Raw genomic sequence first — 70,654 nt, forward strand, 5'->3', positions numbered from 1 at the left:
AAGGGAGGGGAGGGGCGCGCGGCCCATCTCTGGCTGCCTCTTCTCTTTTCCACTAAGGCCCATATATCTCCCGGGGGGTTTCGGTAACCTCCCGGTACTCCGGTAAAATCCCGATTTCACCCGGAACACTTCCGATATCCAAACATAGGCTTCCAATATATCAATCTTTATGTCTCGACTATTTCGAGACTCCTCGTCATGTCCGTGATCTCATCCGGGACTCCGAACAACCTTCGGTACATCAAAACGTATAAACTCATAATATAACTGTCATCGAAACCTTAAGCGTGCGGACCCTACGGGTTCGAGAACAATGTAGACATGACCGAGACACATCTCCGGTCAATAACCAATAGCGGGACCTGGATGCCCATATTGGCTCCTACATATTCTACGAAGATCTTTATTAGTCAGACCGCATAACAACATACGTTGTTCCCTTTGTCATCGGTATGTTACTTGCCTGAGATTCGATCGTCGGTATCCAATACCTAGTTCAATCTCGTTACCGGCAAGTATCTTTACTCGTTCCGTAATACATCATCCCGCAACTAACTCATTAGTTGCAATGCTTGCAAGGCTTAAGTGATGTGCATTACCGAGAGGGCCCAGAGATACCTCTTCGACGATCGGAGTGACAAATCCCAATCTCGAAATACGCCAACCCAACATGTACCTTTGGAGACACCTGTAGAGCACCTTTATAATCACCCAGTTACGTTGTGACGTTTGGTAGCACACAAAGTGTTCCTCCGGCACACGGGAGTTGCATAATCTCATAGTCATAGGAACATGTATAAGTCATGAAGAAAGCAATAGCAACATACTAAACGATCGGGTGCTAAGCTAATGGAATGGGTCATGTCAATCAGATCATTCAACTAATGATGTGATCCCGTTAATCAAATAACAACTCTTTGTCCATGGTTAGGAAACATAACCATCTTTGATTAACGAGCTAGTCAAGTAGAGGCATACTAGTGACACTCTGTTTGTCTATGTATTCACACATGTATTATGTTTCCGGTTAATACAATTCTAGCATGAATAATAAACATTTATCATGATATAAGGAAATAAATAATAACTTTATTATTGCCTCTAGGGCATATTTCCTTCAGTGGTCAATCCATCAATCGAAGTCCTGCCGCCGCCGCTGGTGCCAGGGTCCGTCGACGACGTCCATTACAGGAGTCAACGTCAAACTTTACCCGTGTTGCTCGGAACGATGGATGGCACAGGGACTACTCCATCGCGCGGCGGAGGCCACTGCTTCTTTGGGAGAAGAGGCAGGGCTGGCTGCCTGGATGTGCTCTAATTTGAGGTAACAACTGAATCTTGTCAGATACTAGTTAAATCTGAGCTATGGGTGTGAAGCACTGATATGCCAGTACATTTGATTGTGACATGTTCTAATTTTGTACCTGAACTTTTTTTAGAAAGGGTTGTACGTCAACTTAATGTGCTAGCAGAACTTATTATGTTGTCTGTCTGTTTTCTTTGCACAACATTCAAGATATTTCTTCGTCATTGATAAAGATGATGAACCGTTATGTACGACTTCGTTGGTTTCAACATAGCCCTTCCCGTAGCGATCCACTGCTTCCATCCTGATTGTGCCGCCTGCGTGAAATTTTTGTATGCAAGTTCAGTGTGCTATGATGTTCTATATGATTGTGTGAACTATATAAGTTTTTACTGAGCATCAGCAATGCATATGGCTGAAAGATGTATTTATGAGCATCGACTGATGGGTCTCTCTCTCTATCTCTCTCTCTCTCTCACACACACACACACACGCACACACGCGCACACGCACAAGTGGGACCCGTTGAATTATTTATTTGCTTGTGACAGCTTTTAATTAGGTTCCACTGTAATCTAACTTTTTTCTTAAGTTATTAATTGAGCTCAGTGACTTCAAAAAGTTGTACAGAAGCCTTGTTTGGGCCTTTCCGGCGTCGCTGAATGTGGGTTGAGTAACCATGTTAGGTTGTGTTGTACTACACAGGCCTTTTTTTCAATATCAGCAATGCAACTGGGCCGACAGTTGTACACAATATCCGGATCAACTTGTTATTCTCCGCCCCGCTGGGCTGCAAACTTTCCTAGAAGGTATGCATTAGGCTTAACAAAAAAATGGACTTTAAGAAATAATAAATGAGATGTAATTATAATAACTGGACAGTTATTATGCACCAAATACGTAATTAGTTTGAAAAATATATTATTTTTGGAATTTGAAAGTTTTAATTTCATTACTTGTTGCGTGCACAATATTTCGTTGGATTTTTACGTAATACAATTTTATTTTGAAATTATATTTAACCTGACTAGAAATTTCGAATAAAAATATTTCGGATCCCATCAAAATATGGGAATTTTTTTAATTCTGTTTTGAGCGGTTGTTTGAAATTATTAATCGTTGTCCTAGCTAGAAGTCGAGCTGTACTTTTAACAAACTGTAAATGGGTTGTAGTAAATTTCATTAGAATTAAGAAATGAGATGAACATTCTTACAAATCGCAAATGGGCTATATGTTCTCTGGCAAATCTGAGCTGTGGGCCTACTAAGTTGACGCATACCAAGGGCTTTGTCAACTTAGTCAATATAAACGATTCTAGCTGCAGTGATCGTACGATGTCCATCCAATGGCCGTAGTGCTTTTTCAACCTCTGGTTTTCTTTCTCCAGCCGCTCAAAGCAGCGCCGGTCGTGTCGCGAGCTCCTGCCTCCCGTGGCCGGTTGTGATGCTGCAGAGGCCTCACTGCCCCGTACTACTCCCACCGCTGACCAGGCTATCCCTCTACTCACCCACACCCCCTGTTATTCTGCGGCGACGGCAGCCTCACACCGCAGCCGAACCAGTGAACCCTTGTACTCCTATCTGCGCGGGCTTCCACTGCTGCGTCTTCCCCGGCTCCGCGTCGTCCCCTTCCTAGGCCTCGCCGTCGTCCAGACCACCACCCTGGTGCTCTCGACGCGGCGTGGTCAACGACCGACTTCCATCGGAAGAGTACTGTACGTGGAGAGGTTGACAGCTGGGTCCAGGCGGCCGCAAGGAAGTGCCTCCTTATTACGCGCAAAATAATTATTCCTCCACCTGACGGCAGGGACCCACCGTACGGGCCACCTTATTTCGCGAAAAAAACGTTTCCCCCTGACTGTTGGGACCCACCGGACGGGACAGCGTATTTCGCGAAGAAAACGTTCCCCCCGCTGTCAGCTCAGACCCACTGAAAGTGCCTCTTTATTACGCACAAAAAAAGGAATACTCCCCCTACTAGCTGGGACCCACCATGGTGGGAGGCTGACTTGTGGGCCTACTAAGTTGACTGGGACGGAGGCCTTTCTCAACTTTAGTCAATATGAATGATTCTAGCTCCAGTGACCATACGATGTCCATCCAACGGCCGTAGTGCTTCTTCAACTTTTGGTCTTCTTGCTCCAGCCGCCCAAAGCAGCGCCGGTCATGCCGCATGCTCCTGCCTCCTGTGGCCGGCTGTGCTGCCACGGAGGCCTCACCGCCCCCTACTATTCCCACCGCTGGCCAGGCCCTGCGGCGACGGTAGCCTCACACCGCAGCCGAACCAGTGAACCCTCGTACTCCTCTCTGCGCGGGCTTCCACTGCCGCGTCTTCCCCGGCTCCCCGTCGTCCCCTTCCTAGGCCTCGCTGTCGTCCACCGCCCTGGTGCTCTCGGCGCGGCGTGGTCAACGTGGTCAAGGAACGACTTCCATCGGACGTGGACTGTACGTGGAGAGGCTGACAGCTAGGTCCACGGCCGCAGCAAGGAAGTGCCTCCTTATTACGCGGAAAATAATGATTCCTCCACCTGACAGATGGGACCCACCGGACAGGCCACTGTATTTTGCGAAAAAAAAGGTTTCCCCCTGACTGCTGGAACCCATCAGCTACATCTTCGCACGCAAGGAAGTGCGTCCGGGCAAAAAAACGATTCGCCCCCTGACTTCTGGGACCCATCAGCTACATCTTCGCAGGCAAGGAAGTGCCTGACAGTCGAGACCCACCTGGTCGAAGCATACGTAGCGTTGTCATTCTAGTCGCGGACGTGTACGTACATATATACTGGTGGATGTAGAGGCGCGCATGTGTCGTAGTAGAGGCGTGTACGTGTCGTAGTAGAGGCACGCACGTAGCATGTACACGTACGTACAGCGACCACGGTGCAAGAAAGAAAATATGGCCACGTATGTGTACATACGGGCAGGGTCTCGAACGCCCACTCGCGCATACGTACAGCCAGGGCTCGTGTACATGGCTGGGTCGAAACGGAGAAATAGCATCGTCGTCGTGTTCATGGGGAGGCAACAGAATGCGTCGTGTTCATCGGGAGGCAACGGAATGCGTCGTGTTCATCGGGAGGCAATGGAACGCGTGGGAGCCAACCGGCTGGGTCGGAACGGAATGCGTGGTCGTATTCATCGGGAGGGCTTGGACGGAATAGGCGATGGAAACGAGGCCTGGCGTACCGCACAACGGAGGAAACGGACCTCCTACGTTCGGAACAGGGTCCTGATGATTGGGAGGGGTCTGGCGTACCGCAAAACGGAGGAAACGGACCTCCTACGGTCGAAACGGGTGTCCTGTTGATCGGGAGGGGTGTGGCGTACCGCAAAACGGACGAAACGGACCTCCTACGGTCAAAACAGGGGTCCTGTTGATCGGGAGGAGTGTGGCGTAATGCAAAACGGACGAAACGGACTTGTGTTGGAGCGCTACGGTCGAAACGGGGGTCCTGTTCATCGGGAGGGGTGTGGCGTACCGCAAAACGGGACTCCACGCGATACTGTTCATCTCCACTGTCGACCTCCTCCAGCCTTCACGGGCTACCGTCGACCTCCTCCAGCCTCCACGGGCTCCTGTTCATCCAGCTTCCACCACGCGCTACTCCACCGGCTACTATTCAACCACCCCTCCACCTTCTACTGTTCATCCAGCCCTCCACACCACGGGGTCCTGTTCAACCACCCCTCCACGGACACCCCTCCACCGTCTACTGTTCATCCAGCCCTCCACCACACCACAGGGTCCTGTTCATCCAGAGGCAACGCCACCGCCCACTGTTCATCCAACCCCCCCCCCCCCCGCAACGCTTACTGTTCATCCCAGAGGCAGCATCGATCGGCTTCAGTTAGCAGCAGTAGCGAAGGAATCGCTCGATCGGATTCAGTTAACAGCCATCGATCGATCGCTCGGGTTCAGTGACGCGTAGCCAGCAGTGCAATCGCTCGGGTTCAGTTAGAGCCCAACGCCTCGCTCGGGTTCAGTTAGAGCCAACGCCTCGCACACACGCGCGTACGTGTACGAGAGAAACGCGCATCGCTCGGCCCCCGACCTCCCACCGTAACCAGGAACTCCCCGAAATTTTCCTCCCCCTCGCTTCTACCACGCTTTTTTCCGTCATGGACGACCCAAAAAATGTCATGCAGCTGCGTCTCCGGCCCGCCCAGGACGAAATGCCCATTTTCTGTTATGATTTTTTTTCATAGAAGTAGGAGCCCACCACATCTATGATGATACCGGGTTTTGTCACAATTATCATCATAGAAGTGTCATATGTATGACAAAAAAAAATTCGTTCGGCCCAAAATGTCACGGATGTGTCTTTTTTTGTAGTGTTCCATTTCTCATCATCCTTCAACACGTTATAGCAATGGGGCAAGGTAAAGACCCTTCCTTTCTTGATCTTCCCCTTCTTGGTTTTCCTCTCCTCTTCTTTGAACAAGTTTTGCGCAATGTTGTACTACATGAAAACAAAGCAGGTTAGCACCAACAAGTATGATGAACATGTATGAAATGCCACTTACTCTATCGTCCTCATTTATGCCACTTGGGTTCAACTTGTCAACCGCCTTTTGACAGGTCGCCCACCTTTGACAATCCGAGTTGATTGTCGACCATCGGGACCGAAGTGATCTCTCAGAGCGGTCAAGTCCACTCACGTTGTGAACATCAAAGTGTTCTTTCATCCGCCCCCAATAAGCATCTCGACTTTCATCACCTCCAACGGATGGATCCCTCGACACTTGCAACCAAGTATTGCATAGTAAGATGTCATCGGCGTTGGTGTAATTGCCCGCTCTTCCTTTCGGCGCGTCGACGATGCCCTCACCCTCCTCGTCCACCTCGAACTCGTGGTCTTCGAAATGCATGTCATTGGTTTGAGACCAATGCGAATTGTTGGAGCCAACACCCATAGTTGACATGTATGCATCATCATTGAGACTATAAAGTTTTTTGAACAATGCAAATAAGCTATCTATATGTGAATGCATTGAAAAAATAACAAGAAAAGAAAAGTTGGGAATTTTTTTACCTTGGGGGCATTTCGTCGAACATGTTGTGCGCGTCGGCCGTCGGCTCAACGAGTGAGCTCGCCGGCGCTTCCGTAGCCGCCGCGCCCATCGCACGCCCTGCAAGCTTCTTCCTCCTCGCCTTCGAGGTGCTGGAGCCGTCCGCCGCCTTGTTTTTCTTCGCCGATGTATTGCCCTTCTTTGGCCGCGCCGCATTGGGGAGCTTTGAGGAGGGGGTGGTGGCTCAGGCCGGCGCCGGCGCGACGCCACCCGCCGCCGAGGTCATCCGCGGCGGCATGAAGAGGCCGCGCGAGGCCGATGGTCGAAGGAGCTCCGACGAAGGCGAGGCCAACGCCACCCGGGCTAGGGTTTGCAGCGGCGGCGGCAGCGGTGGAAGGGTCGCGGCTATAGGATGGGATGAGCGGGGTGTCGGCGCGTGCGTCCATGGGTGCAGTTCGCCGGCGCCGGCGCGCGCGGGGCGTAGGAGGCGGAGAAGAGAGAGTGCAGCGCGAGCGCTCGAGTGTGCCGCGCGCGGAAGCGGGCGCCTCAAATACACCACACGAGATAGCGAATCCGACCGCGCGCCCAACTCCTTATACCGCACGCGCGGTTATTGTGCGCCCGCTGGAGCCATCCGCCGGGTTGCGCGCGCGCTAATCTTGTTTAGCGCGGCTGTTGGAGATGCTCTCATACTTTCTCCGTGATAGAGATCAAATTTAGTGAAAAGGATGTGGAATGAAAAGATCAACTGCTTTGCGATGTAGCACTTTTTTGCTATCTGCTACAAAAGTAGACGAAAATGGGTTAAAGATATTAAAGTAGGCAAAAAAAATTGACAAACAAGTAATTCGTTGCAATGTCAGACGCATCATAGGTAGCAGGTGCTCTGAAGTTTTCTAGAAACAATAAAACTTCTCTGAACTATTTAGTTAAAAAGAAAAGAGTAAATATGGAGGAATCCACTCTTCAGGGCATTAGTCACACAAAATGCTTTTAGGAATTTCATCACATAGCCGTAGTTATATAGGCAAGATATATATCGCACAATCCAAATTCTCTTTGCCATCAAACTAATCACAAAAACTGACAGGCCTGGACCACATGACAGCTCCCACACAGGCCACCCTCCTGCAAATTAAATAAGATTTTTGTATAATTCCAATCCAACTCAATTAATCTTTCCGCATGCCATGTGGGAGCTGCCATGTAGCCATGCCTGTTATTTTTTTGTTGATCGGGAAGAGAAGTTATCTTAAAATGTAACTGAAGATATTTTCATGAAAACAGTGAAAAATCTTAATTTGTTTATGTGCATCTGTCTCACTTGAGTTATCTTAAAATCAAAGAGTACACATGTTATGAAGGTAATAATTTACAACAAGGATATATGGTTTTTGCGCATTAGTCTGACAGGGTTAAAAAAGAGTATCACGGGAGTAGGAGAAGAACATTGTCATTAAGGATATATAGGTATGAAAGTACCTTGCACTTCGTACTTACAAGATCTATAGTTTCTCTGTACAGGGAAAACGAAATGGGTACAAGTTGTGTCCATGGACCAGGTTGTGTGCATTCTATCTTTTTAGTGAAAAATGAACAGAGGTTCTTAAGATCTAAGTTACATGACTGCAGTACACCAAAATCTACACATTTGCCCTCTCAGAAAAAAATCTACACATTTGCATTGTAAAGGAGCTGTAAAGTCACTGAATCTTCATACCAACTGGAGGAACTTTTTACCAATGATGTGGCAAGCAGAAGCCCCACTTTAACCTCTTTCTTAACTACTTCTTCTTTTTTTAAGAAATACTGTAAGAACTTGTAGCCTGTAAGAACTTTAGTTCAGCATGAGACGGTTATCATGGAATTTCACATGTATATATACATGATAAGTTCTCCTTTTGCTTTCATGATTTTGTCATTCCACCAAGGAGCTACCACTTGCGAAGAAAACCCAGTTCAGGATACGATGATACGCTACGCCATCACGACTCCGATGGTGTTTTCAACAAAGATGGGTGAAAAAGTTCCAATGGAAACTGCTTTAATCTTCTATATGGATATCAGGATCCTATGACACTTTCAAACTATCCACATTGTCGGTGACAGTTGCGCACAAACTTGATATTGGAAAAACTTCGTTGCGCGTGAAAGCCCCAACTTACCTCATACTTTCTCTGTGATAGGAACCAAGTTAGTGAAAGGATGTATAATAAAAAGAAGATCAAGTGTGTTGCGATGTAGAACTTTTTTGTTATCTGCTATGAAAAAATAGCAACAAAAGTAGACAAAAATGTGTTACGCAGATATCAAAGTAGACAAAAAGTTATTAGACAATGCAATGTCAAACGCATCATAGGTAGATGCTCTGAAGTTTTCTAAAAACACATCATAGGTAATTCTTTGCAGTGCCATCTTACAACGTTTTTCTGCACCACCAACCGTTAGCAGCAAGTCTTCATATAAGCAATATCTTATACAGACTGCGGTGAAGCATAGAAGATTCAGTGCAGTTCTACTGGATATCTTGCAATACACCTCAGCAAACTTCAGGGAGGCTTTTTTATTGAAATGAACAGAGGTTCTTACTATCCAACATACATGACTGCAACATCTAGTGTTCTAGGAAGATACATACCCTCCTATACAACAGAAGTCATACTCGGTGACGATATTACAAAGATCAAACACAGGAGGGTCATTCCTCTTGATCATGTCCTTCGTTCAGTGCCGGGAAGATAGGTGGCCAGGTCATCATAACAGGAGAGATATGTAGGCGACCAGCAGCCAGAGTTGTAAACAAACTTATCGGCTTCTGATACACCTTCTCAACCACCCTGCTCCTGAGATGAACATAAAAGAGAATGTCGCTTGCTGGATGATCCAAGATTGCAAAGTCGGCATTGTCCCCGACAAAATCAACAGCGATAAAATTAAAAAGAGGCACCCGATAATGACCCACGAGACGTGTGCATGTCTCATGGACACAAAATGTATCCACCAGCCGCCAATTTCCTGCACCATCGTCGTCGCCGATCATCGGATGGAGCCACACACTGAGCTGAAACCCGTCTGCACCGACAAGATAGAGCCCAGAATTCTCCGCACATGAGAGCTTATAGTTGTTCTGCACTCCATCTGGGAGCTCAAGGGTGAAAAAGCTCGCCGTTGCCAAATCTAGACCCAGGGTGAACCCCCCAGAGGTGGTCACCATGAAGACCTTGCCAAGGACGGGTGGTAGCATATCAGCAAGGAAGCGTTCGTCATACCTCTGAGCAGCGAGCTCCATGTGAGCAGGGAGCTCCATCTCTGCGCTGGCAGGGACGCCCCAGCCGTCGGACCCCAGGACGCACACCTCCGCATAGATTTTCCGACCGACATTCCAGAGATGCACCAAGGTGATGCCGTCGAGGCCCCCATCCTCGGGTAGGAACACCTCAATGAATCTGACTTGAGCGCGCCCGTCCCAGTCACGGGAGTGTGGCGGGTTCGGCGGGGGGAAGGTTGCGGATTCCCCGGCGAGCAGCGGCGCAAGGAGGGCGTGCCTGCGTGTTGTTGCCTTGTTGTGGAAGGACTCGGTGATGAGGCGGCTGTTCCGGCAGTGCTTGATTAGATGGATGTTGTTGGCGAAGGCGGCGGCGCAGGAGGAGGTCGCCCGGTGTATGGGGACGGCGAGCTCCGGGGGCTGTGGCAGCGGCACGAAAGAATAGCCGTCGAGGCCGCGGAGGCAGAAGCCGAGGAGGCGGGGCGGGTTGCGGTCGCGGAATCGGCGGAGGAAGGCCGGGTCGGAGGCGTGGAGGAGCCACCGCTTGCAGACGAGGGCGGCGCGGACGAGGCAGGTGGGGAAGCCGAGGCGGAGGAGGATCTCGCGGAGCAGGTCGTCGTCGCCGAGGACCGATGCCGCCGATGCGGCCGCGGCCGCCGCCGGAGACCGCCTATCGCCGTCCATATTTTGGGGGATTTTCGCAGAGGGAGAGGGATTTCTTCTTCGATGTAGGAGCAGAGCAGTTTTTTTTTTCGAGCGAAAGGAGCAGAGCAGTATGTGACGAGATTTTCAGCAAGCATAGCTCATTTTCACTTCTTCTTTTTTTTGAAACTTAGTAGTACTTCTTTGTTTTCAATATATCGCTTCATCCCCTCGGGAAAAAAAGGTATTCGCTTCATACTACTATTTAACTGTTGTTTTCCTTTCTACACCATGTTTTTTCACCGAAGATTATAACTTTTTTATGGATTTTTCATTCACATATATTTATATGACACTTGTGCTTTCGTGATTTTGTCATTGCACCAAAAGGACTTGTCAAAAAAAAAAGCCACTTAACACAGGACAGTGCTTTCAATAAAATATGTGTATTAGCAAATTACAGCAAATGCGACGTTGACGGAAGCTTTGGCACTTCGGCATGGGCTCCAACTTGTTCAACAGATTAAGTGTTCAAGGATCATCGTTGAATCTGACTGCTTGGAGATAATTGACATGTGCAGTGGAGTCTCAAATATATTGGCACCATATGCTACTACTCTTCCGGGTTGTTCCCGGCTCGCACTTGGTGTATCTTTGATTCGTTTTCAGCATTATCCGAGGAAGTCAATAATTCTGCACACTATCTAGCTAGGCATGCTTACGTTCTTTTTTTTTTTGGAAAGCATGTGCTTTATTTCTCAGATGATCGATAGGTCATTTACAAGAGTTTGAGAAATAAAATCATGGATCATAGAGTCCCATAACGCATAACATTTCCCGGTAAAAAAAGTCTTCGCTAACACATCAACCACTTCATTTGCTTCTTGGAGACCGTGAGCATATGATATCTCTACAAAATCCAGGGCTAGATCCTTCATTCGAGCACTATAGCCACGGCAGAACACACATGGTCACCTCTCAGTTGAATTGCCTCCACTGCAAAACTGTTGTCAGATTCTATCATCAACTTATTACATCCGATTCGTCCTGCTAAGTATAATCCGTTCCTGATTGTTGTTATCTGCATTGCATTGACACAGCTAATATGTAAAAGTAACCAATTAGCTGCAGCTATAAAGTTACCTTTTCCATCGCAAGCAATCGCATCTGTTGCACCCAAAAGTGTTTCATAGTGATACGCCGCATCTACATTAATTTTAATAACATCACTTCCCGGCTTCTTCCACATCTAATCTTGCGTCCTCATAGGACTGCTTTGCTATATGTGCTCTGATAATTCGTCGCCAATACTTTGATAGAAATTGTTGTTCTGTCGGGTGCTTGAATTGTTTCGCCTTGCGATCTCCAGGTGATGTATTGGTGGGACGATGAAAAACCTAATTTTCTTCTTTCGCGTGTCTTGAAGGATGTAACTCTGATAGTTTCACAATTAAGTGCCATGATGCTTTTCCTTCAAAAAAAATACGTATCTAAACTTACAAATGAAGAATGCCTCAATCACTCGGTTGCACTAAATCAAAGACACTTATTTTAGGATGGAGTGGTACTATATATATCTCTCTTATTTAAAAGTCAAAACCAAGTCACCGCCTTGTCTTCCGGAGAAGAACAAAGGAAAAATCCTCAAACTAGGGACTCATATATAGAAAATTTAGCTCTCACCCTCAAGTGTTTACCACATGCAAATCTATCCTTCTCCCCATAAACCTTTACAACCTCATCCAGCCAATTACCAGAGGTCTACCCTAAACCAAGCTTCAATCTTGTCAAACATTGTCTCTAAACCTTTACAACCTCATACAGCCAACTACCAGAGGTATACCCTAGCAGGGCCGGTCCTGAGATTTTGGGGGCCCGGGGCGAGATTAAAACCCGGGGCCCTTAATGTAGACACCATAACAATACAAATTAATATGCATATGTATGAAATAATACCATTAACACCTACAACCATCCAAAATCAGTATATATCGAACAAATTATACATATTACCTAAAAATTTCCTAATCCATCATGTGCTAAGGATATCTGATTCCCGCTAATGGTAGACTTGAAGATCTTATAGTAGAAGCAAAAAACTTTGTCAACATCTTTGGAATAAACTCCTACTAATGCTAGACTTGAAGATCTTACAGCGGAAGCAAAAAGCTTTGTCAACATCTTTTGAATAAAATAGTCGTTTTTATCATGTTCCTCCCCATTGCTTAATTTCCTATGATAATGAGAATTTGAATAACATCTTAGATGGTATGCCATTTTTTGTCCTCTCTCATGGACCCTTTCTCAACTAAGATGTTTCTTGTATTTGTATCAAGATTATCCCAATTTTTCATAAATATCAGTAGTATAAACTGGTTATTCATGATCACTAGCTGACTGTGCATGTATATCCAATGAATTACCTACATGCTCAGAGCAACTTACGTTGTTATCGTTGCTGTTGGTTTCGATATTTTATTCTCACTGATCAAATTCTGAATTGCCATTAGTTGGTTGCCCTTCCTCCATGGCAACTATGCCAACTCTCTTAGAAAAATAAATATGAATATTTCCATGCTGTGATTGTACTAATTCATCTACAACTTTCTTACGGATGACAGGATAAGACACAATGCTGAAAATAAATAAATAAATTGCATCAATTGACAATTGTTGAAAAATACCGATGTGCCAGCTATTCATCTATGAGACAAGGCAATATGAATAGAGGATATACCTCGGATGGTTGAATCGTCGATGGACGGAGAGCAAAGCAGGGTTCCGACGGCCCCCATGGAGTTAGGGAATTGAAATAGGCGGTCGATCTGAATTTGTGTGCAAATTCGAGTTAGAAGAAAAGGGAAAAGGAGCGGTGAACTCGCAGTCGCGAAGAGATAACCGTCAGTGGCCGCTGAGATGAGAATCGCTGCGTGAAATGCATGCGTGATGGAATAGAATGGGATCAATCTGTTCCTTTTTTTCGGCATGCACGTACTAACCTAGGAAAGAATCGGAAAGGATCAATCAATTCCTTTTTTCTCGACGTGTACATAGTAACTAGTAGGAACGAACGAATCGATCGTTGGATCCCTTCCTCGCTGATTTTTTTTGCTGACCGGAAATATATTGGGCCGTAGCTTACATGTATACCTGGGGAGGGGCCCCTTGATCTTGGGGGCCCGGGGCGGCCGCCCCCCCTGCCCCCCCTCAGGGCCGGCCCTGTACCCTAGCCCAAGCTTCAATCTTATCAAACTCCATCTCTAACGGTCTGTTTTCACCATCGCAATCCTTCAGACAATCACATTGAAATCCAACTACCAGGGTCTATTATGAGAAGCATCTTTTCAGTTACCTTTGCTACCAAACCGCACAACAAAGATGTTACCTCCGATGTCCTTGAACTGTGTTTCTTGGTGCAAACCCCATGCTCCTGGCTGCATAGCCCTTTCAAAAACTTGATGTTCATCGGGGGGAGAGCACACCTTGCCCGCTTAGTTGGTTTGGGCAGATTCGATGGGCCATGAAGATTACTCCATCAGATTCCTTCTCTCTCACGATTAGATCTCCCAGCGAGAGCCTTGCCGCCTTCTCAAAAACCTTGTCGTCCACTGGTGAATAGATGGTTCCCGACATGTCGTTCCGTCCGTAGCCTACTTCGTCGGAGTCGCATCCCCGTGCCTCGCCTGCTCCGCCATTGTCACACAGCAAAGGATTATCGCCACCACTGGTCTATGTGGAGGAAAATGTCGCCGCCGCCCCACGCACCACTAGAAGACACCACCCCCGGTGGAGAAAACCCTAACCCTAGAAGCTACCTACCAAACCAATCGCCTCTAGTCACCCCTTACCCCCCCACCCCCCCCCCCCCACCCCCCCCCCCCCTATATACAAGGCACTTGTCTTTCATGATTATGTCATTGCACCAAAGGAGACTTGTCAAGAAAGCATAGTTTAGGGTAAGTTCATAATGCTATGTCACGAGTTTGCGGATGGTGCTTTGAACAAATATGGATAAACTTACCAATAAAACCGCCCAACTCTTCTATTTTGATACCAAGATCACATATACTACCAAACTAGCTAGCGTGCAAACTTGATAATGAAAAACAATTGTACACTTTGGTACATATAAAACTAATGTATTAATTACTTTCTCCGTGATAGAGATGCAATTGCCCAAGAAAATGTAGAATACAAAGAAGATTAATTTTGACCTAAATATCCTTAGACCTTTTATCAATTATACTATCTAAACCCATTAGGTTTGCGGTTACTGAATTGCATTGCATTGCGATGTATACTTACTTTGTAACCTGCCATGGAAAATTAGCGACAAGAGTACACGAAAAAAGGCTTAACAAACTTTAAAGTGGTTAAAAATTTATTGGACAAACAAGTAATCCACTGCAATGCCAGGCGCAGCCTAGCTAGATGCTTTTTCTTTAAAACCAAGAAATTCTCAGATTTATTTAGTGAAAAATGGAAAGAGTAAATATAAGAACCCACTCTTCCAGACATTAGTGTTTGGGGCGGCAATTGACAGTGATGAACGACTTGAGAATGCACCGAAGGATATGGCCACCTAACGAAACAAGCAAATCGACCTGAAAGAGGCCATCGAAACAATAAGATCCTTCCCCGACCTTTTGTCCCAGCCAGGAGTCCCTTAACAGTATAATTCTTAACCTGTACAAGGTATCTCGGTCCTTCAACTCAAACACTCTACTTCCTCAACTTAATTGAATTGTGAAAGACAGGGCCGTATATGAGCATGTGCAACAGGAGCGACCGAACAGGGCCCCCGGCACCAGAGGGGCCCCATTTTTTTGTTAATCAAAGTATTAATTGAACTGTTTAAAATATTTTACAGCAAGACACTCTACCCATTTCTCTCTAATCACGATCCATCAGTTCCTCTCAGCTCTTTCAATCTCACAGCTCTTCCAAAATAGAATAGTACAGCTAAAAAAAGTAGATTAGGTGTGTGCTATGTACATGTCTTTAAAACTTCTGCTTCCAACTGGTGTATTTTCTTGTGAAAAACTACACTGGCTGACAAAAATATTATTGTTTTTCTTTCACACATAGTGCCTAATTTTGATTTGTACAGGGCCTTCGATTTCCTCGGTACGGCCCTGGTGAAAGACTAATCATTTCAGTTTCGGCGCATACAGAGAAGCACGAGGATTGCGACACACAAGCCCATCTGTCCCCCATAACTCAGTTGAAGTGTAAATAACCACAAATTGTGGTTGCTACTGATGGAGAGAAGAACAAACAATGTCTGGAGGAGTACCAAGATCCTTTTAGACTGTTTGTTTTGATGCTGCCGCACCACGGTCTGTGCTTGACAAACTACAAAAGTGTAAAAGGACAGACAAAATATAGGCACACAGGTTCAACGTTAGACTCCTAGCTCTGCTGAATGCTTACCAAACCTTAATGGATTAGAGTCAATATCCATTAGGCTCCTGATAAGCTAGGATTGGATCCACTCTAATTGCCTGTTTTTACCATTGTGAATGACAAGGAATACCATTGGTGTGGTGTTATGGACATTCATGCATCACATTTTTTATCAGGATGCCATTGGACACCTTTGTCTAATGGCATCTGTCAGTCTTTCCTTTAGACCGCTGAACCGGCAATCATGGATGGATCATAGTTATGTGGACACAAAAAATCAAAAATAGAATTAATCTTCATGTGAAGAAATGAATATCAGAACTTACATCCAACATGCGTACCTTTTCTTGCCGATTGAGATTGCCCAGAACACAAAATGAAGCTTTCTTGTCACAAACTATACTTCCCGTTATTTTCTTCCAGTTGTGTTTGCCCGTCTCTACTAATCATTGCCAGAGAATATTCATTAGTGACAAGTGCTCATATAGGCAATATCTTATACACACTGTGGTCAATCTTAGAAGGTTCAGTGTAGTTCTGCTGGATAACTTTCTTGCAATACACTTCTGTAAACTTCAGATTTTTTTTCAGTGAAATGAACAGAAGTTCTTAAGATCCAACTTACATGACTGGTGTTCTACTACGTAGCACAGACGTCTAAACATTTGAATTGCTAAGCTTAATATATGTAAACAAACTCGGAACCAAGCACCAGCCAAGAGCCTATTGCTCATACTTATTGGCCAAATAGCAGATAGAACTGCGCATGTCGATTACAGAGTAATGACAGAAACTAAAGGAAATGAAGAAAGTAAAATGGCATCAATTTGTTAGTTGAGATGCAATGCAATGAAACCCATCTGAATAATATTGACTGCTCGTCCATTTTCATGCCTCATCAGACAAACATAGCTTTCTATTATATAAGTCGTACCTGGTGACAGTATTACAAAGATCAAACACACTGGGATCATTCCTCTTGATCATGGCCATCGTCCGGTGCAGGGAAAATAGGCAGCCAGATCATCATAAACGGAGAGATGTGTATGTTGCTGATACCATGTTTATACTGTGCATGCTCATACACCTTCTCAACCACCCTGCTCCTCGGATGAACATAAAGGACAACAGTCTATAGCAAAATTCAAGAGTGCAAACTCAGCATTGTCTTCGACCACAGCAACGCAAAGAAAATCGCCATGTTGTGGCATCCAAACCCAATTATGACCAGCAAAACGCATGCATACCTCAAGGGCACAAAATGTGTCCACCAGCAGCCAATCGCCGCCTGTCATCCAATGCAGCCAAACACTGAGCTGAAACCCGTCCGCACATGTGTAGATTTCTTCAACATGTTACTACGTGCCCGCTTGGATGGTGGTCGTTCACAGGCCATTACCGGTGTAAAACACCGGAATGGAATATTCAAGGTTACAACTATCCACAAGCAGTGACACCTTATCGCAGTTCCAACAACAAACCATGATTAAGCACATAGCCATGCCTTAAAAAAATGAATTATGAATCCTATTTCTCCAGAACACATAAACACAGCTCAAAATACCAGCTATTTGAAGCCAATCCACGGGAACAAAATTACTTTTATTTGATACAGCGGAAGAGCATGCATTGCGTTGTCTCCTGCATACATTCCATTGCGAGAACAAATAAGAGGTAGTGAACCGGTGATGCCACCAACTCAAATCTTTGTAAGTATAATAAATAACAAAATATATATAGCCAGCAGGCAGCAGCTACGGAAGTATAGTACTCGCTCCATCCGGAAATACTTGTCGGAGCAATGGATGTATCTATTCATATTTTAATTTTAGATACATTCATTTTTATCCATTTCTCCAGCAAGTTTTTTCGGACGGAAGGAGTAGCATATACTTTCCCAATTGCATCAAAGCAATGAAATCACTTGCTGAAAGTAGCACATCGCAGCCAGCTGAGTACATAAATAAAATGAGCATATGTACACAAAACAAGATACCTGCAATCAGCCTCCATTGCTTTGACAACAAGTGAGCACGTGGAAAGCTTACACTTAGCACTCCTAAATTAAGCAGCAGAATTTCTTGCGGATCATCTAAAAATTCAGCAAGAACTGTTGCCACAGGACCTTCATTTTTTACTTATGTCCTGCTGCTGTTGCTTATGCATGATCAATTTGCAGGTCCATGAGGCAGTCATATCTCTCTCTTAGTAACAGAGGAACTTCTTGCCAAGAAAAAAATGCACACACAGGACAGGAGCATAACTGCAGAAGATCCTAAGGGCACACATCATATCCACAAAAGATATGGAGCAAATCAACATTTTAGATTAGTACTAGCATTCATGGCTTCATGCCAACACTAAAACAAGAAAATCTAGCTAAGCTCGATCGACTTAGCCGACAAAAGGGGGGTCAAGGCTAAGAAACAGTAAACCATTGATACCTCAAAACAGTCCACTAGCACTACGATTACACTATGTCTAAAGTTCAAGGTGTGAATAGTCTCATGGCAACCAAAAGCAGCAGCACCCTAGATCATAGATAAATCATAAGTGGCCTCAGCGCTTCCTCTTGTTTGACTGCTTCTGTTCAAGGACAAACTGGATGGTTTCTTCCAGTGTTGCTCTCCGACCGTCCTTCTTGTTCCACAGCTCTGGTACACCTACGCGGCTGCGGGGGTCGTACTCGTTGATCTCAAGCAGTGCATTTGTTACCAAGGCATAGACTTCTTCACCATGCTCCTCTTTTAACTTCTGAAGCTTGGTGTCATCCTTGGAGAGAATTCTCTATGCCAAAGTAAGTATGCACTATCAGATGAATCATGGAAATATTTGCGAGTGCATAAAAAGAAAGAAACTGTTTGCAAAACCAGATGGAATTGATCGATGTAATGGGCGGAATTGATCAGAATACACTTGTGTTACAGATGACTCAAGGTTACAAACTAGAAACTACCAAAGCTAGGAAACTAGGAATGGTAGCTGAGATAATCTACAGCCTACATACCGTCTCTTTACCATCAACGGTGAATACCCTATACGGGCGCCAATTTGGGTTTGCAATTTCATCTTGCCACTTGGAGCAAAGAGTATCATAATTAACTTGTGCATCCTGTTGTGCTGCATTTTTGCTGCAAGCATTTGCAAAAACTCTTGGGTCAAGCTCACCCATCCATCTGACACCTATATGCGCATGAGCATTTGTAGACTTATCCGAGGGCAAGGCCTGCAAAGAAGATTGACCAACTTGGTCATAAATATAACGAAATGTGATGCAAATGTATCAAAATGCATACACGCCAGAAACCACTTTTCATTTATTTGATTTTTCCTTGTGAAAAAAGAAGTACTCCCTCTGTTCACTTTTATAAGACGTTTAGACAATTCAGACAATGCCCGAAACAGTTCTATGTCAGCTGTCCAAAACGTCTTATAAAAAAAGAACGGAGGGAGTACTGGTTTCTCACTTACCAACATCAGCACTTTCCGAGCATTCCAGGCATCTTGCAAGTCATCGTTTCTTTTTTTCTCCTTGGCAGCCAGCGCCTGCTTGAGCGCGTGAGCGTCCCCTTCGTGCTCAATGTTTGGTTCAGGTATCACACCGAGCTGCTCCGACCTCGCATCCAACTGCTTTGATCTCCCATCCAGCTGCTTGGATATCACATCAAATTTCTTGGATGTCGCATCGATGGCTTTGGAGGCGGCGTCGATCTTCTCTAATGCCAAATCGATCTGCCTGGATCTCACCTCAACCTGATGTATCTTGAGCAGCAGTTCCGAGCGGAGAGTTTGGATCTCATCGGAAGCTGATTGGTCGCTGCCAAGCGCCTGTTGGGCGTGCGATGCACCGGGCTCCGGCGGCAACTGGAAGAGGTCCGGCCTCTGCCACCAAATGATCCTTTGCAGGTATGCGCCATAGTAGCAGTCATGGTCACTCCTGTCCCTCTGAACCAGGTGTGCCATCTCGTCCCTCGCTTCGCACCACATCAGAGTCGCCCAGTTAATCCCATGGCCGCCGCCCCACTCCAAGTTAGGCAACAGGTGGCTCCGCGGGTGACGGTCCTTCCTGTTGACAGCAGCTTCTATATGCGACATGACGTACACCTTGGCGAACGCCACCGCCGCGGCGGACTCGACGGCGAGGCCCACGCCGACGCCTGCCGGGGGACGCTCGGTGGGCGGCCATGGGAGGCGGAGCGCCTCCGCGAACGCGCCGATGGAGAGATCGATCCTGGCGCCGCGGACGGAGCTCGACTCGAGATCGAATTTCACGGATCTGTGGTTGGCGATGAGCTCGGCGACGAGGTCGGGGCGCGGGGCGCCGGAGGAGGGGAGGTCGAGGCGGACGAAGTCGAGGAGGCCCAGCTCGCGGAGGCCGGCCTCGTGGGCGGCGGCGGGCGGCGCGGGCGGGCCGTGGAGCCGGAGGTTGGCCCGGACTCGGTGGATGCGCTGCGCCGCCTGCATGAGGCCAGCGGAGTGGGTCGATTTCGGGACTCCGGCTGGCGCCTCAGGATGGGCGTTGATAGGAGGTTTGGGTCTCCGGCTCGGGGCCATTGGTGGAGCTCGCGAGGAAGAAGGTGAGATTTTTTGGGGGAAAGAAGTTGAGTTGAGCGGGAGGGGAGAAGGCAAGATGTGCGGGGTTTAGGGCTTACGTATTATTATTCGACGATTGGAGATTTTTTTTTCTCCTCAAGTAAAAATGCTCCCCGAGTAATTATTCTTCTCAAGTATATGATAGTATATGATGACGATCTAGACTTTTTCAAGTTGGACCATCTTTCTTGACTAATAAAATGCTCCCCGTACTCCACGGTGGGTGAGCCTCTCTTACGAACATCTTCACATGTTCATTATCACCAGAATGGATGGCAAGCTTCAACCATGTGATTTTGTGATGCTCCTGTGAACTAGCAAAACTCAACCTTGGTGACGATCCTCCATGCGTTATATGCGATCTTTCTTTTGATACAAGCCTTTGAAAAAAATACCTAACCCCACATATAAACCTCACATAGATCATGGGTTAGTACACAAAATATAATGGGCAATACTTATCATACTATGAGATCACTTGGTCCTACTCGATACATCTTCTACGCCTTTTGTGTTTATCAACTTGAATCCACTCTTTGCACTAAGTCTTGATCAACCTAATATATTTTTCTTCTCTTTTCATTAAGATGATGTCTTGAAGGTAAACATGAAAAGTTCACACAATCTTCTTCGTCAAGAAATGCTTGTAATAGGCTCAACACCTCACAAGACCAACTTCGGATAAGTCCTTGAATAAGACCTTGGCCAACACAAATCTCCTTCTTTTAACCTTGAAACCAACATATGGTCTTCAAGCAGTGCATATGGACAAACCCTTCAAGTATAACTCAAGACAACCATCAGTCCATAGGGATTGTCATTAATTATCAAAACCAAACATAGGGGCACCATACTCTTTCAGAGAGGAAGCCCCGCCGCCACCGACGTCGATCAGGCATTTCCTGGCACACCCCGGCGGTGGCGAGGCGAGGGGTCAGAAAGAGGGGCCCAGGCCCGACGGCTAGGGTTTTCCCTCTCGATCGCTCGCGGGAGTGACACAGGAGGGGCTCTTTCTAAAAAATTCTTATAAACCAAACGAATCAATAACCAATGAAGTTGGCAATGATGCGTTAGGGAAATTAATAACTATCCTAGAGAGATCAAACTCAAGGCCATATTGAACCAAATTAGACCTGGATAAGATCTTGATCGACTTCTTCCTCCAAGCAAGATACTTGTCTTTGGGTTTTTTCTTCAACCTTCCATCTTGTATATAGTTGACTTACTATTCTTCGTAAGTAACCTACTCCGTAGCAAGGTAGCCCTACCGAAGCTAAATTGGTCATTCTATTAAAGGGTGTATTAGCAGATTACTAGGCTTTCACTATATCAGCATTAGTATCTTGAAGCTGGAAAAAACATCAATTAACACTCCACTATCTAAAGTGTCAAATCTCTTTATATCATACCATACCAACCTACGCAATACATCAAGATGCGAGCATTGTGTTTTGTTCACACACACAAATAAAATCATACCACACCGTTCTAAAAAAATCATACCACACCGGCTAATCATTCTTTAAAAAGATCAATGATGATGCCAACTACAAAAACATGCACAGTAGTGTTGCCTTCATGCCACATCATGCCTTGGTAAATATGCAATGCCAATTTTTGAACATAAATTAACCTAAATTCAATTATATCTGATAATTTAAACCTCCTACTTATTCACTACACATAACATATTGTTTTCCTATCAGGCAGGTGGGTTATTGCAAAATATATGAAGTTACATACTTTTTTCTGACTGATAAGCTATAGATATGCTCATTCACTCAACCATTTCAAACACGGATCTAAAAGAAGCACAACAAATGTATGATAACTGAGACAAAAAATATCATGTATATAGAAGTTGCCAACTTCTGTACTCTCAACTGTTTGTATTAATGAGAAATAGCACTCGCAGATTTTTAAATCATAACAAGTCTGCATTTGAGAAGAACTTAAACAGAAGTTAAGTGAAGAGAGAAGAGAGAGAATATATATTTTAGTTTCTTCCGACTCTTTTTACTTCTCATTCTTTTCGGAATTTCTCACGACTCTAATTAAGAATTTATGATTTTTCCCATGTTGTTAACTTATTTATGTTGCAGGAGTTTATTCAGCTCGCTCAGGACAGTAGTTTCTCTCACTCCTGCCATTTCTAAGGTTCTCAAAAATTGGGTGATCAGATAACCTCAATTGAAACAAAATTTGTAGGAAGCAAGTTGTGTTGTACCTAATGAGAATAAATTATTTATACTAAGCTTTAGTACTTATTTACAAATTATTTTGTCAAATCATAGTGCTCATTTTTAATACATTTTGAATTAAAACATATTTAAACTTGATTGACTTAAACGCGTGAAAATAAAAAAATGCATGCCTTCTTGGATTAATTTGTGATTCTTATATCAATGTAATGCATATGTATGTGTGTGCATCCTTAAATATTTTAATAGAGACCTCTAAAGTGTGATATAAATATCTTTATAGAGGTCTTCTATGATTAGATATACTAAAATAGAAACAGCTAGAGTACACACAATGTTTACGATAAACTTAGTACCTAATGATTGGCACACCACTTTATCATTTTTTCCTGGACAAATATATATATCTTACATATTATGTATGGTTCAAAAATTTGTTCATGATGTGTGCCTCTATACTTAGTACTTAAATAGCACCACTTTATCATGATGTAGGGGTAAAAGAGTCAACTAAAGGAATACACCTTACAATCTGATTTTTTTTCATAAAAAACTATATGCCCTATATCAAGGAACGGAGGGAGTAGTATAAGTTGTAAAGCATTTCCAGAAAGCCAGAGTTTAATTAAACAAGGCTGGGTCCGAGGCGTGGAAGAGCCACCGCTTGTAGATGAGGGTTGCAGGGACAAGGCAGTTAGTGAAGCCTAAGCGGAGGAGTATCTTGTGGAGGTCGTCGTCGCCGAGCACCGATGGCGACCGCCGTCCGTCCCTGCCCATCTTTTTCAGGGATATTTTGCGGAGGGAAAGGGGTTTCTTTGCTCTGGGAGCAGAGTAATGACCCATGGCCATGTGCCCTGCTTTTATTTTTATTTTCCTCTTGAGTTAAACTTATTCAAAAGAAAGTTTTCCATTAAGCAATCAATATTTTTCTTCTATAAAAAGATTCAATAGTTTGTGAAGACCATACAAGAAAATCTTGACTTCAGCATGGAACTTTTTTCATAGAAATTTTAAATTCTGTTCATATGTATATAAACAACACCTTTTCTCTCATGATTTTGTCATTCCACCAAAGGAGACTTGGCTAGAAAACCTAGTTCAGGATAAGATGATACGCTATGTCATAAGGACAGAACAAATACGGGTAAAAGCTTCCAAATAAAGACCGCCCCAATCTTCTGCATGGATACCAAGATCACATTTCATCGTCAAACCAGCTATAGGCCGTGGGCAACAGCAACGTATGAACTTTGGTAGTGAAAAACAGTTGTTCTCTTGTTCACGTCGTTACCAAAGCCTCTGACCTATCATGGGCGCCAAATTACTAAAAAAAGTAGAATAAAAATACATTAATCTTGACCCAACATCTAAGCCCATTCAGATGTACTCCATCTGTAAACAAATGTAGGACATTTTTGTAGTTTAAACGTTAAAATGCAAAAATGTCCTACATTTGTTTACAGAGGGAGCACTACTTGTAATCCGCGATAGAAAATTAGCAACAAAAGTATGCAAAAAGTAGTTTTAAACCAAACTGAAAGTAGATAAAAAAACATTGGACAAACGAAAAATCCGTTGCAACGCCAGACACAGCCTAATAAGTGCTACATGCGTTTTCTTTAATAGAAAACAGAATTATTTAGTGAAAAAGAAAGAGTAAATGTCAGGGAACCCACTCTTCCGTGCATTAGTCACACTTAAACAAACCTTTTGGAAACATTCCTGTAAAAATATATTTTTTGGGAAAAATTTCACAAAATGCAAATTCAATTTTCCATTATTACTCTTGGGTGGAATTTGTCTGCGTCCAGTTTCATGGGAGCAAACAGCAATAAATATGCGATGTCGACATGACATTGTTCTATCAGATGCATTGTAAATTTGTAATGGTATTCTGCAGTGACTGCTGCTTCCTGAATCTCATGAGATGATAAATTGACCTAACCCAAGAGTAGTATGCATGGAGAACCGGAGGAGGATGTAATGGCCTTGAAGCAAGCTTTTCCACAGCAACTTCCATGTATCCACCTATCAGGATATCTTTTAACTGCACGAAAATAGAGAAATATGTTGAAGGTAGACTGCCTGGCAGAAATAAAGCTACTCATAGGATAAATTTTGAAAACGACATTAGTGTAAAGTAGCACGAAAGTGTAAACCCTTCTACATGACTGGGTGCTCTTGTTACAGAAAATCTGTTCTATCAAAAGATTACATCAAAACTGCGCGACAAGATTTTTTTTCTGATACAAACCATACCAGAAATGCAGTAGGACAAAAGAGCAGATTGAAATGCTGTCAGTCTAAGTGTCTGCAAACCCCCATTATGTGACTATATGCAGGCTGAGAACTATGAGGAAGCTGAAATGCTCTACAGGTATATCTCTGTTGGGTATGGACCTACAAACCAGATATATATGAGTTTGGTTACACATGGTTAGTATTGTTCTCTTGAAATTCTCAATCCTATGTTGGTGTTATCTGTAAGAAGACTTGAGTAAATATTATTGCCAACATTGTATTTCTCACAGTCCGCATCAAGGATGCTGAGAGTAAAGACTGTTCTCAGCACTGATAAATGTTGATACAAGTAGAAGTGAACTCCACTACCTCATGCATTATTTCCAGGCAAGCCCTTGCTACAGAAGTTGATTATAACAAATAGTGTATTTCAGTTATCTGCATGATGAAGTTGGAAAGGTAGCTCAAGCTAAATATCTTCTTCAAGCTATACCTCACAACTGCAATGATGAAATCCATGTGAGACTTTTTGCCTGGGCTATTGACGTTCTTAGGGAGCTTGATATACAAACACTCCCTTCTCCCATAACTCAGATATACTGATGTGGAGAACCTTGAATATCTATGTCCACAGATACTCTCTACTTATTCAAATCAACTGAATTATGAGGAACCACTAATTTCAGTTTCGGCGGATATAGACAAGCATGAGGATTGCAACTCACAAGCGGTTCTGTCTCCGATAACTGAGATGAAGCACAAACAACCAGAAATCTTGGTTGCTAATGATGGAGAGAGGAATGGAGAATGTCTGGAGGAGAACCAAGATCTTTCTAGACTGTTCAATGATGCTGGCACACCACAGTCTGCTTGAGAAACTACGAAAGCAGCCAGTTAAAAAGAACAGAACAAATATCAATACACGAGCCAAGTTCAGACTCCTAGTTCAGTTGAATGGTTGTCAAACCATGATGGTGTCATAGATGCTAGCAAGAATCCTATTCAAGAAAAATGTGGGCAAAAAATACTACTGTGCAAGGTGAGAGCAGCAAGAATGCAAGTGAGCAGAGTGACAGAACACTATTACCCTCTCAGAAAGCAGCAACCTAAAAACCCCGGTTGGGGGTGTTCGGCTACAAAGTACATCAGCAGTTTTTTTATAGGAAAAGTACATCAGCAGTTTTTTTAAGGAAAAGTACATCAGCAGGTTCATGGAGATGCAATGACTCCAGAATATCGACAGACGAGAATGTGAAAAGGAAGTTTGTGAGGCCCGCTCCAGCATGGAAGCAGCAGATGATTCGAGATCACACAAAACCATGGAACAGCAGTGTAGCTCAGAGTTCACTTTTCCACTGTCATGTATCATTTGCTGACAATGGAAACTCTCAAGATGCTAGTCACACCAAAGCCACCAACCACTGGCTTAGGAACACAGCGAGCACAGTACAATGGAGGCTGCAGAACCACCTGCAGGTCTTCCAGGAAATCACAAATGAGATGAACCAAAATGCCGCATAACTAGATCTATATTCCCCGCTCACTGTTGATGGAAGTTCTTAGCAGTAAGTAGTGGTTGTTGTTTCCCACCAGAGATGAGACTGGTACATAGCTCATACTTTTTCCTTTCTGGATTTGTTTCTGAGAAGAGGCATTAGCATTGGAGTGTCAACAGCTCAAGGGGGATTAGTTACGACAATCATGTAGAGCTAAGGAACTTGCCAAACGTTGTCAATACTTCATGTTCCTAACAAGTCCATGAATCATACTCTCTTCAGATCCAAATTCGGATCAGCTTACTTCATTTGAGCTAGCAATATACTGTTATTTCTTGAGCTTTGTGAGGGAGATGGCCCAGCATTTATGAAAAACTATAAGTTGAGGAGAAAGTCATAGGTGCAGTATTTCAGGATTAATTGAGGTGTAAGGGAATCACTGTGAGGTGTGGCAAATCAGGGAGACCAAGTATTAGCTTTTGGGAGGGACCAAAAAGCATACAGTTAGCTACGGCCAGAAACCTATATTAGCACTTGTGCCACAAGCTGTACTTCCAGTTATTTCTCTTCGGCCATCTGTGCACTAATCAGGTAATCATTGCCACAAAATCGTCATTAATAATTAAGTGCTCGTAAAAGTAATATCTTATACACACTGTAGTCAATCTTAGAAGGCTCTGGACTCAGTGTAGTTCTGCCAGATAACTTGCAATGCACTTCTGCAAACTTCAGGTTCTTAAGATCCAAATTAAATGACCACAACATATAGTGTTATATGACATGGCACGAATGTCTAAACATTTGCAGTGTCAAATCTCAATATTTGTTGACAAACTCGAAACCAAGTACAAGCCAAGAGCCTATTACTCATACTTGTTGGCCAAATAGCAGACGGAACTACACATGTTGATTGCAGAGTAATGACAAATTCTGAAGGAGTTAAACACAGTAACATGGTATACATTAGTTAGACAAGATGCAGTCAAAACGATCTGAATATATAAATGGGTTTAAATTGCTCATCCATTTCCTTACCTCACCAGAGAAACATAGCTTGCTATTATAGAAGTCGACGTTATAACAAAGATCAAACACACTGCGATCATTGCTCTTGATCATGTCTTCTGTTCAGTGCAGGGAAAACAGGTGGCCACATCATCATAAAGGGAGAGATATGTATGCGGCTTATACCCGGATGAATATTACCATGATGATACGGTGCCTGCTCATACACCTTGTCAACCACTCTGCTCCTCAGATGAACATAAAGGACAACACCATATGTTGCATAATCCAAGAATACAAACTCGGCGTTGTCCCCAACTGCAGCAACACGAAGAAAATCACCATCTTGTGGCATCGAAGTCTGATTTTGATCAGTAAAACGTGTGCATGCCTCGTGGATACTAAATGTGTCCACCAGCAACCAACCGGCTGCACCATAATCATCACCCGTCATCCCATTGAGCCACACGCTGAGCTGAAATCCGTCTGCACTAACGAGATAAAGCCCGGAATCCTTCGCAGATGACAGCAGGTAACTGCGCCACACTCCAACTGGGAGCTCGAGGGTGAAGAAGGTTGACGTGGCCAAGTCAAGACCCAGGGTGTACCCAGAGGTGGTCACCACGAAGGCCTTGCCATGAACGGGCGGCAGCATTTCTTGCAGGAAGGTTGTGGCATGCGGGAGCTCTATCTCTATCACCTCGGTGCCAGGGAAGTCCCATCCGCCGGATCCCAGGGTGTACACTTCCGCATAGACTTTTCGGCCGACCATCAAGAGATTCACCAAGGTGATGCCGTCGCGGCCCCCATCCTCGGGTAGGAACATCTGCGTGAATCTCGCTAGAGCGCGCCCGTGGATGGGCGGCGGTGCTGGTGGGAGGACGGTTGGGGCCTCCCCGGCGAGCAGCGGCGCCAGGAGATAGTGCTTGAAACTGCCGCCGCGTAGCTGGCGCCAGCGGCTGCGGAACGCAGTGAGGAGGCGGCCGTTCCGGCAGTGGATGAGTCGCTCGGCTCCGCGGGCGAAGGCGCCGTCGCAGGAAGAGGCCGGGCGGCGCGAGAGGGCGGCCAGCTCCGGGGGCTGCGGGAGCGGCACGAACTGATACCGGCCGGGGTAGCCGGCGTAGAATCCGAGCAGGCGGGGCGGGTTGCGCTCGCGGAAGCGGCGAAGGAAGACCGGATCGGAGGCGTGGAGGAGCCACCGCTTGGAGACGAGGGCGGCGCGGACGAGGAGGTTGGGGAAGCCGAGGCAGAGGAGGATCTCGCGGAAGAGGTCGTCGTCGCCGAGCACCGACGCCACCGATGCGGCCGGCGGCGGCGGTCCATCGCCGTCCATATTTTGGCCGGTCAGATGTGGGGGATTTTTCAGGGGAGAGGACTGGGAGGGGTTTGGGCTCCGGAGGGGTTTATTTCCGAACAGGGTCCATTTTTTCCTATGAACTCCAACCTGGCCAGATGGGCTGGCACGGCACGGCATGGCCCGGCCTGGGTTATACGGGCCTGGCACGGCACGCAAACTACATGGGCCGTGCAGGGCCAGCACGCGTTCTGCCTTACCAGGCCCAGGCATGGCACTAATATTAAACGGGCCAGCCCATCGGCACATTTAACCATCAGCACACCTATTACTTAGCCTATTGGGCTGCCTATTAGCCTAAAAAGTATTTAAAAACTAAAAACCTAAATGGGCCGTGCTGGGCCGGCACGCGTGCCCAGCCTCTAGGCCCAAGCATGGCCCATTAATCATGTGTCGGCCGCCCCCGTCACGGGCCAGGCATGCGTGCTAACGGGGCGGCCTGCCTGCAGGCCGCCCGAGTTGGTCAGGTTTGTATGAACTATACCTGGTCATCTATCAGGCAGAACCGGGCCGGGCCTGACAAAGCCTAAAGCAGAAAACCTAGGCCCGGGCCTGGGCCGGCCAGTCATCGGGCCTAGTTTTTAGACCCAAGTCCGCCCCGTCAGTGAAAAAGCCCGTTGGGGTTCAAGCCGGGTCTCTTCCGTGAAACGTAAATATGGTAAGCTCAGGCCCAGCTCGGCGTGTCCTTCAGGTTCAAAGCCTAGACCCAGGCCCGGCCCATGAGCAAGACCGAACCGGGTCAGGTCGGGTTTTTTTGGGCCAGGTATACTATGAACAAATTAACCCAAATGATAAATGCCGCACATGTGGCATGAAGCACTCCGGCCATGATGCTTTTACAAACTCAAAAAAAAATTGAAACTTACCATATGAAAAGAAAATTCTCATGCTTGACAACTAAAATTGTCATCTTCGCGCCACTAAACTTGCTATCAAAAATATTCCGAGTTGTCATGCGTTTATGCCACACATGTGGCACTTATCAAGGTCTCAAATTTATCACATGGTTCACAATTACATTCTTTTTTCTTCTATTAAAAAAGCCCAACAAGAGCGCGGTTTTATAAATTAATAAAGCCATTAGTGGACAAAAGCACACCATTGACATGACCTTTTGAAATTAACACTCACACGGGTTAATTTGGCTTTGATCCCAATTAGCTTACTAAATCATGTGGTTGTGTGTTAACATTACAGTGTTTGCTGAAATAATCACATACCTTTGCCATCGCTTGGCAACAAAATGGAGGAAGCCACCTAAAATTGCCTCGATTGTAGGATGTAAGAATGGCCCATTATCCACACTTTTTACCATGCCTTACACCCTATTTTTGAAAATATGCTTGGAACTACCATATGTGTAGCATTTAGGGGTAAACATGCGAGTGGAAGCTATCAAGTTGTAGAATGTCGACTAAGAACCATATCCAATGGCATGTTGAGAAGGCACCAAGGCCCATGACAATATGAGAAAAATGTTATTGAAGGTGAAGAAAACTAACGAGTAATAGTGAAATATCATTAAAAAATTGATAAGCATGGATATTTCAGGTCTAATCTCCATTAATGTTATTGTTGATTATGCTTCTAATGATGTTAATTTTATAGGTAGCAGTAATTTTAACGATGGTGGAAGAACTCTAATTCTTATGGTGGCAAATTTGAAAGTTTTATGTTGTCCATGCACGCATGTACTTCAAACGGCTACAACAATGACACTCCAAACCGCCAAAGTCTGCAAGATGCGCCAAAGCAATTAAGCAATGCTCAGATGAAGCGGAATAATATTTGCACTAAAATATGGTTTGTGACTTTTGTTTATGCCAATTGGCTAGTAATTTAGAAACTCTTACTTCTGATGTGGAAATGTTTCAGAAAAAGGACAAATAACATCGAATTCGTAAGTATCATTGAGAGGTCAAGTTCTCATTTTACCCAAGTTGCAGGCAAGCCAGAGTCCAACACCGTTGAGTAAATCAAGACGAAGAGCTCCACCCAAGCCATGCAAGTATATGAAGAAGAGGAGCATGAAGATGGATCACGATTTGGATACTCTGTGGAAGACTCTATTGAAATACTAAATTTAAAGATGCCAAAAGCCCAATATGGCAAGGATCCTAATTATTCATAATCTGTGAAGAGAGTTTGCACAAACATACGTGGGGGCTAGAGTTTGAATCCACCAAGATGGGAGATGGTTAAAATGCTCCCCGTTAGACAAGCTAACATATGGGAGCACATCATCAATATTGGTATAGTTAAACAAAATCAATGCTTTTACACGCTCTAGGTGCTAGTGTATCCACTATCTCTAAGCATTTATATGACAGAATCAATTTAGGACCTCAACACTTGTGAAACTAGCTGATACCCCGCACGTTGTTGCGGGAATATTTCGCAACATATCTCAGTGTGATTCGTTATATGAAACATGAATATTTGAAGTAATAATATAAAAAGCTAAAACTGAAAATACAGATAATTCATTATGTTTGACTACTATATAGTTGTAAAATATTTATTAAATATAAATAACTTTATAGAATGAAAATTCTCATGTATGTTTGCATGTTGAGATGAATCTTTTCTCAATGCATGTTTCATGATGAAGTGACATGCTTGCATGTTGAAAGACATATAGTAGTGAAGGTGGGCCTTTTCTCGTGCATGTTGTGTGATGATGTGGCATTCTTGCATATTGAGAGAAATAGTTAGTGGGGGCTAGCTATTTAGATATAGAAGATGAAGTTGAATATCGTAGATTCTACTTACAAAAATGATGCAAGTATCACGGATAATCTGTTTATATAGGTCATGAAGTGCTCAGTACGGTTTGACCTTGTCATTTTACACATGCCAGAATCACATGGAAATGTATGCACCAACAACAGCTAGATCATGCGGCACCCCAACGTCCAAGGTACCTACCTCACCTCAACGTGAACCACGGGGCCAACTAACACATCGTTGGGGCATGGGATCTCGCTCTAGCTACAAGTGGTGTTCATCAATCATAAAAGAGAGCATGTTGGATCAGCTGACAATGGTGGCGGTGGGGAGTAAGGCATGTGGGATGGGTCTTCGGAGTTGGCGGCAAAAATGCCTCGCGAGTCACAAGAGCAACTCATGTGACAAGGGTTTTTCAATACAAATGATTTATCTATGTGCGCACTCTCGCAAATTAAAGGATCTCTCTCTCTCTCTCTCTCTCTCTCTGTGTGTGTGTGTGTGTGTGTGTGTGTGTGTGTGTGTGTGTTCAAAACATATCAAGCAATCACACCATACTCCACCCTAGGTACGGTGGAGCTCACACCATGGATAATGGATGAGCGACCTCATAGTGGAACTTTATTTTGTGCCACCGAGATATGAGAAGATATCGAAATGGTGGGGAATAATTTTAGGTTTGCGCTATTTGGCATCACAAGACGGGTTCATGGATGCATGCCCCAACCGGCAATGTTCGACGCCTCTATTGTTGACGGTGAGAGGTCCGTGAAATCGACATTTTTTATGTTGTGTAGGGTGTTTTGACTCCCTCTCTGAAGGGAATAGGATAATTTAAGAAGGCCCATGTCAAGTCTAGTACTTGAAGATGGGTGGGCAAGTTCCACCATGAGAAACCTATCCAACTGAGATGCTCTCAATTCGCAGCCTGTATGGTATATGGTGTGTACACATGAGCAACATGCTGCAATGATTTTGAACATTTGTTGGGTTGAAATTATTTTGGAAATGTACTTTCTTCTTCATTGTTGTCCACGCTGTTCTTTATGTTGTTACCGAAAATAACAACAAATAATCATTAGAGAAAATACTACCAAACAAATTTCCATATGATGTATTTGAAATGGTCAAGCAGCATGCCATTTCAATGTAGCACAAACACCAGTCCCTTAAATCACTCAAGAATTCAAGCCATGTCAATGCGAATCACGGTGCCAATTATATATGTATAACGTTGGTTCTCTCATGGTCTTAGCACAGCAGCCAGCTAAATTAAGCAAAGCATCAAATTAGCAATGACAAGTTAAGCATAAGCTCATCATTTAATATTGCTCAGAATACCCACCTCTTACAAAGCATCCTGTCCTTCTGTCATGTGACAACAAGAGGTACAACTGAAAGATCATGACCGTTAATATGTTTGATGACCTTTCCAAAATTATGTAGCCGCACGTACGCATTAGCCACTGCTGTCCTTAATTCTTCAGAAGTTCAGAGCCAGAGAGCGCCGGCTTGGCGGAGGAGCGGCACGAGCTGGCCGCCGAGGTGCAGCGACATGACCTTGTCGGTGGGGCCGACGAGCGCGCCGCCGATGAAGACGGCCGGCACAGGTGGGTTCTGGCCAACCATGCCGGCGAGCGCCCTCTCAACGTCCTTCCCGCGGGGGTCCTTGTCCAGCTCGTGCACCGTCCAGCTCACGCCCATCTCCGTGAAGAGCGTCTTCACCGCGTGGCACATGCAGCAGTTGCTCGCCCCGAAGATGACCACCGCGCGCTGCGACGCCAGCCGCCTCACCCTCTCCGCCATTGCTCAACTTGCAAACTATTTCTCTACGAACCTAAATCTAACGATCTGATCAGCTCGCTTCACTTGAGCTAGCTATATATCTATGCTGTTTGTTTCTTTTGGAGGTTTATGATGGTTGTGACTGAACGGTGTCTATTTATAGATGATGATGGGGCAAATCGAAGAAGTGTGAGTCGGTCAGAATATGTGTTCTCTGTGAACTTTGTGCTATGACGTTTAAATGATGTGGAATCGAATAACTAAAAATGGAGGTGAATTAAGATTCGAGGTAGACTGAACTTTAGTTATCTCTCTAGCACATTAAAAATGGATGGTAGCATTGATCGGATCCAATGCTTCAGTTGACTTACGTTCAATCAATGATAACCTAGAATTCCAGATAACCTAGGTCTGAATATCCACAATAATTCCCTGCAAAAAAAAAGAATATCCACTCTAATTGCCTCCTTTTGCCATTCCAGTGTGACAAAGAATACGTGCCCATTTGGAGTGGGCATAGTGAATCACGTTTTCTCTGGGCTAAACTAAAGCCTAAAACCCCGTTATTAATAAACCTACTTTGCATTCTTGACGAGTCAGCGCAACATCATCACGAATCTCCACGTCGAGGTCCGAATAAATCGACACAAATAAGTAGGCAATGAATCTCCAACGCCGACAAAGCAGCAGGCACTCAAGAATAATGAAGGGTCCCTTTGTACCATTTCAATATCCTTAGAATAAGTCCTACACCATGGAAATTCGGCACCAAGTGCTTAATCAAGAAGGCAGTTATCTAGAAACATGTGAATGCATCTCTTGTATTCTCTTTAAACTGGATAAAACTGAAGCTTGTGAGCCAAGCAGCACAATATTACCGTGTATTTGGCAGCAGTGTCTTGTGCCCATGATACCAATTGTATCCATTAAAAATGTGAATCAATTGATAAAATGTATTCTTTATTTTCTGAGACAAAATCACCAGATTTAAAAGTGTGCCGTGCATGGGATATAAGTTTGATGAAATAGGATTAACCAATTTTTTTTGAAGCAACGAGCCACCTGGTCGATATCTATTACAGTCGCAAGTCTTACACCAAGAAAAAGATAACGAAAAAAAATCTGGGAAATACCCCATATGTCTCAACTTTGTACTAAATTGGCCACACTTATTTTAAGATGGAGGGAGTAGTATTTGAAAGTCAGCTCACTCTCGAGCCTTGTCTAGGGCATTGCTCCTTTCTTATCTCAGTATCTCTCAAAGGAAAAATCTCACTTTTATGAAAATTGATTTTCAATTGGGCATCATGAAATCATGTTTTCTTTGGATGACACTATTCTAAACTAAAGCCTAAGACCCCCTTCATTAATCAGCCTAGTTTGTATGCTTTTTCTTTAAAACGCGTACTTCATAGTCTTGACATGTCACCAGACCATCATCAAAAAAATCGACACCAAGGTCAAAATAAATCGGCACGAATAAGTAGGTAATGAATTTCCAATGCTCCGTAGGAAGTGCGATGGAGGGTCCCATTATAGTACCATGTGAGTGTCGATGGAATAAGCCTTATTACTTAATCAAGAAGGTAGCAAGCTAGAGTATATATTCTGTTTGAAATAGATAACACTGAAGCTCGTGATCCAAGCACTACAAAGTCTACAGTTGCCATGTAGAAGTATTTGACAACAGTGTCTTGTGGCCCTGCATGGAAACTTGACACCAGTTGTATACCCACGGGATTTACAAAAAATAACATGATTTGGTGGATAAATTCATCGTTGATTTTCTGACACAAAATCATCGGATTCATAGTGTGTGATGCATGGGAACAAAAGTTTCATGAAATAGCCTTTACCTAAAATTAGTGCTGCTTAACTTATTAGAGCTCTAGCCCTTAAAAGAAAAGAGAATAAAAGAAGTCAAATCTCCAGGGAATGAGAGCTATATCAGCAGGGTATAAAGAAGAAACTGGGCTATTTTTAGTGTATAGAATATCACTTGGGGGGATCGCTAGGGACAGCAGTACATGGTACACACATTGACGTCATTCCATAGAATAATAAGAGCATCTACAGTCCGACATCTCAAACCTTCCCCAAACACCCAGGTGGATGGACAGGTCACTGGTCGGTAAAAAAAACATGAACGCCTCAAACCAGCCTTAAAACACCCGGGTTGTTGATCAACACCCCTTATATCCGGCCTAAATCTGAAGGGGGAGGGGGGTATAGGGTGGCTCAGGCGCACCCATGCGCATCCGTCATGTCGGACTGACATCAGGATCCCACATGAAAACATTCGAAAACCCAACGGTCCGACGGAAATCTCCTCCGAGGAATGTGGACGTTGCGTGGCGCCGCTCGGGCTCGCTGCCCGAGGGCCAAAGTCCGGCTATTTAAGCCAGACTGTGAACCCCATCCCTAGCCACATCCACTTCCCTTCCTCTCCCCGCCATCTGCCCGAGTCGCATCCACTTCCCTCCGTTTCCGCTCGCCATACGCCAACAACCATGGCCCGATAGCCGAAGACGGAGCAAGACCCCCAGCCCATGGAGGAGGCGGATCCAAAGGTGGAGGATGCCATAGAGGAGGAGGAGGCGGAGCCGACTGCGTGCTTTGTCATGGGGGATGCCATGGCAGAGTTTGAGGTGACTCAAGCAGAGGAGGCGGCGGAGCAGGCGGTTGGAGTCCATCCAGTCGGAGGCCGTTGTGGAGGCCAATTGGCGCTCCTCCGCCATCAGAGGGCGGAGGTTCACAAAACATTCGCCTCTAGTGACGACCACGATGAGCGGGAGTTGCCGCAGGCGGCCATCTACCCGGAGCACGGCACGAAGATCGTGGACATCTCCGACGATGAATAGTGCAAGGTAGATAGGATATTTATGTTCTACGTAGATTTTTATTTTACATGTTTGTATGGATTTGAGATATGAACTTTAAAGTACTTGAATGCACCGGACGAAATATGAAGGCTGGCCGGTCATTGTCTGCCCGCCCGAGGGCCCGGATATGGTGTACGCTCTCGGGCGTAGGTACGCATGCAGTGTGGGTGTGGCGCGTTGACGGTGTATCAAGCGATGCGAGCCGTGTACATCCACGTTTTCCCCGAGCTGATATGGATGGAATCCAAGGTCGTTTTCACTCTCTGCAAACGATCGATCTATGCTAGTACCTTTTGAAGCTTCCTTGGGTTCTCAAAAAGGACACATGGAAACCATAGAAAAATAGTTTGGAACTTTCGACGGATTCCTGAGTCATCCTGACTAGACTGAACAATCGTACTGTACCAGTGTACCTGATAAGCAGTTACGATGCGATTATGATCGGTTTTCTTTCTGATATTTTTGTTTGCGAATCGATCAGTCATCAGAGATAAACTCAGTACAGTACAAGATACGATCCTAAGCGTCGAGCCGAGGAAGATGGAATCCTAAGGACAAGTCACAAACCTTAGTTCATGCAAGGGAGGAATACCCGTAGGGTTCAGGTTACAGGAACCAATTCAGAGATGCCTCTTCCACGCTACGCGCTTGTGTCTTTTTTTCTTTTTCTTTCGCAATTCACTCTTGTGTCTTATCTAGCCAGTCCCTGTGCTGATGTCAAAAAAAAAGCCAGTCCCTGTGCTGGGCTGAGCCCCTTTCCTCTGCATTCAGTTAGTCTTCTTTTCTCTGTCTCCTCTTCTCTTCACCTTCAGCGCCCGCCAGTGGCGGACCCACCATTGGGGCGAGCTGGGGCGGCCGCCCCGGGTCGCCGGCGGCGGAAAAATCGGCAGCCCCTACATCCCTGTTTCCTCCGGCGTGCGTCAGACAGGAACAGACAGCTAGCAGCAGCGATTCATGGTGGCGGCGGCGCTGTTATGCGTGACTGACTCAAAGGGGTACGAGGGTACGAGAGAGAAATAGATTTGGGCTGGACTAGTGGACTGGGCTACATTTACTACAGGCCCAAATGCCTAAGCGATAGCTCTCAAACAAAAGAAAAATCCCCAATTGGTGTGTTGCGCCACTACCAGACTTATAGGTATACTACAATCACATGATCATATCAAAATGTACAGCCCCGAGTTATTTATGCAAGGACACCTTAAAGGTATACTATAATCATATGATCATATCATCAAAATATACAACTGTTGTCACACTTGTGCTTATACATTCATAATTCTCTAGGTCTCATTTGAAAATATGGGATCTTATTGTGGCACGAAGTCGGCATTTCAAAGGACAAGAGTCCATGTTAGTAGTTTACTACTCCCTTCGATCCATATTTATTGTCGCCGAATTAGTAAAAAGTTGTACTAAATCAGCGACATTTAATATGGATCGGAGGGGTAGTTTTGAAGACCTTTTGTATGTTTTTGTTGTTGAATGTTATGAGTTCTGATTGAATAGAGTTGCATTTGTATCAGAAAAAATTTAGATGTTAAATGTTCGCCCCGGCCAACTTGAATTTCTGGGTCCGTCACTGGCGCCCGCCCCAGTGGGCTGGTGTTACGGGCTTTTCTGGGCTATTTGGCGACCTGCGCGTCGGAAAATGATGAAATGCACAGCCGCTCGCGGAAGTATGAACTCCCACCATGTGTATTCTGGGTTGGCCCATGTGCGGGCTGGGCGCCCCTCTTTTTTCGTTTTTCTATTTTGTGTTTCATTTTATTTTCTATTTTTTACTTTGTGAAATGCTTACAAATACCAAATTCGATTTTCTTACAGGATTTCAGAAACTATTCATGACTTTAAAAATGTTCTGAATTTAAAAAATGTCTGATATTTCATAAAATGTTCATGAATTGAAAAATTGTTCAAGATTCCAGAAATTGTTTGTGAATCTGAAGAGTGTCTAAATTCAAAAAAAATCACAAATACAAAAACATGTCCGTGAATACAAAAAAGTTAGCCAGTACAAAAACTGTTCAGAAATTCAAAAAATACTTTTGAAGAAATAAATATTTGTGAATTTGAAAATGCTCATGATTTTCAAAATACCGCGAATCCATAAAAAATGTTTGCAATTACAAAAGATGTTTGAGATTTTGTTTTTTCATGATTTAAAAATTGTTCACGAATTCGAGAAATTTTTGCGAATTTAAAGAATGTTCATGAAATACCAAAAAAATTCATGGATTCAAAAATGTTTTCAATTTTATATTTTTTTGTAAATTAAAAAAATCATAAATTCATAATTTTATGTTGATTCAAAAAATATTCGCGATGTCAAAAAATGTTCACGAATTCAAAATATTTTGTGATTTTGAAACAAAGTTTCAGATCGCGGGCTAAGGCATTTAGCGGCTGGCTCTATGCCAACGCTACAGCCGCTATCGCTGGCTATAGCGGCCGCTAACCCATTTCGCGGCTACAGTACTTATGCATGTATATCACAAATCTATACTAATACATGTGCGTGTTTTTCTCAGAAAACAGGGTATTTTCAGTAGAAAACAGAGGATTCTCAATATAAATTTGAACATAACAAGTATAGAAGAGATCTGAGATCTACAGCAGTTCAACTTCAACTTGTTCTTCATCACCACTTGGTACCACACCAGTGATCCATTCATTCTAAATCCCAGAGCCTACAATCTGAATCAACAAACAAGTCTGAATCCCAGAGCCTACAATCTGAATCAACAAACAAGTCTGAATATTCTACAAATGAGCTAAGGAATCAGAGGAATCCTGTACCTCGCGATGTGCTTGCCCCGGCTGCTGGAACCGTTTGAGAGTGAGACTGAGATGTCATCGTGGTCGTAGAGGCGGCGTTGTCCAGAGGCCCTTCGTCGCCGGTCGTCTTTCCACCTCCCCCACAACCAAATCTGGCTTCCAACGAAGCAGCAGTCGGCGTTGATGGGAAGAACAGCGCAGCCGCCGCAAACTTTTTAGTGGGAGGGAGAGAAGGGAATGGGGGGGGGGGGGGGGGGGACACGATCTAGGTTTTCTGGAGGAGGTGTTATATACCATCGTGAAATTTGGGCCTTTTCTGGTCTGTTTTGGGCCTTTGGGCCCTTGTGTTTCACACTTTCGGCCAATGCCAGCGATTTTGCAGCGACAACAAAGTTAAATAGCGCGGTTTCGCGCGCGATCGCGCGGTTAGCGGCAGATTGCGTTTTCTACGGGATTGCCTCGCGGGAAGGGCTCCAGCAGGCGATAGCGCCGCGATCGCGCTGTTTTCGCCCGCGATTTGAAACTTTGTTTTGAAAAGAGCGAATAACTGTATTTGTATTCTGAACTGCTTCTGATAAATTTGATAAATTTTTGGCACACAATTTTATACATTTTCTTAGCCTTATGAATTCAATAGTAATGACCTTTGCACTATCCACTTCATTGAGAGATTGATGCCAAATGTTCTTGACAAGCTATTGAAAATCTGGGTGATCAAGCCAATAGTGCTCAAATACGAACAAGTTTCACTTGGGTATAGATCTGCCAATTTGTATGACACATGGAGTATGATCAAAAGTGGTCTTGGCTAGGGAGATAGCCAAATTATTTGGGTATGAAGGGGCCAAAGTTTCTATGGAAAAAACCATTCCAAACACTAAAGAAGAGAAATATCTTGCATATATCTCCATGTATAGTCTTTTTTCTTTTAAAGGAATCTCTACCAAATCCTCCCTTCTTTGTTGTGTGTCCCATCCTCCCTTCTTTGTTCCCATTTTCAGGGTATCTAATGAAGTTAATGTCCCCCACTATGATTCAGTTCTGATCATCTGGCATTGTAATGCTTTGAAACCAATCAGTGAGGATAAAGGACAGAATATATTGTCATTCTAGACAGAGGGAACATATTCAGTATATTGAAGATATTCAAACCTATTAGCCTTCTAAGACAGAAGTTTTTTAAGTATCTCTGATCAAAGAAATCTCCTTTTGTTTCTTGAAGATAAAGGACGGCACATCCTATTTCCGCAATCTTGTTAGATAGCTAGGGCAGTCCTCTTTTTATCAGAATTAATCCTTCTTATATTTGAATTTAGGATTTTCCAGTCCCTATTCATGACAATATTTATAGCACACACAATATGATAGCTAGGTATACCCTAGGCACTGCAACCAACAGCAAATATGAGCAACTGACCATAATGTAACTCTGTCCTGACATAACCCACAGTACATTCACGCAATAACCTCTAACATAATATTGTCCTATCCGACATTACAGTTCATCCACTTAAACATAAGGTAAACATAAGGTCTTAAGAGTATTATGCATCCATGATAACACAAAAGGCAGCTGAAACTAACTGGACTTGAGCTTTATTATGAACTCTGAGCTCTTTGCTTCAGTATATTGTCAGGGCTCCACTCTTCTGGCCTTACCCAAAACTCCTTTTGCTACGTCTGTTTCTTGAATCTTGTGGCCAGCTTTTCTTCAGATGCTCATTTCCTGGAGAGAGAGTACAGTGAGATAGAGAGATGATTCAACGGACTGCAATCTTTTGGCAAACAATTCTTGGGTTACAACAATGCTTGATGCAGTAATTCACCATACCAAAAGTTGGTAGCAATGGTAGGAAATATGTTATACTTCACCTCTTCTAAAGGGATTTGTGAATGATATGGACATTCATCACATACTTCTTGTTTCTCAGTAGCTCAAAGAGGCAGACATCTCCCAGCTGCAAGTTATTGCCACGCACAAAATGCATCCACCCTCTCATAAGCCTTTTGGATTTTTTGTTCTTAACACAACACCGCACTTCCCACTTCTTGCCATGGTGCTGAAGGGTCACCATTTGTTCCACAAATGGAAGGTATACTTCAGCATATTTTCTTGATATTTCCTGATAAAGGGAGAAATGATCTTTAGTAATGATAATTGGAAGAAAACATCATGGTGTAGTGAACTATGTACACGTCCAGCTACTATCATTTTGTAGTATAGTAGCAAAGTTCATTAACAAAAAAATTGAAACTGAAGTTGTAATGCCCAGCTTACATGAGAGGCGTAACGACAAGAGCTCACTGGGGTTGCTATCTTAGAAAATTCAGCAGCATATCACCTCTAAATTTGACACCGTAAAGTTTTCTTCTATAATTTCCTATCTCGATGTATTTTTTGGACAAAATGCAAAGCTTGCGTTTTGATCCATTGATAGAAAGAAGATTAACATCCATACAAGCCCAAGACTAGGCCGACATAACCAAACACTTCTGACAAGACTACAACCAACTTCTACTAGACACGCACTACAACAAACACCACCTAACCACCCCAAAGCCATCCACACAAATACACGGAAGCAAGCATAAAAGTTTCTGATAGAATAAGCAGAATACAATCAACAGGGTAAGATGAACATTGTTTTGGGTAAGACAAACTTCAATCTGCTCCAACTAAAATTTTCTATCCCAATGGTTACATGACTCAACTACAACTTCAATCAATATGCAGAATAAGCCAACAACATTTGGGTGAGACAAACATGGTTTCTGCAAGTCAGATGCAGAGATAGCAGCCGGCTTGCAAAATGCAGCACCACTAATGTACAGTATCCATTCGAGAACAGAGATTTTGACTCACAAGGGTGCGGGTTTTTCCATAAATACTGCTCTTCCTTATGACACACCCATAAATGGGGATTTCGGAATTCATAGCTCGGATTTTTTCTTCAAGTTGCTTCTTCTGCAGATGATTTAGATTCAAGAGGGTGCCCTTTGCGAGGATACAACCTGAGAGGGAATGATCATCTTCTGAAGATGAAACACCTCCTAAACACAGAAAATATAAGTATGATGCATATATGAAGTTTTATGGGGCATAATGTATGGCAGGTTTGACATTGTGAATCATAACCTGCTGATTCTGATGGAGAGCTCGACGAGCTGACATTGATGATGTCATTCCCCTGCCTTGAGCTATCCTTGCTTGGCCTAATTTGTCTTCCACTATGTGGAAGTTTCATGGGAAGATTGTGACAAGTGTTTACAATGCCAGCAGTGTTTCCCCACCATTCTTTACCAGGAGCAGCATTTTTCATGAGATTGCACGCCGGAATTTTCTCGCAACCGCTCGGGCCAAAGATCAAAACCTTCAGTTCAGAGTTGCCATCATACTTGAACACAAGAAAGTCCCCCGTTCTCAAGTTATGGGCACAAGCAAACGCCTTCCATCCAGAATCAAGGACTAGTTTCGCCAAATTCTTGGTAATCTGAACATCAGAAGTATAGCCATGGCGTGATGCTAGCTTAATAGTTCGCCCTATTTGCCCCCTGAAATGTTGGGCAAACTTATCTGGTATGATCTGTAGTAAACAAGGTAAAGCACACTAGGTCAGGAGACACTAAAATTTTGTTACAAAGAAGAAAACGCTGAAGAAAGCTCATCTGTATAGTTCAGATCAGACCGAATTAAGTTTCTTTTTTTTTGGAAAAGGACAGACCGAATTAAGTAATGAAGTTTCACCCCAAGAGGTTCCTTTCTTTGTTTGCACAGAAAGGTAGAACATAATCCAGCTGAAAATAAAATTACCCTAGGAGGCTAGAACAGAGCCGAACTGAAAATAGCTTACCATTCTCTCATGGAAGTCGCCAATCATAACCTTGAAGAAATTCTTATCTTGCTCGCCTGTGTGGTTCCAGTAGCGATGTTCGTCCAGCTCCTTCTGTTTCATCCATGGCTTGCTCATCTCCTAACCACGGAATGGATCTACAACAAAAACAATTCGTGCCTAAATATTTTAGGTAAAAATGTAACAACTCAAAGTTGAAGAAAACATTTCGGGAAATAGAGGAAATCGGAGCTAACAGGGAGAAGGTAAAACAAGAGCTTCAGAGGGAGGGAGATAAAAGTTGAAGCATACCGGTGATTATCGGAGATTCAGAGAGAGAGAGAGAGAGAGAGAGAGAGAGAGACTGGAGAACGTTCTGAGAGGAGAAAGCCAAACGTCATGGAGATTAGGCAAGTAGTGGAAGAGCCAGCGCCTCTCCAACTTCTTGGCGCCTATTAGTAGGTGTGCCTGTCAGAGGCGACAAGACTTTACAAAGGATGCGTTGGGGAGGGTGTATGTGGGGGGTGACCTGATGAGGTTGCGTGTGAGGCTGTGAGCAGTAAATATTACTACAGTACAATATTTGAATATTTGAGTGTCATTTTATAATTCAGAATTTTATTTTAAATATTTTGAATATGTTTAAAATAATAAATTAAAAAGTTTTAAAAGTAAGTTATTTCATTTGTAAGTACAATATTTATGAGCTAAAACTAAAAGGATGAGGCCCCGATCTATGGCAGCGGCGCCGATCTGCCCCACGGTGGTCTCCATGTGCGCGACGGCGTGGCGGCCAGACAGTTCCTAGGGGCGGCCGTGGCGGTAGCCTGACTATGCTCTGCTTGATCTAGGGCGGAGGGTGCTGGATCCGAGGCGCCGGCCCCTAGGCTGGCCTTCTCGTTCGGCCGTGGCGGGGCAGGTGGGCTGCCGGGGATCGGATCGGGTGGTAGGTGATCCTCCGACGGTTTGGTGTCGCGGCGTCAGATCTGGTGGTTCCCCTCCCTCGTGCTGCCTCTCTCGTCGTCCTGGTGGTGTGCGGCTGCAGGCTCCGGTGATGGTGAGCCCTGGTGGTGTACCATGGGTCCGGGGGAAACCTTGGCCGATCTGGCCAGCCCAACGGCGGCGGCGTCCATGGGCGTCACTTCCTTCATGAAGGCGTAGTTGAGGGCCCAATCTACCCACCCCTACCTCATACCGGGTGAAAACCTACGATCCTCTTCGGATTTGGCGGCAGCGGCGCTTCATGTCGTGACCTTCCTGGAGTGTTGTCAGGTGCCTTGGGGCTCGGTTGGGAGTACAGAGGAAATGTAGGTGGAGGGGATGGGACCAGTGGCAGTAGGTGGTGTTCGTGAAGGAGGTGCGGCGTTGCATCTGACACGTCGACAACGGCGGGTCCCAGCGGCATGGTGCAGCGGGGTCTCACTGATGGGTGTGTGTTGATGGACGAGCGCATGATGGTGGCGTCGACGGCAGCTAGGCCGGGTAAGGTTGATGCGTCAGTATAACTCTAAAGATGAATTTGTGGCAGTTGGCGGCGGCGACCTCTGAGTGTGCGTCAGACCGATGGGTGCCCCATACCCGGCAGGTGGCTTGGTTGGGGCCTCAGGTCTTAGATGCTAGGTTTGACTGCGAGGTCTGTTTAGAATTAGGCCCAGACTATCAACATCCCTTCATCAACTGGATATGAGTAGCGACAGATGTTGCCTAGACGGTGACTTTAATCTTACTGCTGTATTACTTTGTAAAGTCTTTTGTGAATAATTAATAAAATGGTTGCATGTATAGTTCAGATGTAGAGACCAGGGGTCTTCCATTTTACCAAAAAATACAATATTTATAACACGTGAATATTTGAAAGTTATTTTTATTTCTGGGATTGTAATTTAAATACTGTCTACAGATTTTAAAATACCAACAAGTGCAAAATGGGCCGCACAGACCACTGTCCATTTCTGGTCGCGCCTTTGTTCTAATATATTAAAATGTAGTTATCCACTTTAGACATCAACATGTGTAGGTGGTCGTGGGTTTGAAATATGGTGCCCACACTATTCCGTCTTAATTTTGGTTTGTATTGACATGCGGAACACACCAAGAGTTGGCATTTTTCCACAAATAAAAAAAGTAGGTGTATTTTTGTAAAAACGCGTCGGGCCAAGCATCAACTGTCACTGACAGTGGACCCTGTCCACGCATGCACGTACGGGATATGTGATCTTTGCACGGCCATGCGAGTTTGATGACCATAATCACATATTTTATAAGTTTGTACATCAAACTTATCATCGTGTGTAATTTCTAAGACTCCTAGTGCATTTTGATGAATGAAAAGTTCCTTTCCTACAAAAAAAAAACTTCTAGTGTATTTATCTCTAATAAAACCGCAAGTGGAGTCAGTTTTTTCACTAAAAAAATGCTAAGTTCTGGTACTCGGTCCGGCACAACTAAAATTCTAAATTTCGGCCATTTTAGCCAAGTCTAAAATAAGGCATGTGTCGTCCTATGGTGATCCGACTAATATAATCACATGATTTTGTTGTAAGATATATTCATTTGAGCGACAAGTAATATGGATGGAAGGAAGTAATAGAATTGCAATTTGATTTCAGTGGTAATGTGAGAATCTCGTCGTTTGTCTGGTGTAGTGGGATGGTTGGTATGGATATGGTCAGTATCACAGGCGGAGAACTCGGTAGGGCGAGGTGGGCCGCTCGCCCTACCTAATTTGCTAACCACTCAGATTAATCAATTGCATTGACTGAAAACAACACCAAAAATATAAGAACTACCGTAGCCACGCTATTTATAAACTATATCACTTAGATCTTGGAAGTATTTGAAAAAAAACTTCAATTTTAAAAAGTTCATCATTTTTAAGAAAACTTTCAACAATTTTCGTAAAAATAAATTCACAAAAATTGAAAAAAGTTCACAAATTTTGAAAAAAAAGTTCAGCAGTTTTGGGAAATAGTTCATCTCTTTTGAGAAAAGTTTTTTCAATTTTAAAGGAAGTTCATCGATTTTAGAAAAAGTTCATTGATTTTGAAAAAGGTTCATATTTTTTTTAAAAAAATCATCAACTTTGAAAAAAGGTCATCGATTTTCAAAAAAATCATCAATTTTAAAAGGCCCAACGTGGAGGAAAGTGTGTGCGGCGCCTGTTTACGAAAAAAGGAAAAACATTACTTTATTCCGAGAGAGGGTGTTGGCTTCTGTCTTCTTTCCTTCCGGTTTTCTTTATTTCTTCAATAGGTTTCTTTGAATTTTTATTTTTTTTGTTTTCTCCGTTTTTATTGTTTCACACCGTTTTTTTCATTTATTTATTGCTTTTGAAATTTTTTCCTTCATCGGTTTTCTTCAGTTTTTCATTCTTCCTCGTTATAGTTTTCTTCACTTTCACTGGTTTTCTTTCATTCTTTATTATACTTTGTTTTTTTGTTTCTTCCTTCCTGGTCTTCTATTTTCTTCGCTTTCCCTTTCTGGTTCTTTTATCTTTTTGTCCATTTTCGTTGGCTTTATTTTTCTCAACATATGTTAAAAAATTTCAGTACAAATTCAATATTTTTGTATACATTAGAAACATTTTTTATATACATGTTAAACATTTTGACATACATGATTAACATTTTTAGAAAACTTATATATAATTTTATCTCCAGTACATATTATAAATATTTTGGTATATATCTAATACATTTTTTTCTAATACACGTTCAATATTGTTTGAATACAAGATTATTATTTTTTAACACATGATCAACATTTTTCCCATATACATTTTTAAACCAAAATAAATGTTTGATTAACATTTTTCTGTACTTATTTCACATTTTTCAAAATGCTTGATTAATATTTTTTAAATACAAGATTCATATTTTTAATACATGTTCAACATTTGTTTCATACACGTTAAACATTTTGAAATGCTGGATTAACATTTTCCAAATACAAGATTAACATTTTTAGAATACATGATCAAACACAAGATAAAACATTTAACATTTAACATTTTCAAATGCTTGATTAATATTTTTTTTCAAATACAAGATAAAACATTTTTGCGTCTTTTTTCACTTGTGTCTTTTTTTCTTTTTCTTTTTAGAATTCACTCTTGCGTCTATCTAGCCAGTCCCTATGCTGATGTAAAAAAAAAGCCAGTCCCTGTGCTGGGCTGAGCCCCTTTCCTCTGCATTCAGTTAGGCTTCATTTCTCTGTCTCCTCTTCTCTTCACCTTCAGTGCCTGCCCCAGTGTGCCTGGCGTTACGGGCGTGTTTCTATTTGGCGACCTGCGCGCCGGAAAACGATGGAACGCACAGCCGCTCGCGGCATGAGCTCCCACTACGTGTATTCTGGGCTGGCCCATATGCGGGCTGGGCGCCCCTCTTTCTTTTTGTATTTTGTGTTTCATTTTCTTTACTTGGTGAGCTGTTTAACAATATCAATTTCAATTCTATTGCGGGATTTCTATTTGAAAAATGTTCTTAATTTAAAAATATATCCAATATTTCATAAATGTTCATAAATTTAGAAAAAATGTTCAAGATTTCAAAAAAAAATCATGAATACAAAAACATGTCCGTGAATACAAAAAATATTAGCCAGCACAAAAACTGTTCAAAAATTCGGAAAATATTTTTGAATCAATAAAAAGTTTGTGAATTCGAAATTTTTTCATGATTTCCAAAATATAGTGAATTCATAAAAAATGTTTGAGATTCCAAAAAATGTTCATGATTTTGATTTTTTTCATAATTTTGAAATTGTTCACGAATTCGAGAAAATTTTGTGAATTTAAATAATTTTCATTAAATACCAATTTTTTCATGAATTCAAAAATGTTTTGAATTAAAAAAATTGTTCGCAAATTAAAAAAAACAATGAATTCATAATTTTTTTGTGAATTCACAAAATATTTGTGATGTCAAAAAATGTTCGCGAATTTGAAAAATGCTCATGATTTTGAAAAAAGCGAATAACAATATTTGTATTCTGAATCGCTTCTGATAAATGTGATAAATTTTTGGCCCAGAATTTTATATGTTTTGTTAGCCTTATGAATTTAGTAGTAATGACCTTTGCACTATACACTTCATTGACAGAATGATGCCAAATGTTCTTGACAAGCTGTTGAAAATCTGGGTGATCAAGCCAATAGTGCTCAAATATGAATAAGTTTCACTTGGGTATAGAACTGCCAATTTGTATGATACATGGAGTATGATCAAAAGTGGTCTTGGCTAGGGAGATAGCCAAATTATTTGGGTATGAAAGGGTCAAAGCTTCTATGGAAAAAACCATTCCAAACGCTAAAGAAGAGAAATATCTTGCATATAGCTCCATGTATAGTTTTTTTGCTTTATAAGGAATCTCTACCAAAAGCAAATGACTGGTGGCTTCACTATAGTGCATCATATCTTGTGTGTCCTCCCTTCTTTGTTCCTATTTTCTGGATATCTAATGAAGTTAATGTCCCTCACTATGATTCAGTTCTGATCATCTGGCATTGTAATGCTTTGAAATCAATCAATGAAATTTTTCTTGCTCACAAAGGCTATAAACATTGGTTAATATCCAGGAATCACCATTGTGGATTGAAGTAAATGAAACAGACAGGGAAAATTGATTTTGGAATATTTCTCATTTATGAATATATTATCATTCTAGACAATGAGCAATCCTCGAGAGTCCCCCACAGAGGGCAGATATTCAACTTATTAGTCTTCTAATAAACAAGTTTTTAGAGCAACTTCAATGGGGCGATCCATTTTGTCCGCCGTTGTCCATTTGGGTCGGCGCGGACAAAAGAGAAGGCCAACGCGGCGACTCAAACCCAAATGGAGTCCGCTTCGCGTCTGCGCCGACGCATTTGCGGCCTAAATTTGTGCCCCAAATGTGTTGGCGCGGGCGCGGAACAAACGCCATGCGCACCTTCTTGGTGTCCGCCGTGGCCCCACCTGGTGGTCGTCCAACCGCCCGCCACCTACCTGGTCAGCTTAATTTATGACCTCGGACCCACACGTCAGCGACGTCGGTCATCCTTTTTAAGCCGACCGTGCGGCGGGGCCGTCCTCATCCAGCCAGCCCCGTCCCCATCTAGCCACACTCGCTCCCCCGTCGCCGGCAAACCCTAGCCACCCCAGTCGTGCCAAATGGGGCTCTTCTCCGTCGCCGACAGCAGCAACAAGGCCAAGAGCAAGTCGCCTGCCACCCTCTTTCCCCAAGAGTTTCTCCCCCTCCACCGGCACCAGCTCGCTGGCCGAGGCATCGCGTCAACGTGCCGATGCACCATGCGGAGTGGCACCGGCAGCACCACGTGCCTCTCCCCGTACCCCGACGCCACCCTGCTGCACGACTGGCACCTAGATCCGGAGAGGATCCCGGTGCCGACGGTCCCACGACCGGCTAGGGCGCACGCGGAGGAGGTGCGGCGCCGGCAGGCGCTCCTGACGCCGGAGCAGCGCCGCGACGCCGCCTACGCCTTTGACTTGCCCAACAGGGCGCACTGGTTCGCCTTCGAGCACGAGGAGGCGAGGCGCCGCGGCGTCCGCGAGGTCGATCGCACCGTGCCACCGCCCCCGCTCATCGTCCGCGAGGAGGACTAGGCGACGGAGGCCGCCTACCAGGCTGCCCTTGCGCCGGTCTACCGGGAGAGCGAGGAGGACGAGCGGCGCAGGGCGGCGGCGGCAAAGGAAGAGGATGTGGCATACGAGGCGGCCATGGCCCTCTCTGCGGGGCGACTGCGTCCTGCCGCCGGTGACCCCGCCGTCCCCTGTGAAAGCCGAGCCGGAGCTGAAGCCAGAGCCGGAGCCGTCCTCCATCGAGCGCTACTCCTGGACGGGAGTAGTGCGCGAGTGGGTCAGGACGCCGCCTGTCTGGGTGGGGGCGACACCAGCGCAGGAGGCGGCGTACCTCGAGCACTAGCGCCACATCCGGCTGGCCGAGGAGTGCCACGGCGGCGAGTATCTCGAGATGCTCGAGCGCGACGCCGAGGCCGAGCAATGCGACACCGAGGAGGAGGCGCGCCAGGCCGCGGCGGCATAGGCGGCCGCACAGCCCACGCCCGACATGAACGCCGTCTGGAACCTGGCGTTCTCCTGGGCCGGCCCTGCGCCGACGCTCATCGAGCTCACGGACCCCGAGAACGACGACGCCGACGCCTAGGGCAGCACGCCGCCTCATAGTTTAGTTTATTTTTAGTTTTTATTAATGCTAATGTGGACGCGTGGACTCTCACCGGCCTTTGTGGCCAGCTTTAATGTATAATTATTGCATGTTTTCTTTTTTTTATCTCGCGTTGTCAAAAATGGATCAGGCCAGTGTTAGGCGCACGCGCCGACCCAAATGCGAAAGCGGATGTTCGTGTCCGCCTGGCCGACCCAAACGGACAAAGAGCGCACAAAATCGCCGTCTGTTTGGGTCGGCCCGTTGGAGTTGCTCTTAAAGCATATCTGATCAAAGAAATCTCCTTTTGTTTCTTGAAGATAAAGGACGGCACATCCTATTTCCGCAATCTTGTTAGATAGCTAGGGCAGTCCTCTTTTTATCAGAATTAATCCTTCTTATATTTGAATTTAGGATTTTCCAGTCCCTATTCATGACAATATTTATAGCACACACAATATGATAGCCAGGTATACCCTAGGCACTGCAACCAACAGCAAATATGAGCAACTGACCATAATGTAACTCTGTCCTGACATAACCCACAGTACATCCACGCAATAACCTCTAACATAATATTGTCCTATCCGACATTACAGTTCATCCACTTAAACATAAGGTAAACATAAGGTCTTAAGAGTATTATGCATCCATGATAACACAAAAGGCAGCTGAAACTAACTGGACTTGAGCTTTATTATGAACTCTGAGCTCTTTGCTTCAGTGCTCCACTCTTCTGGCCTTACCCAAAACTCCTTTTGCTACTTCTGTTTTTTGAATCTTGTGGGCAGCTTTTCTTCAGATGCGCATTTCCTGGAGAGAGAGAGTACAGTGAGATAGAGAGATGATGCAATGGACTGCAGCCCAAACATAATTAGATCTGAGCTCATAACTCCTAAATTATTATAGGGAATTTCTGATACCCAGAATCTTTTGGCAAACAATTCTTGGGTTACAACAATGCTTGATGCAGTAATTCACCATACCAAAAGTTGGTAGCAATGGTAGGAAATATGTTATACTTCACCTCTTCTAAAGGGATTTGCGAATGATATGGACATTCATCACATACTTCTTCTTGTTTCTCAGTAGCTCAAAGAGGCAGGCATCTCCGAGCCTCAAGCTGTTGCCACGCGCAAAATGCTTCCACCCTCTCATAAGCCTTTTGGTTTTGTTATTCTTAACACGACACCGCACTTCCCACTTCTTGCCATGGCGCTGAAGGGTCAGCATTTGTTCCTTAAATGGAAGGTATACTTCAGCATATTTTCTTGATATATCCTGATAAAGGGAGAAAGGATCTTTAGTAATGCTAACTCAAAGCAAACATCATGGTGTAGTGGACTATCTGCACATCCATGATATTACCATTCTGTAGTCTAGTAGCAAAGTTCTTTAAGTTTCAATCTGCTCCAACTAGAATTTTCTATCCCAATGGTTACATGACTGAAATACAACTTCAATGAATATGCAGAATAAGCCAACAACACTTGGGTAAGACAAACATTGTTTTTGTAAGTAAAATGCAAAGATAAACAGCCAGATTGACCACTCATTAGCAATACAGTATCCATTCAAGAACAGAGGTTTTAACTCACAAGGCTACGGTTTGCTCCGTAAATACTGCTCTTCCTTATGACACACCCATAAACGGGGATTTCAGAATTCATAGCTCGGATTTTTTCTTTAAGTTGCTTCTTCTGCACCCGATTTAGATTCAAGAGGGTGCCATTTGCGAGGATACAACCTGGCAGGGAATGATCATCTTCTGAAGATGAAATACCTCCTAAACAAAGAAAATAGAAGTCATATATGAAGTTTTATGGGGCATAATATATGGCGGGTTTGACATTGTGAATCATAACCTGCTGAATCTGAAGCAGAGCTCGACGAGCTGACATGGATGATGTCATTCCCCTGCCTTGAGCTATCCATACTTGGCCTAATTTGTCTTCCACAATGTGGAAATTTCATGGGAGGATCGTGACAAGTGTTTACAATGTCATCAGTGTTCCCCCACCAGTCTTTAGCAGGAGCAGCATTTTTCATGAGATTGCACGCCGGAAGTTTCTCGCAACCGCTCGGGCCAAAGATCAAAACCTTCAACTGAGAGTGGCCATCATACTTGAACACAAGAAAGTCCCCCCTTCTCAAGTTATGGGCACGAGCAAACGCCTTCCATCCCGAATCAAGGACTAGTTTCTCCAAATTCTTGGTAATCTGAACATCAAAAGTATAACCATGGCGTGATACTAGCTTAATAGTTCGTCCTCTTTTCCCCCTGAAATGTTGGACAAACCTATCTGGTATGATCTGTAGGAAACAAGGTAAAGCACACAAGGTCAGGAGACACTAAATCTGTTACACAGAACAAAACGCTGAAGAAAGCTCAGCTGCTATATTTCAGATGCGAAACAGAGTAACATGAGAGAACAGAGGGTTGTCCAGATCTGACCAAATTTCACTCCCAGAGGTTCCTCTTTTGTTTCCATAGAAAGCAAGAACACAATTCAGACCAACTGAAAATAGCTTACCATTCTCTCATGGAAGTCGCCAATCATAACCTTGAAGAAACGCTTATCTTGTTCCTCTGTGTGGTTCCAGTAGCGATGTTCATCCAGCTCCTTGTGTTTCTTACATGGCTTGCCCATCTCCTAACCACGGAATGGAACTACAACAAAAACGAACCGTGCCTGAATTTTTTAGGCAAAGACGCAAAGTACCAACTAAAAGTTGAAGAATCATTTCGGAAAATAGAGGAAATTGCAGCTAACAGGGTGAAGGTAAAACGAGAGCTCCCCTATTTTATAGGTCTTGCAGTATTTCAGAGGGAGGGAGAGAAGAGTTGAAGCATACCAGTGATTATCGGAGATTCAGAGAGAGAGAGAGAGAGAGTTAACGTTCTGAAGAGTGGAGAAAGCCAAACGTCAGAGAGATTAGTCAAGTAGAAGTCCAGCGCCTCTCCGACTTCTAGACGCCTACTAGTAGGTGTGCCTGTCAGAGGCGACAAGACTTGACAAAGGATGCGTTGGGGAGAGTGTATGTGGGGGGTGACCGGATGAGGTTGCGTGTGAGTATCCTTTTATAATTCAGAAATTTTATGTTAAATATTTGAATATTTTAAAATAATAAATGAACAAGTTTTCAGGTTGCGTAGTAAGTTATTTCATTTGTAAGTACAATACGAATATTTATAACATGCAAATATTTGAAAGTTATTTTTATTTCTAGGATTATAATTTAAATAATCTCTTCAGATTTATCAAAAATAAACAACGAGTGCAAAATGGGCCACACAGAGAACCGTTCAACCTTTGTTCTAATACTAGTAGAATGCCCGTGCGTTGCCACGAGTTTTTGAAATATTTTGCTAGAGTTATATTAACATAATGCATGTTAAATTTTACACGTAGAGACAAGATAGCACGGGCACAACCGTGTAATAAGTGAAGCCCACTTCACTTACAATGTAAATTGATGAAAGAAAGGCAAATTGATGCTGCATATATATATAGCGATGATCCAACTAAATATTCATTACAAATTAAGCTCTACTTGATGCGCTTAAGAAATTCTCGCACAATATTATGAATGTTGTCTTTAGCTTTATTCGCATGATATTCGAGCAAGTATAATAAAAACTTATTTTTCAACTCATACCCGTCCCGCATAAGCAATATATGTTGTTAGTAGGAGTACGTTATGTCGAAGGTCTTAAAATGTGTACCGGAGAATACTCACCATTCAAACCGGGCGAAACAATTCTTTAACGTTCTACCAGAGCATAAAGAAAAACAAAATTGTGAGACACATCCCTGGAATTTCCTAAATTAATGTTATATTAAAAATAGTGATAGTAAAAATAAATGCTTGTATTTTGATTGTTATGATAATGAAATATATAGATTTATTACCATTCTCTGCTTGTTGGAATATCTGGTGGAAATAATGTTGCCATGTAGATATATCAGAATTCCAGCCGAATTGCTTTATTTTGAGTTTGTCTTTGAATTCGCTCGCAAATCTTTGTAATTTCACTAAATGCCTTAGAGTTTTAACCTCTGGTGACTGTGATGTACTCCCTCCGTCCCAAAATATAAGAACGTTTCTAACATTAGCATAGTGTCAAAAACGTTCTTATATTCTGGGACGAAAGTATGTATTAATGTATAGGATCCAGAATATATACACGGCTTGCATGTTTTTTCACAAAGAATTAGACACGACGGTCATTTTCGTCCTTACATGGCTGCATCCGGCAACACGAACACCCCGTGCGTGAATTCGTATAAATCGCCGCGGTTGCACCCACCCTTCCGGAAGTCTGGCCACCTCGTGCCGGAGTAGCAGTGTAGGATCGGGTCCCTCCATCGTGCCTTCTTCCTATGTGCGCGAATAGGCAGGCAGTCCAGCCGTGCCTCCGCCTGCACAAGCCGCCGCACACATATGCATCCATCATCATAGCGGCATCCTCGCTAACCTCTTCTCCGGCTCGATGCGCAACCATACGATGAGAATATTAATCGCGTGAGGTGCATGCAGCTAGCCGAGCAAGCGTATGTGAGCTGATTGATTTTCCCGGTCAATCCAAGCACTCACACCATTTACTCTTAAAAATTATGTGTAATTTAATAAAACATATTCAATATTATACTCTCTACATCTTATGATATAAATATTTTATTACATCCAACGTCTTATATCTTCATCTGTAAATTCGGTGATAAGCTCGGTGTTCCCTAGCTTCTCCTTTTTCGAGGCTACCTTCTCCTTGTTCTTTCTTTATAATCACCTTATCATTGCCCCTGCTTAGATTCATCCGTTGTGATATCCATAGCATCACTATGAAACATTGATAAATTTATTAGCTAATAAGAATATACAAGGTACAAAAGAAGAAGAAAATAAATATTCCCTCCATATCAAAATATAAGACGCCTTTTGACACTATGACAGTGTCACAAAATGTCTTATATGAGGGAGTAGTTTGTAGAACATGAGATTGTAAACACGTAGGAATACGAAAAACACGTGTGGCTGAAACTCTTATCTAGGAAATTTCATCCACATAGCCATATGTTGCAATCATTTAATGACAGAAGTAAAAAAAACTGAGGAAAATGCAAGGAGGGAACAATATTGTGTGATTTTACAGTTAAAACATGGTCCTAACAACAGAAGAAACAAATAGAGCAATTGTTGTTGTATATTTCAAAATTACCATCAACCGCCTCCTCTAATATATGTATCCATTCTTTGATTGCAAGAAAATAGCAATTCCTACAGATTTGTGGTTGAGTTGTACCTCGGTAATCTGGTAGAAACTTTTCGGCTACTTGCCCATTAAGTTCGCCATCTGTCTAGTCATATATAGAACCATTTCCTAAAAATTTATAGTCGGAATTAGGTGTCTATAAAAAAAATCAAAATTGACTTTCCAAACTGAAGGAAAAGAAATAAGAAAAATACATAGGTACTTTAATCAAACAATTGCTTAGAAAAAAAGAAGTTTAGATTGGTGTTCAGTCTTAGGTACCTGCTATTGAGGAAGGTAGTCCAGGTTGCCGATAGCTGGTGATGAGGACCCTGCCTGTAATATGGTTCATTGTCAAACACTAGCTCTTCTTGCTCACTCTCATTGATCATGTTGTGCAAGATGACACAACAAGTTATGACCTCCCACATTTGATCTTTCGACCAGGTCTGAGCTTGGTACCGGACAACAGCAAATCAAGATTGGAGCACATCAAATGCCCGCTCGACATCCTTCCTGCAAGCCTCTAGACACTTGGCAAAGTGGGAGTTCTTGCCTCCTGGCATGGGGTTTGAGATAGTCTTCACAAATGTGGACCATCTCGGACAAATGCCATCTGCTAGGTAGTATCCCTTGTTGTAGTGTCGTCCATTGACCTCGAAGTTCACCGGGCGAGAATGACCTTCAACAAGCTTAGTAAAGACAGGGGAGCACTGTAGTACGTTGATGTCATTGTGAGTTCCTGGCATTTCAAAGAAGGAGTGCCAAATCAAGAGGTCGTGTGTGGCCACTGGCTCAAGTACCACACTGCAACCGCCTTTGGCGCCTTTTTGTACATTCCTTGCCAGGCAAATGGATAGTTTTTCCATTTCCAATGCATGCAGTCGATGCTTCCAAGCATCCCAGGAAATCCTCCTGTTGCATTCTGTGCTAGGATCGGAGCAGTGTCTTCAACATTGGGTGATCGGAAGTATTGCTATCCAAACATTGCCACCACTGCCCCTGCAGAACTTGTACAAACAGTCAATGGTCGTGGACTCGACCATGCGTCTATAGTCTTCTAGTGAATCACCGGGAGCTCCGTATGCAAGCATCCACATAGTTGTCATGCACTTCTGGAGTGAGGTGAATCCAAGTGTGTCGGTGCAATCCTCCTTGCACTTGAAGTAGATGTCAAACTCATGGATAGAATTCACAATCTCGAGGAAGAGCTTTCGGCTCATCGGATAACGGCGCCGAAATACTTTCTCGCTGTGTAGTGGAGCATCAGCGAAGTAGCCAGAGTAGAGCAAGCAATAGCCTTCCAGTCGATGCCTCTGCTTTGCCTTCAACCGGCCCGGCGCCGTGGCTATGCATTGCTCGCGAATAGGCCGGCCAGAGCGGCAAGGACCAACAGATGCTCTTCATCATGGGCGTGGGCATCGGCTTCCTCCTCCGGCAGCGCCGCGAACGCCTCCTTGTCGTCCGAGTCCATCGCCGAGCAGACAAATCGCCGAACACCTAGCAGGCGTGGTAGACACGCAGCTGCCGGTATTCCCGTCCTGCATGGTTGGAGCACTGGAAAGCTCGCCCAGGAGCGGGGTGGAGGCTGCCGCGGCGGAACACTCTTTTCCGGCGGGGGAATGGCATTTTCGGCGGTGGGTGGGTAGGCGATGCCGGGATCGGCACGACCGCGGTAGGGCGTGCACGGGGGAGGGGGCGAATCTGGAAGTGCAAGATGCTTTTCCACCTGACAGTGGTGGCCAAGGCACGGTTTTTCCTTCCGCTGAAGCCCCCCAAACGCCCCCAGTGCGCTGGGTTTGGCCTTGGATCGCCGGGCCAAAAAATGGGCCGAGCCGGCGGATTTCGGCGTCCTGGGGGCGGGACTGGGGGGTTTTTTCGACGCCGGCGCAAAAAAAAATCGCCCTGGGAGCCTGTTGGGGGCGCGAGTGGAGATGCTCTAAGTATGGAAGGGGATCAGTGGGAGAAATAAATCGGAGAGGAAAGTGATCTGTTTGGAAGGTGATGTTGTGTATATGGTATTATTTCTAAATTCTTAATTACCAAATATTTACATGATTAAATTGAATCGACACCTGGCAAAGCAAGCATGAATAAATGGAAGGAGTATCTGCCAAAGCAAGGACGAATAAATGGAAGGAGTATCAGATGCGATTCGGTTTTAAATGCGAAGAAGAAGAAATTAACGTGAGAGGAGTGGTGGGAGGTGAGACAAAAATAAACCGGACAAAAAAAACCATGAAGGCTATTCTACGGGGACATACAAATTCTGGTGAATCTACACCGATCATGGGTAACCTATATCTTTAGATAACACATGCACAACAGATGATATTGTATATTTTTATATAAGCACAATACATACCCATTATTCTCTCATAACAAGACTATCCGACCTCCAAACAAAGGCTATCTGAAGATCTAACTAATATCAAAATTACAACAACACCACGCTTATGCTCAATGAAAGCTTCTCTTCTCGACCTATGGGCCCATTTCCTTTCCCATCAAACCATTCCATGAACAGCATGGGCCAGCTCACCAACATAAATCTGAAAGTTGCTCAAAAAAACCCAACATAAATCTGATACTGCAAAGTGGCGGCATCCGGTAGTATCTGATAATCTGCATGTGTTAAATGAATAATTAGTTACCATGATCATGAGAGGGTGGCACTTCAAACAGAAGTATGTGTTCAAGTCTAAACCACAAATAAAAAGTAACACACCCTTAAGAGAAGTAACTGTCGTGCATGAGCACCTGATCTAATAGCATGAGTATGAAATGGAAATTTAGGTCAGCTAGAGTGATGATGGAGTAGTGACATAACACTAACACCGGCTCCAAGATCACATAAAGCAGTTTTAATATAATTTCTTTTAATGGAGCAAGGTATAGTAGGTACTCCGGGGTCTCCAAGTTTCTTTGGTATTCCACCCTTAAAAGTATAATTAGCAAGCATGGTGGAAATCTCAGCTTCCGGTATCTTTCTTTTATTAGTAATGATATCCTTCATATATTTAGCATAAGGATTTGTTTTGAGCACATCAGTTAATCGCATACGCAAAAAGATAGGCCTAATCATTTCAGCAAAGCGCTCAAAATCCTCATCATCCTTTTTCTTGGATGGTTTCAAAGGAAAAGGCATGGGTTTCTGAACCCAAGGTTCCCTTTCTTTACCATGTTTCCTAGCAACAAAGTCTCTTTTATCATAACGTTGATTCTTTGATTGTGGATTATCAAGATCAACATCAGGTTAAATTTCTACATCATTGTCATTACTAGGTCGAGCATCATCATGAACATCATTATCAATATTTTCATTAGGTTCATGTTCATTACCAGATTGTGTTTCAGCATCAGACATAGAAATATCATTTGGATTATCAGGTGGTTCAGCAATAGGTTCACTAGAAGTTTGCACAGTTCTATCATTTTTCTTCTTCTTCTTTTTAGAAGAACTAGGAACATCAATATTATTTCTTTGAGAATCTTGCTCGATTCTCTTAGGGTGGCCTTCAGAATACAAAGGTTCCTGAGTCGTTCTACCAGTTCTAGTAGCCACTCTAACAGCATAATCATTTTTCTTACTATTCATTTCATCAAGCACTTCTTTTTGAGCCTTAAGTACTTGTTCTACTTGAGTGGTAACCATAGAAGCTTGTTTGCTAACAAGTTTAAGTTCACCTTTAATATTAGCCATATAATCACCCAAGCGTCTAATCATATAAGCATTTTCTTTTAATTGTCTACCAAAATAAGCATTGAAGTCGTCTTGCTTAAACATAAAGTTATCAAACTCATCCAAGCACTGACTAGCAATTTTAGTAGGAGGGACTTCAGCTTTATCATATCTATAGAGGGAATTTACTTTTACTACCTGTGTCGGGATATCGGGATCAGGAGGTTCTTCAATAAATAAAGAATTGAGATCATATGTTTCTTCAACAGGCGGTGAATTAAGACCATATATTTCTTCAATAGGAGGTAAATTCTTAACGTCTTCAGCTTTAATACCTTTCTCTTTCATAGATTTATTTGCCTCTTGCATATCTTCGAGACTGAGAAATAGAACACCTCTCTTCTTCGGAGTTGGTTTAGGAATAGGCTCAGTAATTGGAGCAGGAGCTGGCTCAGGAGGTGCCCAATTATTTTCATTTGTCAACATATTATTCAATAGGATTTCAGCTTCATCCGGTGTTCTTTCCCTGAAAAGAGAACCAGCACAACTATCCAGGTAATCTCTGGAAGTATCGGTTAGTCCATTATAAAAGATATCAAGTATTTCAGGTTTCTTAAGAGTATGATCAGGCAAAGCATTAAGTAACTTGAGAAGCCTCCCCCAATCTTGTGGGAGACTCTCTTCTTTAATTTGCACGAAGTTGTATATTTCTCTCAAAGCAGCTTGTTTCTTATGAGCAGGGAAATATTTAGCAGAGAAGTAATAAATCATATCCTGGGGACTACGCACACAATCAGGATCAAGAGAATTAAACCATATCTTAGCATCACCCTTTAATGAGAACGGAAATATTTTGAGTATATAGAAGTAATGCGGTCTCTCATCATTAGTGAACATGGAAGCTATATCATTTAACTTAGTAAGATGTGCCACAACAGTTTCAGATTCATAACCATAAAACGGATCAGATTCAACCAAAGTAATTATATCAGAATCAACAGAGAATTCATAATCCTTATCAGGAACACATATAGGTGAAGTAGCAAAAGCAGGGTCGGGTCTTTATCTCTAAGTGATTCTTTGTTCCGTTTAACTAATAACCACTTGAGCTCATATCTATCTTTGCAAGCTAAAATAGCGGCAGAAGATTCCATATCAAAATGAGGGATATATCTTGGTTTTTGGATCTTGGTTTATCCCTCATTTATCCCTCATTTTATCTCTAAGTGATTCTTTGTTCCATTTAACTAATAACCACTTGAGCTCATATCTTCGTCCTTACCTCCCCTCGTAGTTGAGGGATAGATCTTGGTTTTTGGATCTCTCAAGTTCTTCATAATGATAAGCAGATATAAATCCCAAGTAACTCAAAGAATAGAGCTATGTTCCCTGGCAACGGCGCCAGAAATTAGTCTTGATAACCCACAAGTATAGGGGATCGCAACAGCTTTCGAGGGTAGAGTATTCAACCCAAATTTATTGATTCGACACAAGGGGAGCCAAAGAATATTCTCAAGTATTAGTAGCTGAGTTGTCAATTCAACCACACCTGGAAACTTAGTATCTGCAGCAAAGTGTTTAGTAGCAAAGTAATATGATAGTGGTGGTAACATCAACAAAAGTAAAGACAGCAAAAGTAATGTTTTTGGTATTTTGTAGTGATTGTAACAGTAGCAGCGGGAAAGTAAATAAGCGAGAACCAGTATATGGAAAACTCGTAGGCACCAGATCAGTGATGGATAATTATGCCGGATGCGGTTCATCATGTAACAGTCATAACATAGGGTGACACAGAACTAGCTCCAATTCATCAATATAATGTAGGCATATATTCCGTATATAGTCATACGTGCTTATGGAAAAGAACTTGCATGACATCTTTTGTCCTACCCTCCCGTGGCAGCGGGGTCCTATTGGAAACTAAGGGATATCAAGGCCTCCTTTTAATAGAGAACCGGAACAAAGCATTAGCACATAGTGAATACATGAACTCCTCAAACTATGGTCATCACCGGGAGTGGTCCCGATTATTGTTACTTCGGGGTTGCCGGATCATAACACATAGTAGGTGACTATAGACTTGAAGATAGGATCAAGAACTCACATATATTCATGAAAACATAATAGGTTCAGATCTGAAATCATGGCACTCGGGCCCTAGTGACAAGCATTAAGCATAGCAAAGTCATAGCAACATCAATCTCAGAACATAGTGGATACTAGGGATCAAACCCTAACAAAACTAACTCGATTACATGATAAATCTCATCCAACCCATCACCGTCCGGCAAGCCTACGATGGAATTACTCACGCACGGCGGTGAGCATCATGAAATTGGTGATGGAGGATGGTTGATGACGACGACGACGACGAATCCCCCTCTCCGGAGCCCCGAACGGACTCCAGATTAGCCCTCCCGAGAGGTTTTAGGGCTTGGCGGCGGCTCCGTATCGTAAAACGCGATGATTTCTTCTCTCTGATTTTTTTCTCGCCGAAAGCAAATATATAGAGTTGGAGTTGGCGTCGGAGGGCATCCAGGGGGCCCACAAGGTAGGGGGGCGCGCCCTAGGGGGGCGCCCCCCACCCTCGTGAGAAGGGTGTGGTCCCCCTGGTCTTCATCTTTGGCGAGGATTTTTTATTATTTTTTCTAAGATGTTCCGTGGAGTTTCAGGTCATTCCGAGAATATTTGTTTTCTGCACATAAAACAACACCATGGCAATTCTGCTGAAAACAGCGTCAGTCCGGATTAGTTTCATTCAAATCAAACAAGTTAGAGTCCAAAATAAGGGCAAAAGTGTTTGGAAAAGTAGATACGATGGAGACGTATCAATCACTTTGGATCACGAGAAGCAGCGCTACCCGTGATAACATGCGCCGCCGGATTCCTAGCCCACGGCACCAGTCGTGATTACTTTGGATCGCCGAATACCTAGGTAAGCCGCCGTATCAAATAACGGAGCCGTCGTGCACACAACCGACGGCAACCGACGCTAGGTTAATGTAACGCCCTCGATGCGGCTATAGCTCCCACGTGTCGAGGCACGACTTAGAGACATAACCACATTGAAAGCAATGTCGCAAGTTAGGCAATCATCACAACATCCCATGCAATATATAATAAAAGGGGGAGGTACATAGTTGGCTTACACTCACCACGTCACATCAAAGTACATAAATAACATCCATCATACAAACACTCATGGCCCGTCTACGGCGCCAAAATAGAAGAAAACCCAACATGCGACAAGGCCCCGAATCAAAACCCCAACTAGGCACCACTACTGATCATCAGGAAAAGACACGTAGTAACGCTGAGAGTCCTCGTCAAACTCCCACTTGAACTCGTACTCGTCACCTGGAGCGGAATCACCTGGACCTGCATCTGGGGTTATAGTATCTGTGAGCCATAGGGACTCAGCAATCTCGCACCCTCGCGATCAAGACTATTTAAGCTTATAGGAAGGGTAAGGCAAATACATGTGGAGCTGCAGCAAGCGGCTAGCATATATGGTGGCTAACTTATTCGCAAAAGAGAGAGCGAGAAGAGGAGGCAAAGCACGAGCGAGAAGCTAGAGAGCAACCTGCGCAAGCATAACTCCAACACCGTGTCCACTTCCCGGACTCCGCCGAGAAGAGGCCATCACGGCAACACACTTAGTTGATTCATTTTAATTAATTAAGGTTCAAGTTATCTACAACCGGACATTAACAAATTCCCATCTGCCCATAACCGCGGGCACGGCTTTCGAAAGTTCAATCCCTGCAGGGGAGTCCCAACTTAGCTCATGACAAGCTCTCACGGTCAACGAAGGAATAGACCTCCTCCCAAGACATTCCGATCAGACTCGGTATCTCGGTAATTCAAGACAACTCCGACAATGGTAAAACAAGTCCAGCAACACCACCCGCTGTGCCGACAAATCCCGATAGGAGCTGCACGTATCTCGTTCTCAGGGCACACCGGATAAGCTAAGCGTACGGGAGCCAACGTAACCCAATTTGCCGAGGGACGGCCCCGCACGGTGCTCTAGGTTGGACCAACACTCAGAGGAGCACTGGCCCGGGGGGGGGTGGTAAAATAAGATGACCCTTGGGTCCGCGAAACCCAAGGGAAAGGCTAGGTGGCAAATGGTAAAACCAAGGTTGGGCATTGCTGGAGGAGCTTTATTCAAGGCGGACAGTCAAGGGGTTCCCATTATAACCCAACCGCGTAAGGAACGAAAAATCCGGGAACATAACACCGATATGACGGAAACTAGGGCGGTAAGAGTGGAACAAAACACTAGGCGAGAGGCCGAGCCTTCCACCCTTTACCAAGTATATAGATGCATTAAGGTAACATAGCAATATAATGATATCCCAACAAGTAAATAAATGTTCCAACAAGGAACGGCTCCAATCTTCACCTGCAACTAGCAACGCTATAAGAGGGGCTGAGCAAAGCGGTAACATAGCCAATCAACGGTTTGCTAGGACAATGGTGGGTTAGAGGTCGACATGGCAATTTGGGAGGCTGACAAGCAAAAGGTAGGCATCGTAGCATTGGCATAGCAAAGAGCGAGCAAACTAGCATAGCAAAGATAGTAGTGATTTCGAGGGTAGGATCATCTTGCCTGCACAGTTGTCAGAGTTGACTGGATCTCAAAAGCAAACTCAACGGGCTCCTCGTTAACGAACTCGTCTCCCGGCTCTACCCAAACAAGACAAACAAGCAACAAGGATACAATCAACCACGTGCAAGACCAAGCAATATGATGAAATGAAGATATGCTATGCGGGATGCGATGCGTGATGCAAAATGCAAGATATGACAGGAAATGCATGAACTTGGCCTCAACTTGGAATTCCAAGGGTGCCACTGGAAAGATGATATGAAATCGCTTGAAAACGATATAAAGAACGCCGGAATCGGAGTTACGGTTTGGAAATGGCAAGCGATTCAAAAATGACACCGGTCTGCGATTTACAGCAAGTAGGCACATAAATGCAATGCAATGAACATGCTACAGCCACCAAACATGACAACAAAATATATGGAAGGGATGCACACAAGATTCTTAATAAAAGACTGGCACTGAGCCACGGCCAATTCATCCATTATGAGGTTCAAACAAGCATGGCAACAACGCAAATGCAGAACAGATTCCAGACTTAGTGAAATTAACACTTGTCTGAAATTTCAGATCATGAAGCCCTCTTCGGGGCAGCAAAACAACATGATACATGACCTGATTAAGACAAGTAAGAACATGGCATGGAGCTAGTCAACAAGCTTAACAAAAGACCCAAAGTGACCTGGGGCCAAAAGGGTTCACAAAATATACTAACGGGCACACGAACATGGCTAAAACACAATCAGTTTTCAGACTTAGTGAAAACTGAGACATGCTGAAATATAACTCACGAAGGCATGTAAACGAGCTCGATGCACTCACCACGGTGCAAGTCATGGCAAGACAAGTATACATCCATAAAGAAGGCACAAAATACTAGCTAGACATGGCAAGAACAATGGCATAGCATGCACGGATCAACTACAATAACATCGGCAAAATCGCAAACAAGTTGACGATCTGCCCAGATTCACAACGAAGCAAAAGTAGAGCTCGATTGACTCAAGCTAGGTTGCTCCAAAATTGCAAACAAAGATATGGATGGATAGAGCATAACATGTTTAACAAAACTCATTTACTGGTCATCCTCAAAAGAGGCACGGATCGCTAGGAAACAAGCTGAACATATGGCATCATGAACTAAATAATCCAAGACTTAGTGAAAACAACTAAGTCCCTGAAAACAGATTTACCGGGTGCCTCACTTTGCAAGATTGCACAAGTCACCACACACATCCTAAAAATGCATGGGTTGCACCTCTGGAAAGAAGACAAAATCCTTAACAAAACATATGAAGGACTCACAGGCATATCATGCACACAATAATCATGGCAAAAATGACAAAAGTCTAAGATGAACTAGCAGATCTGATAATTAACTCAGGAAGCCCTCTTCTAACAGCATTTTGGGCATCAAGATGAGCTCAAATGAAAATGATGCCATGGAATGAAATGATGTACTCGTCGAGGCGAACATTTTGATATACTATATGCCCAAATCGGAGCTACGGATGCGGAGATACGGCCAGTCAAAGTATGCTCGAAAACCAGGGTTTGGAGGAGAAAAGTCAACCGTTAGGGTTTTTTTTGGATCTAGATCTGGCGCGACACTGTAGCAGTTCCTGTAGCAGCCGCGCCGAGGTCGCCGGAGATGGTTCGCCGGAGTCGAGGGAGGTGGCCGGAGTGGGACTTGAGGGGAAGGAGAGGCCGGCCGGTGTGGGGGCTCGCCAGGGCGGCGACTTGGCGCGGTGGGGCGGCGGCGATCTTCGAGGCGGCCGGCGTCGGGCTCTCCTCTCGTCGGTGACGAGGAACGGGGCGGCCGGCACCGGACTTGGCTGCGGGTGGCGGCCGGTCGCGGAGGGGGCGAAGGCGGCGCGGGCGGCGGGGTAGGCGAGGCTGGCGGCGGCGACTTCGGGCCGCGGGGGCCGAGAACGGGCCTCCCGAGCCGGCGGCTGTGGCGGCGGTGACAGGTGGCGGCTGGCGAGTGGCGGCGGGGTGGATCGGACGTTTTCCGGTGCGGGCCGGACACGTCCGGTGCGGCGGAGATCCTTTTTTTTGCTAGGGTTGGACGGGGAGAGATCCGAGATCCGAAAACGGAGGGGTGTATATATAGGCATAGAGGGAGCTAGGAGAGTCCAAATGAGGTGCGGTTTTCGGCCATGCGATCATGATCGAACGCTCTAGGACATGGAGCAGAGTTTGATGGGTTTTGGGCCAAATTGAAGGGGTGTTGGGCTGCAACACACACGAGGTCTTTTCGGTCCCTCGGTTAACCGTTGGAGCATCAAACGAAGTCCAAATGATACGAAACTTGACAGGCGGTCTACCGGTAGTAAACCAAGGCCGCATGACAAGTGTCGGTCCAATCCGGAAATGTTTAATCCCCACACACGAAAGAAAGCTAGAAATGACCACCGGAGGAGAACGAAGCGCCGGGATGCAAAACGGACAACGGGGAAAATGCTCGAATGCATGAGATGAACACGTATGCAAATGCAATGCACATGATGACATGATATGAGATGCATGACAAAGACAACAACACATGGAGACAAAGACCCGAACCCGAGAAATAAATATAACTTAACGCCGGAAACGGCAAGAGTTGGAGTACAAATAGGGAAAGTTACATCCGGGGTGTTACAACACTCCACCACTACGAAAAGATATTGTCCCGAGATCTAGGACTGAAAGAACGCCGGGTACTCAGAACGGAGGTGATCCTCGCGTTCCCAGGTAGCTTCACGGTCGGAATGGTGTGACCACTTGACTTTGAGAAATTTGATTGACTTGTTGCGAGTCCTGCGTTCAGTCTCTTCAAGAATAGCAACTGGGTGCTCACGATAGGAGAGATCTTCTTGGAGCTCAATGTCCTCGAAGTTGACGGTGCGGTCAGGAGTCTTGAAGCACTTTCGAAGCTGAGAGACATGGAACACGTCATGAACATTTGCAAAGTTTGAAGGAAGCTCGAGTTGATAGGCGAGGTCGCCTCTCTTGCTGACAATCTTGAAAGGTCCCACGTATCTAGGGGCAAGCTTCCCTTTGATACCGAAGCGACGAGTACCTTTCATAGGAGAGACACGGAGGTAAACATGATCTCCGATCTCAAAAGCCAAATCACGGTGCTTACTATCATAGTAGCTCTTCTGGCGGGATTGGGCTGCTTTGAGGTTATCACGAATGACTTTGCACATTTCTTCTGCTTCTGTGATTAAGTCATTACCCAGCAGCTGACGTTCACCGGTTTCAGACCAGTTGAGAGGGGTACGACACTACCTGCCATACAGAATTTCAAAAGGGGGCTTGCCCGAACTTGCTTGAAAACTGTTATTGTAGGAGAATTCAGCATAAGGAAGACAATTCTCCCACTTCATGTCGAAGGAGATCACACAAGCCCTGAGCATATCTTCAAGAATCTGGTTGACACGCTCGACTTGACCGCTTGTTTGAGGATGGAAAGCTGTGCTGAAGCGGATGTTGGTGCCCACGGCCTTCTGAAAAGAATCCCAAAACTTCGAGGTAAAGATGCTGCCACGGTCTGAAGAGATCACTTGAGGAATACCGTGCAGAGAGACAATGCAAGAGGTATAGAGTTCCGCCAATTGAGCTGCAGTGATCGACTCTTTGATAGGCAGAAAATGAGCCACTTTGGTGAGTTTATTGATGACAACAAATATAGTATCATTGCCACGCTTGGACTTCGGAAACCCAGTCACGAAGTCCATCTCAATGTGGTCAAACTTCCATTCTGGAATAGTAAGAGGTTGGAGGAGACCAGCTGGCCTTTGGTGTTCTGCCTTCACTCTTCTGCAGACATCACATTCATTCATGAATTGAGCGATCTCGCGCTTCATTCGAGTCCACCAATAAGCTTGCTTGAGGTCCTGATACATCTTCGTACTCCCAGGGTGGATGGAGAGGAGAGAATTGTGAGCCTCGTTCATGATCACTTTACGGAGGTCACCTTTGGGCACAACAATACGATCCTCAAAGAAGAGAGTGTCCTTGTCATCAAGGCGGTAGCACTTGTACTTGGACTGACTCTTGGCAATCCCAATCTTCACCTTTTTGACCATAGCATCAAGAAGCTGGGCTTGTCGAATCTGGTCTTCTAAGGTAGGAGAGATTTGAAGGTTGGCGAGGAAACCTTGAGGAACAACTTGCAGATTAAGTTTGCGGAAATCTTCACAAAGCTCGGGTTGATAAGGCTTAAGAATCAGACTGTTGCAGTAGGCCTTTCTGCTCAAAGCGTCAGCAATCACATTGGCCTTGCCTGGAGTATATTCGATACTCGGATTATACTCTTGAATCATTTCGACCCATCGAGTTTGCCTTAGATTGAGATTAGGCTGAGTGAAGATGTACTTGAGACTCTTGTGATCAGTGAAAATGTCCACTTTTCTTCCCAATAGAAGATGTCTCCAAGTCAAAAGAGCATGCACAACTGCCGCCAACTCGAGATCATGAGTGGGGTAGTTCTTCTCATTAGGCTTCAACTGGCGAGAGGTATAAGCAACAACTTTCTTCTCTTGCATCAAAACTGCGCCAAGACCTTGGAGAGAGGCATCACAAAAGACCTCGTACGGCTTGGATTCATCAGGCGTAGTCAGAACTGGAGCAGTGATCAATTTCTCTTTCAAAGTGTTGAAAGCAATATCACACTCCGGAGACCAAACGTACTTGACGTGCTTCTGAAGAAGATTTGAGAAAGGCTTCACGATCTTAGAAAAGTTTTCAACGAATTTTCAGCAATAGCTTGCGAGACCGAGAAAACTGCGGAGTTGCTTCACGTTATGAGGAGGTTCCCAATTCACAATTGCAGACACCTTCTCAGGATTCACGGCAATGCCCTTGGCAGAGATGATATGACCAAGATAAAGAACCTCATCGAGCCAAAATTCACACTTGGAGAACTTGGCGTAGAACTGATGTTCTCTAAGCTTATCAAGAACCAAACGCAAGTGCTTGGCATGATCTTCCTTGTTCTTGGAGAAAACCAGAATGTCGTCGAGATAGACCAAAACAAAGTCATTGGTGTAGGCGTTGAAGATGAAGTTCATCATGCGAGAGAACGTCGGAGGAGCGTTGGCGAGGCCAAAAGACATGACAGTGTATTCATATGAACCAAAGCTTGTTCTGAATGCTGTCTTGGGAATATCTTCTTCACGAATGCGAATCTGGTGATAACCCATACGGAGATCAAGCTTGGAGAATACTTGGGCACCTTTGAGTTGTTCGAATAGCTCATTGATGTTGGGAAGTGGGTATTTGTTCTTGATGGTCTTCTTGTTCACTGGACGGTAATCAACACAAAGTCGGTCCGTTCCATCCTTCTTCTTCACAAAAAGAACACCACAACCCCATGGAGAAGAACTAGGCCAGATGAGACCCATTCTTTCTTGCTCATCGAGTTGCTTCTTCAGCTCCTTCAACTCTTCAGGTCCGAGCTTGTAAGGACGTTTGCACACAGGTTCCGTGCCAGGCTCAAGTTCAATAACGAATTCAACTGGCCGGTGCGGAGGCATTCCTGGGAGCTCTTCTGGAAAGATGTCTTGATATTCGCAAACGACTGGAATTTGAGAGATGGCATCCAATTCACCCTTCTCATTGAGAGAAAACAGACGGATAGTATCATCACGAGCGGCAAAGATAATTACATCCTCAGACGAATGAGTCAATTGAATCTGCCTGGCTGCACAATCAAGCTGAGCCTTGTGCTTAGAAAGCCAATCCATCCCGAGAATAAGATCAATATCCGAGTTACCAAGAACCATTGGAGAAGCCAGAAACTTGAAATCACCCATCATGATAGAAACATCCGGAACTATTGAAGTAGCCCTCATAGACTTAGCCGGAGAAACCACTCCCATAGGTTTACCCAACATTTGTGAAATGAAGTCATGCTTGGAAACAAATGATCTTGACATGAAAGAATGCGATGCACCAGTGTCAAAAAGAACTTTTGCTGGAAAAGAGTTAACTGGAAAGTTACCCATGTTCACATCTGACGAGTCCTCTGCCTGAGCTGCATTCATCAAATTGACCTTGGCGTGCTTGGGGTTATGCTTGACCACAGCTGTACTTGCCGATCTGACAGGAGGAGGAAGACGCCTCTGGTTGAAACACTTGTTGGCATAGTGACCCTTCTGTTGGCACTTGTTGCACGTGACCTCTGAAAGCGGACGGTGATACGGAGCACTCGATCTTGGAGCTTGAGACGAAGTCTTGTTCTGAAAGCCTGGGTTGGGTGGGTGGGAAGAACCACTGCCACCTTTGCTCTTCTGCTGATACGGCTGACGGAACGGAGGAGGAGGAAGCCAAAACTTCTGCTGCTTGGTCACTTGAGTAGAGGAAGAAGGAGTAACATCTCTGACCCGCTTCCTGGAAGCATCACACCTCAACTGAGCAGCCTCTTGCTTCAGGGCCATGTTGTAGAACTCATCGTACCTCAAGGGCTCAAAGAGGACAAGAGCGAGCTGAATTTCTTCTCTGAGACCACCCCTGAACTGATATATCATGCTCTTCTCATCAGGCACGTCCTGCTTGGCAAAGTGGGCAAGTTTCTGGAACAACTTGTTGTAGTCATAGACAGACAAAGAGCCTTGCTTCAGATTGCGGAATTCCTCACGCTTGCTTTCAACCACGCTCTGCGGAATATGATGAGCTCGGAAATCTCGACGGAAATCATCCCAAGTGATAACACGTCCACCTCTGGAATCCTTGTACTGCTGGAACCATTCTGCAGCTTGATCTTTGAGTTGGAAGGAAGCGAACTTGACAAAGTCCTCAGGCCTGACGTTACTGCACTCGAAATGCTTACACAGATCCACAAGCCAATCGTCAGCATCGGTTGCCTCAACACAATTGCTGAAAGTCTTTGGCCCGTTAGCAAGGAACTGGTTGAGTGTAGCAAAGTGACTCTGGTTGCTGCCTTGATTCCCTTGACTGCCTTGATTGCGCTCTTGAAGAATTTGCATGATCAGCTTTGTGTTTGCATTGGTTGCGGCCATCACAGCTTGCCATGCCTCTGGAGGAGGTGGAGGCGGTGGCGGATCAGGATTCGGAGTCGTGCGCGTTGGAGGAGCCATCCTGAAGAGGTTGACCACCATTAGCACATTGACAGATAAATATTGAAGCTGAATCCAACGGAATGAAAATTGCAACATATAGTCTTCACATCCGAACAAAATGAACGAATGCATTCCTCTTCAAATGGTCACATATCCATAAATTGAGAAGCCACGTAGAATTAAGGTAGAGAAATAAATCAACAAGGTACGGATCAAGAACGAATAATCGGTAAGAAATCCCAATCTCAAACCAATATCCGTGGAAGAAGAACTAGAGCTACTAGAATTCCCACCTATGAAACTCCCGAACCTTTCCGGTTATGCAATCAGGTGTTGGGGATACACGGGAAG

General features: G+C 44.2%; 5 protein-coding genes, 1 long non-coding RNA gene and 2 pseudogenes across 12 annotated transcripts; 1 reads left to right on the forward strand and 7 right to left on the reverse strand.

Moving 5' to 3' along the window:
• Window positions 1-8,855: 8,855 nt before the first annotated feature.
• LOC125549139 (uncharacterized) lies at window positions 8,856-10,341 on the reverse strand. 3 transcript variants are annotated; one of them, XM_048712622.2, is made up of 2 exons: window positions 9,279-10,341; window positions 8,995-9,159 (listed from the first exon to the last, which is right to left on the reverse strand). In XM_048712622.2, the coding sequence occupies exons 1-2, from the start codon at window positions 10,263-10,265 to the stop codon at window positions 9,145-9,147; spliced, it is 1,002 nt and encodes a 333-aa protein (XP_048568579.2). In that variant the 5' UTR covers window positions 10,266-10,341; the 3' UTR covers window positions 8,995-9,144. The 3 variants fall into 3 exon arrangements, with proteins under 3 accessions (XP_048568577.2, XP_048568579.2, XP_048568578.2); XM_048712621.2 differs by having other exon boundaries at window positions 9,264-10,341; XM_048712620.2 differs by having other exon boundaries at window positions 8,856-10,340.
• A 7,564-nt stretch (window positions 10,342-17,905) lies between these two features.
• LOC125545918 (uncharacterized) lies at window positions 17,906-20,268 on the reverse strand. Its single transcript, XM_087513957.1, has 3 exons — window positions 19,101-20,268; window positions 18,637-18,855; window positions 17,906-18,416 (listed from the first exon to the last, which is right to left on the reverse strand). The coding sequence occupies exons 1-3, from the start codon at window positions 20,181-20,183 to the stop codon at window positions 18,189-18,191; spliced, it is 1,530 nt and encodes a 509-aa protein (XP_087370083.1). The 5' UTR covers window positions 20,184-20,268; the 3' UTR covers window positions 17,906-18,188.
• Window positions 20,269-24,172: 3,904 nt separating this feature from the next.
• LOC125545917 (uncharacterized) lies at window positions 24,173-28,554 on the reverse strand. Of its 3 annotated transcripts, XM_048709974.2 has the most exons (3): window positions 27,196-28,554; window positions 25,390-25,542; window positions 24,173-24,470 (listed from the first exon to the last, which is right to left on the reverse strand). In XM_048709974.2, exon 1 carries the CDS (start codon window positions 28,496-28,498, stop codon window positions 27,263-27,265), a length of 1,236 nt encoding a protein of 411 aa, XP_048565931.1. In that variant the 5' UTR covers window positions 28,499-28,554; the 3' UTR covers window positions 24,173-24,470; window positions 25,390-25,542; window positions 27,196-27,262. The 3 variants fall into 3 exon arrangements, with proteins under 3 accessions (XP_048565931.1, XP_048565930.1, XP_048565932.1); XM_048709973.2 differs by lacking the exon at window positions 25,390-25,542; XM_048709975.2 differs by lacking the exons at window positions 24,173-24,470; window positions 25,390-25,542 and adding an exon at window positions 26,953-27,090.
• Window positions 24,480-26,062, forward strand: LOC125545919 (uncharacterized; annotated as a pseudogene).
• A 4,043-nt stretch (window positions 28,555-32,597) lies between the features above and the next one.
• On the reverse strand, window positions 32,598-33,137 carry LOC125549140 (putative glutaredoxin-C2). Its single transcript, XM_048712623.2, has one exon. It carries the CDS (start codon window positions 33,050-33,052, stop codon window positions 32,738-32,740), a length of 315 nt encoding a protein of 104 aa, XP_048568580.1. The 5' UTR covers window positions 33,053-33,137; the 3' UTR covers window positions 32,598-32,737.
• A 5,339-nt stretch (window positions 33,138-38,476) lies between these two features.
• Window positions 38,477-38,929, reverse strand: LOC147981441 (uncharacterized). Its single transcript, XR_015599908.1, has 2 exons — window positions 38,713-38,929; window positions 38,477-38,610 (listed from the first exon to the last, which is right to left on the reverse strand). It is a non-coding gene; the product is annotated as an uncharacterized LOC147981441 (long non-coding RNA).
• A 1,130-nt stretch (window positions 38,930-40,059) lies between these two features.
• Window positions 40,060-52,664, reverse strand: LOC125549142 (putative B3 domain-containing protein Os03g0621600). Of its 2 annotated transcripts, none has more exons than XM_087517108.1 (6): window positions 52,539-52,664; window positions 52,217-52,353; window positions 51,548-51,995; window positions 51,281-51,468; window positions 50,710-50,963; window positions 40,060-40,417 (listed from the first exon to the last, which is right to left on the reverse strand). In XM_087517108.1, exons 2-5 carry the CDS (start codon window positions 52,331-52,333, stop codon window positions 50,715-50,717), a joined length of 1,002 nt encoding a protein of 333 aa, XP_087373234.1. In that variant the 5' UTR covers window positions 52,334-52,353; window positions 52,539-52,664; the 3' UTR covers window positions 40,060-40,417; window positions 50,710-50,714. The 2 variants fall into 2 exon arrangements, with proteins under 2 accessions (XP_087373234.1, XP_087373235.1); XM_087517109.1 differs by lacking the exon at window positions 40,060-40,417 and adding an exon at window positions 50,409-50,495.
• On the reverse strand, window positions 40,560-42,659 carry LOC125549141 (putative B3 domain-containing protein Os03g0621600; annotated as a pseudogene). Its single transcript, XR_015599909.1, has 4 exons — window positions 42,543-42,659; window positions 41,828-42,275; window positions 41,555-41,742; window positions 40,560-40,814 (listed from the first exon to the last, which is right to left on the reverse strand). The product of XR_015599909.1 is annotated as a putative B3 domain-containing protein Os03g0621600 (transcript).
• Window positions 52,665-70,654: the final 17,990 nt, after the last annotated feature.

The sequence above is a fragment of the Triticum urartu genome, chromosome 3A, assembly GCF_056163025.1.
Source record: "Triticum urartu cultivar PI428250 chromosome 3A, HENAU_Tu73, whole genome shotgun sequence".
Classification (NCBI taxonomy): Eukaryota; Viridiplantae; Streptophyta; class Magnoliopsida; order Poales; family Poaceae; genus Triticum; species Triticum urartu.

What these genes read in the sequence shown, in the direction of transcription:
- LOC125549142 (XM_087517108.1), bottom strand. Translation starts at nt 52,333, where the DNA reads ATGGGCAAGCCATGTAAGAAACACAAGGAGCTGGATGAACATCGCTAC. An exon ending in CTCTGCTTCAGATTCAGCAG is followed by an intron (nt 51,469 to 51,547) that starts GTTATGATTCAC and finishes TTCTTTGTTTAG; the next exon opens with GAGGTATTTCATCTTCAGAA. An exon ending in ACGGAGCAAACCGTAGCCTT is followed by an intron (nt 50,964 to 51,280) that starts GTGAGTTAAAAC and finishes TCCCTTTATCAG; the next exon opens with GATATATCAAGAAAATATGC.
- LOC125545918 (XM_087513957.1), bottom strand. Translation starts at nt 20,183, where the DNA reads ATGGCCCCGAGCCGGAGACCCAAACCTCCTATCAACGCCCATCCTGAG. An exon ending in CTCGGAAAGTGCTGATGTTG is followed by an intron (nt 18,856 to 19,100) that starts GTAAGTGAGAAA and finishes TCTTCTTTGCAG; the next exon opens with GCCTTGCCCTCGGATAAGTC. An exon ending in CCGTTGATGGTAAAGAGACG is followed by an intron (nt 18,417 to 18,636) that starts GTATGTAGGCTG and finishes ACTTTGGCATAG; the next exon opens with AGAATTCTCTCCAAGGATGA.
- LOC125545917 (XM_048709973.2), bottom strand. Translation starts at nt 28,498, where the DNA reads ATGGACGGCGATGGACCGCCGCCGCCGGCCGCATCGGTGGCGTCGGTG.
- LOC125549140 (XM_048712623.2), bottom strand. Translation starts at nt 33,052, where the DNA reads ATGGCGGAGAGGGTGAGGCGGCTGGCGTCGCAGCGCGCGGTGGTCATC.
- LOC125549139 (XM_048712620.2), bottom strand. Translation starts at nt 10,265, where the DNA reads ATGGACGGCGATAGGCGGTCTCCGGCGGCGGCCGCGGCCGCATCGGCG.